The sequence below is a fragment of the Narcine bancroftii genome, chromosome 1 (assembly GCF_036971445.1).
Source record: "Narcine bancroftii isolate sNarBan1 chromosome 1, sNarBan1.hap1, whole genome shotgun sequence".
Lineage (NCBI taxonomy): Eukaryota > Metazoa > Chordata > Chondrichthyes > Torpediniformes > Narcinidae > Narcine > Narcine bancroftii.
Genome location: NC_091469.1, coordinates 326,227,983 through 326,300,071, shown reverse-complemented (window position 1 = coordinate 326,300,071; position 72,089 = coordinate 326,227,983). Strand labels below are relative to the sequence as shown.

General features: G+C 43.4%; 3 long non-coding RNA genes across 5 annotated transcripts; 2 read left to right on the top strand and 1 right to left on the bottom strand.

Moving 5' to 3' along the window:
* Positions 1–10,473: 10,473 nt before the first annotated feature.
* On the top strand, positions 10,474–25,205 carry LOC138748082 (uncharacterized). The gene is made up of 3 exons (XR_011347778.1): positions 10,474–10,546; positions 23,994–24,118; positions 24,937–25,205. It is a non-coding gene; the product is annotated as an uncharacterized lncRNA (long non-coding RNA).
* A 3,825-nt stretch (positions 25,206–29,030) lies between these two features.
* On the bottom strand, positions 29,031–41,150 carry LOC138748075 (uncharacterized). Its single transcript, XR_011347777.1, has 4 exons — positions 41,007–41,150; positions 38,000–38,082; positions 36,050–36,227; positions 29,031–29,677 (listed from the first exon to the last, which is right to left on the bottom strand). It is a non-coding gene; the product is annotated as an uncharacterized lncRNA (long non-coding RNA).
* A 708-nt stretch (positions 41,151–41,858) lies between these two features.
* Positions 41,859–46,061, top strand: LOC138752011 (uncharacterized). Of its 3 annotated transcripts, XR_011350310.1 has the most exons (4): positions 41,859–42,014; positions 42,438–42,486; positions 42,747–42,972; positions 44,828–46,061. It is a non-coding gene; the product is annotated as an uncharacterized lncRNA (long non-coding RNA). The 3 variants fall into 3 exon arrangements; XR_011350311.1 differs by lacking the exon at positions 42,438–42,486; XR_011350309.1 differs by lacking the exon at positions 41,859–42,014 and having other exon boundaries at positions 42,035–42,486.
* Positions 46,062–72,089: the final 26,028 nt, after the last annotated feature.

The following is a 72,089-nucleotide window of genomic DNA, read 5'->3' as shown; positions in this document are numbered from 1 at the left end:
ACATTAATTTTTATTTACACCATTACCACCATGGTGGCATCTTGTCCATTGCTCTGGAATGATACCTTACCAAAAGGAGACTGCTTAGTTGGAAATAACAGTTTCTATAGTGACCAACTCAATCACAAGATTATTTTATCATTGAGCCTACATGTTGCAGTTCTTATAGCAAAGAATCTGAGCGCATGAAAATGTTCACAAACTTTAACCTCATCTCTGGCGTGTAATGATCAAGTGCCATTCAGCTTCACCTGTTCTTGGACAAAGTGAAGGGAGGAAAGTTTAGTGAGATATCGGGGTAAGTTTTTTACACAGAGAGTTGTGGGTACCTGGAATGCATTGTCAGGGGTGGTGGTAGAGGTTGGAACAATAGAGGCATTTAAGAGACTCTGAGACATCCACATGGGTGAAAAAAAAATTGAGTTATGAGGTATGGAGGGTTCAGTATTTTGTTTTGGTGGGTGCAGTGTATAGAGGTCAATTGTGGAACATTGTGGGCCCATGGGCCTGTTCTGTGTGGTCATGTTCTATGCTCTACATTTGTATTATTTTGATGCACCAGCATATTTATTTTACTTTTATCTGCTGGGCCAAATACCTGTATGAGGGCAGCAATAAATGCTCCACTGACATGTGGAATTTATTAAAGCTGATCTTACAGAGTCTGTACCCAAACAAGGAAGTCATTTTAAATAGGAAGCATAATTGCTAAATCAAAACAGACAATATTCTCTTCTCTGCTAATTGCCAGTCTTCTGGATAGCCTTGGGTGACTTGTAGAATGTAGCAGACTTTGGTTAATGAGGCTTGTGTGACGTGTATGTTAAGAATGGTTTCTGCTCGTAAGGACCTAACAACGAGGTTCAATGTTGGTGTGGGTCACATGGACATGGGAGCCAGGGATGAAACACTTATGTTTTCTCTGCCACAGACTTTCCTTCCATCAATCGTGTGGTGAGCACATATCTTGTGTTAGCACTGGAGACATTTATTTCCCTTGTTTATCATTGGTAGTGCAAAAAGTTAATGTTGGTGATTGAGCTGACCAGGACTGTATGGTCCATTGTCACATGAAAACTATGGACATGGTAGCATGAGTTGGATTATATTATCTTTTGAATTAGTATGGACTAGTTTTCTGGTAGTGTGACACCAGAACATATGTTTCCTGAACAACAGCTCTGCATATCCGCGATGGCGCTGTTAGTGTAGTGGTTAGCGCAACTCTATTAATGCACCACCAGTGACCTGGGTTTGAATCCAGCGCAACCTCTAAGGTGTTTGTATGTTCTCCCCAGGTCTTCATGGGTTTTCTCGATTCAGTTCAGTTTCCTCCCACCCTCCAAAGCATACAGGGTTGTAAGAACAGCGTGACTGAGAGTACTCAAGACCAGAGAGAGTACAACACACTTTTATTCAGTAAGAATAATACACAATAGTCTGTGGACTGAACTGGGGTTTTGGCAGGGATCCAGGGTTTATTTCGGGATATGTGGGGAGTCGGGGAGGAACCAGTCCTTAGAACATCACATCAATTGTGAATTCCCAGTTCACTATATTCACCGCTTCCTTTAGAATGAAGCCTGTGGGCGAAAACAGAGAACATAGAATAGTTAAGAAATATGTATATTTACAATATTTACAAATTCAACCTGTCAGGATAGAGTAGTACGGGTAGAGTGCCGTAGTGCGGGCAGGCTCTGGACTTTCTGAACCGCTTGTGGTACCGGGACCTCAGGTGTGGGTGATCCATTTCTGGTTGAGGGGTGGCTGGAGCCACTTCCTGAAGTATCTCACCTGAGCCCCTTGGTGTTCCCCAGGGAATCCTAGGTAGGTCCTGGCTCCCTTGAGGTAATGGACCCTCAGTTCTGGTGGGTGCCAGAACCATGATCGAGACTGAGTCCTCCCTGCCATCTGGGTATGCCACGTAGGCATAAGTGGGATTGGCATGGAGTAGGTGCCCTTTATTGACCAGGGGGTTGGTTTGGCTACTCCTCACGTGCTTTTGAAGCAGCACTGGTCCTGGTGATGTAAGCTAAGCTGGGAGGGTGGTCTCTGATGTTGACTTTCTCTCAAAAAAAAATCAGCTCATGAGGAGTTGCATTGGTCACAGTGCAGAGTAGCGACTAATGGAGTGGAGCACCATTGGGTAGGGCATCCTGCCAACGTGAATCTGGAAGTCCTTTGGACTGGAGAGCCAATTTTATGGCCTTCCAAACCGTAGCGTTCTCTTTCTCACCCTGTCCATTCCCCTGGGTGTTGTAGCTAGTCATCCAGCAGGACTGACGTAGCTTCTTGCTCCTAAATGATGAGCCCTCATTGCTATGCATATAGCCGAGTTACCCGAATAGGGTGAAAATGGAGTTTAGGGCACTAGTGACGGACGGCATGGACGTCTCCAGGCAGGGAATGGCAAACAGGAAACGAGCGTACTCAATGATGACTGTGAGGAAGAACACATTCCCGTTCGTGGAGGGGAGGGGTCCCTTGAAATCAACACAAAGTCATTCAAAGGGCTAGGATGTCTTTATCAGGTGCTCTTTGCTGGGGCGGTAGAAGTGCGGCTTGCACTCCGCACAGACCTGGCAGGACCTGGTAATTTCCATGACATCCTCAACTGAGTAGGGTAAATTGCGTGCCTTGACAAAATGAACCATTCGAGTGATGCCTGGGTGGCAGAGCTCATTGTGCAGTAACCACAACTGGCCAGTGTGTGCAGAGGCACAGCTTCCTCTGGACAGGACATCTGGAGGTTCATTGAGGGAACCAGGTCGGTAGAGTGTGCTGCAGTTGTAGGTGGAGATTTTGATCCTCCACCTAGAAATTTTTACCATGTTTTGTGTTGTTGAACATAAATGCCACCAATCGCCGGTCTGTGAGGTGTGTGAACTTACTGCCCACCGGGTAGTGCCTCCAGTGTCTGATGGCCTCTACAATGGCTTATGCCTCTTTCTCCACTGATGGATTCTGAAGTTCATAACCTTGTAGAGTCCTGGAAAAAAATGCAATCGGCCTACCCGCATGATTAAGGGTCGTAGCCAGGGCTGTGTCTGAAGCATCATTTTCCACTTGGAAAGGTACCTTCTCGTCCACGTGCATGGTGGCCTTTACAATGTGGCTCCTGACGTAGCTGAAGGCATTTTGAGCTTCAGCTGTCAGTGGGAAGGAAGTGGTTTTAAGAGGGGATGAACCTTGTTGGCATATTGAGGGACCCATTGGGTGTTATGAGAAGAAGCCCAGGCATCTCCCCAAAGCTTTCATGGTCCTCAGGATTGGGACGCATCCTGTCGGGGTTGGGCCAATGATGCCATTCTCCACCACGTAGCCCAAGATGGCTAGGTATCTAGCCCTGAACATGCATTTACTGGTCTTGTAAGTGAGATTCCGGGCCACAACTGCAAGGAGGAAATTCTGGAGGTTGGTGTCATGGTTCTCCAGAGTGTGACCACAAATGGTAATGTTGTCGAGGTATGGGAAGGTGGCCTTCAACTTAAATTCATCCACTATTCGGTCCATCTATCTTTAGAAGATTGAGTCCCCAGTTTTGATACCAAATGGAATCCTCCGGAACTGATAAGAGTCTCCCGTTAGCCTCAAAAGCAGTGTAGGTAAGGTCAATGGAACAGACTGACAACTGGTGGTAAGCAGCTTTAATGTCGATGGTCGAATAAACCTTATACTGTGCAATTTTGTTCTCCATGTCCGAAAAACGCAGGAGGGGGTATGCATCCAGGAGTGTAAAACGGTTAATAGTTTGGCTATAGTCAATTACTAGCCTAAACTTTTCTTTCCACTTTACGACAACCACCTTGCGCTCTGCATGGGTTGGTACTGTGCTCGATAATGTTCTCATCAAGCAGTCACTGCGTCTCAGCCTTGATGTATGCCCGGTCCTCTGTGCTATAACGCCTGCTTTTGGTAGAAATTGGTCTGCAATCGGTGCTCTGATTGGGGAACAGAGGAGATGGATCTATATTCAGTGTGGAGGGACAGCAAATGGCATCAGAATTTTGGGACCTTCTGTTCCAAATTGTAATGGGAAGGAGACGACCAGAATACTCCAGGGTCACATTTTTAAAGTGACACAAGAAGTCAATACCCAATAAAACCAGGGCTCATTAATTCTCAAGTACATACATTCTGAACTTACAGAACTCCCCCTCCAGCAAATATAAATGAACCATACAATGTTCTTGAATATTTGCAGATGGCATATGGGATGCTAAAAAAATACGATAATTAGAGGGATACACTTTAAGATTAAGTGTTTGGACTGTCTTTGTGTCTATGAAGCTCTCAGTTTGGCCAGAGTCAATTAAACTCTTCAGTTTATGTCTGTTAACCTATACCTTCATCATGGAATTGTTCAGTTGGTGTGGTATCTCCAGGTCCATCACATTTGCTGCCAGGACTCTGGATATGCAGTCATTCCCCTCACTGGAGTCGCTCTCCCCTTTCAGATACTCAGGCAGGCAAGAAGGCGGGGACCATGAGGTGCGGCAAGATGGCCGCCCCATCTGATGAAGATGATGCCAGTTTTAAAACGTGGCAAGATAGCTGGGGTTTCCTGCGCCGCTTCTCTCACCATGCGGTCCCACAGGAAGGCCATGGCATACAACACTGGCACTGGGAGGTTGTGGGTTTGGGTCTTGGACTCACCTCAGTCGGCCCGTCGGGGATCGTACTCTTGTTGGACCTCTCTGTGCTCCCCTCACCCTGAAGACCTTCTCCCAATGCCCCCTCCTACCACAACCAGAGCAGATCGAGTCTTTTGCAGGACATTAAGTTCTTAGGTGCTGCTGTTGACCACAGAAGAAGCATCCCTTAGTGCTGGAGCCCACGGCTGTCAGGGCTGATGCAGCGTGTGGAGCCAGTCCAGGAACCAGATCATCATGGAGGGTGTTGTTGCTGCCACCTTCCCAGTTATCAGCTCCCATTTGGGCCATCTCCAGCCACTTGGCCAGCTGTAAGTTGTCAGGCAGCACCTTGCTGCCTTGCTCCAGCAACCGCTGCCCCACGCCACTGACAAGAGTGTCTCTGATCTGCTCTTCTTCCCCTTTTCAGGCTTTGCCATCCTCCTACCTGCATTTCCTCGTAGGATGAAGACAAAATCTTTGATGGACTCACCAGGTTGCTGCTTCCGTTGCAAGGGCTGATGCCTCGCTAGGACGACATTCTGGGGCCTCATGTAGTGGGCCTTCAGCCTTTTGACTCGTAAGTTGTACTGTCCACGATAATCGGGAATCCTTTAGGTCCGACGTGAGAGAGGAGCCGACATCTTGAGCTCATCCATGGAGTAGATCATTTGTGTGGAAGTCAGGTGCATTTGGAGGCACTCCAGCCAGTGTGCAAACTCTTCGAGGACATCTGGCGACAGAGGGTCGGTGAGGAGCATCGCGGGCTTCAACAGAGCTTCCATCCTAATCTTTTTTTATTATTTTGTTTATAATTTTTGAATCAATTAACATCAATTATAATATATTTGTACAAAAGTATCCTATTCTTACTGAATACCATGACTGAGAGCACTCAAGACCAGAGAGAGTAGAACACACTTTTACTGAGTAAGAATAATGCACAATAGTCTTTGGACTGAACTGAGGTTTTGGCGGGGGTCCAGGGTTTATATCAGGATACGTGGGGGCAGAGTCAGGGGAGGAGCCAGACCTTAGAATATTGCACCAGTACTGAATTCCCAGTTCACCACAGTAGGTTAATTTTGAAACAAAAAGCAAACTACGACAAGTCAGCAAGAGGCTTAGAGCCACTGGCACTACATGACACAGTGAGACTCAGAGATTTCAACACTTGGGATAAAAGGACGACTGTTCTGGAAGAAGTAAATCCAAGATCCTACGCTGTCAGAAAAGAGGATGGTCAAATACTGAGGAGGAATTGAGAGAGCCTGCTGAAAATGCAAGAGACACTACAGGAACAGACAAATACAGAAGAGCCAGCCTACATAGCAATAGAAGAAACACCACCAGTTTTAGACAGTAGTGGACCAGCAGAGCCGACACAAACACCAGCGTTAAGAAGATCCACACATGTTATCAAAGCCCTCAACAGGCTGAATCTATAAAAGAAAAAAAAAACTGCACATTTGAAAAGTTTGTGCTGTTGATGCTGTATTTACATGTGTTTTGAACTTTAAATTGAAATGAATACTGTATTAGTGTGTCATGTTGCTAGATTAAACATCGCAAGGAAAAGGGATGTAATGATAGAGTGCTAGTGATCCTCCTGACCACTAGAGGGACTAATTTGTGGCAGCTTCGGTTGGATTCAAGATGGATGTCTCCACATGGTCTTCTGTACTTTAGCTAATAAAGTATAGTTGTTTTAAAATAAACCAAGTGTCTTTATTACAATAAAAGAAACATCACAAACTTGACTTGGGGATATGTTCAAAACTGCATCTCTGCTGGCAATTCAAGAAGTTAGAAAGGATGCTCTTCAGTAATGCAACTGTAAAAGAAGGTAAATTGCATTCAAGGACTTTGTCAATCCAAGAAAGAGCATATAATAAATATTTGGAGTACAGATAATAACCATTTTCGAGCTGCTGATAAAGTATGCGTGGGTATCATTATACACATACAGTATGTACAATGAGCAGATGCTGCAAAATTCTTTCTTGCTGCATTCACAAAGGTACATAAAATATTCCTCTTCTCTTCTTTGGCTTGGCTTCGCAGACGAAGATTTATGGAGGGGTATGTCCACGTCTGCTGCAGGCTTGTTGGTGACTGACAAGTCCGATGCGGGACAGGCAGGCACGGTTGCAGCGGTTGCAAGGGAAAATTAGTTGGTTGGGGTTGGGTGTTGGGTTTTTCCTCCTTGTCTTTTGTCAGTGAGTATAATTACTACAATATGCCATGAGACTCAAAGAGAGATTAAAAGGATAGATAGGTAAATAAATATTTACAATTGCAGTTAGACTAACAATAGTGATGCTTCCAATTTTCAGACAGATAATTTGATGGTCCTGAGTGGTTTGTTGGTAGGGTTAGGGTAGTACAGGGAGGTCCAACAGCCAAGATCTGTTAGAAAAATACTGTTCTTTAATCCAGAGGTGTTAGTACTCAGCCCGAAAGTAGGAGTGAGAAGAGGTTGAGACCAGCGTGAATGCAGTGCCTCACATAAATGTCTTCAACAGATGGGAGGTCAGTGCCCGTGATGGAATTGGCAAAACAAATCTTGCTTTACCAATTCCAAAACTGCGGTTGGTGCAAAGCCTTTATAGCGCCAGCAGTCAAGATCGGGGTGCAAATCCTTCGCTATCGGTAAGGTGTCCGTGTGGATTTCCCCCAAGGGCTCCGGTTTCTGGGTGTAATTTGGGCAGTACGAGCTCACGGGCTGAAATGGCCTGTTATCGAGCTGTATGTCTAAAGAAAAAATGGTGGCCCTGCCAGAGCTGCTGCTGTAATTTGGGCTGGGAATGAACTTAATAGGAGTTAGATGGTGATTTTCCCATTCAGCCAAGAAGGTTTGAAAGACATTTATTTTCTTTCATGGTTCTCTTTACATTGATATATTCCCAGAACATGTGTGGGAATATATTGGCACTGAGGGAAATGAACCCATTAGAAAGCGAGTCTAGTTTTATACTCTGCAGATTTTGGTACATATCCAAATCTAGGAAGGCACCTTTCCTGAGACCAAATGAGTGAGCAATTTGGGAAAAGGTGAAAAATCATCAATGATTCTGTGCATTTATCCCATTTCTTTTCTGAGTCTGGCTGTTTATGAAAGTATTGATGCATTGCCATCTCTGGTAGTAAAACACACACATAAATGCTGGAGGAACTCAGCCAGTCTCGCAGTATCCATCGGAGATGAAGATATATCACTGACATTTTGGGCCTGAACTATTCTTCAATGTACAGTAAAACCCCTGGTATCCGGAATCCGGCAGCCTGCAAAATAAAAATTGAAGGAAAATAAATTAAAAAGGTAAAATAAATAAGAATAAAATAATAGATAGAAAAAAAAACATAAGTTTAAATTATAAATGTTCTCTGAAGTAATGCATACACCTTTCATGAAGGTGAGAGCAAATATTCAGCCAGTGGAGAGCCTTGGCCATGCTTTGCTTGATGCAGCTGTTTGAATAAAAGTGCATTGCCCAGGATGAAGAGGTGGTTGATGCCGCTTGCCGTTGGGATGTCTCTCTTAAACTGTCTCCTTATCTCCCATGCGATAAAGTTATTGTTCGTCTTTTGAGCACCCCAGAAGAGGTGGGGGGGGGGGGGGTGGGTGGCAGTTGAGGGAAACCTGTAGATGCAGTGGCAGTTAAATGTTTTCAAAGAATGTGACTGAAAATAAAATATAATGCTCATGCAAGTGAAGTTTGTTTAGTGTAAGTACAGAAAAATATTTGTGTCTTTTAAAATGTTAACACTTTAATGCAGATGTATTAGTCAAGGATTGTCAGAGATGTCTCAAGCAACCCATATTTACCTCGAATCTCTCGATTCCCATTGGTGCTGGAGACCTGGGGTTTTGCTGCATAAGATAAAAGCAGGCAGGCATCTTCATTAAACACAAGAGAGAAAGGGGGAAGGATGGGAGGGGAAAGAGTCCAGACCAACAGCCAAAAGGCGTTAATTGGATATAATAAGAGGAAAGGTGAGAACTGATTTTGGTAGGACCACTTCCTGGTAAGTCATGGCTTCACCTCTACTCTCCATCACAAATGTCTACGTAATTGGTACACTGATATGTCCACCTTGGCAATGACCTGCCTCCCTCCATAACTCAGAACCAGACTGCCCTGACCTTTTAGTCACCGACTTCTTATTAGTTCATTGTTTCTTCCATTGCAATATGATTGGAAATAGTATGCAAGAAAATAAGTAGCATCTTTCATTGTTGTGATTTAAAAAAAAATCTCACTTTAATTGTTTGTAGCAGAAAATATCTACTTTTTGCAGAGTTGATGTTCCTAGATCAGGTGTGTGTGTGTGTGTGTGTGTGTGTGTGTGTGTGTGTGTGTGTGTGTGTGTGTGTGTGTGTGTGTGTGTGTGTGTGTGTGTGTGTGTGTGTGTGTGTGTGTGCATGCGCGAGCTTGTGTGTGCATGCGTGCACATGTGTACACCTTTGTGTGCATGTGCATGTCTGTTTGTGTGCATTCTGCTGTGTGTCTGTTTTTTTGGGGCCCCCGCTTGTTTGCATGTGCCTGTTTGCTTAATCTTGTGCATCTGTGTATGTCTTTCGTGCGTGCACGTGTGCATGTTTGTGCGAATGCATGCGTGTTTTTGCGAGCCTGTCTGCCTATCCTTCTTCGATGGGTAAATCCAAATGGGAAATGTGGCAGCTGGAATAAATTCTAATGATTTCCTTCAAATGCAAGTGTGGCTGTCTGCGTGTAAAAACTAGGCAAACTGAGACAGGGATACAAATAATCCATCAGTGTTTAATTAGCATCAAATCCACCAACTGAGGTGCAAGTCATGAATCACCCACATGTGTGGTGGATGTACCGGATTGGCTAAAAATGACATCATTGAAATAACAAAATCCCAAGGCATTATTGATTTAAAATTAAAAATAGGATTCGAGGTTCTACCCCCTTCCCCATTTAAATCTGCTGTTCCTTTCTTCCCAATACCATCGGATGATAAATAAACTTGCACTTTATTCCAGTGCCTGTCCTTCCTGCATTGATTCTCACCACACTACCACTGGCTATGGCATCCTCTTGCTACATCCTTGGTAGCCAATCAGATCAGATCTCAAGTGGGAATGGTTTCCTGCTAAATATGTGCAAACTGTATCTCAATCATAGAGTCACATAGTTCTGAGTTAATTCCCCATTTCAGAGGCTTGAGTAACAAAATTTTGGATGGCACTCAAGCCCAGGGCACTGAGGATTGCCCGGCTTCTGTAAAAAAAATAGGATACGAGAGTTTACTAACAATGTGCAGATGCATCAAATTTTTTACTTGCTGCAGTCACACAGGTACATTAGATACACCAGTTACAGTAAAACCTATATTATCTGAAATTCAAGCCACCAGCAAAAAAAAAGTCAAGGAAAATAAATAGGTAAAACAACATGGAAGTTTAAAATTCACCGCCTCGCCATGATTTTACTAATCCAAGTAACACGCAATCTCAGGGAAAGGGAAGATTCACTTATCCGGCATCTACCAGTCCCCAAAGGTGCCAGATATCAGAGGTTTTACCATATCATACTATAAATTAAATTACCACAATATGCAGGATGTTAAAAGAAATAATAACCATGAAAAGATAAAGAAATATTTGTAGTCTTTTCCGAATCCAAGTCCCCACATGCTTTCTCTCATGTAATCCCATGCCATTATTTAGAAGAGAAAAACTCTTCCAGTTTCTCAAGTCACCTATTATCATATCATTATCATATCACCTATTATCATATCATTGTTTGTGGGAACTTCCTGTGGTTAAACTGGCTACAGAAATTCTCATATCATGCAAGAGCCTGCACTTTCTGAGCACCTTATTGCCTGTAAAGACCGTTGGTACGATCAGAAAGTGAAGTGAAAGATGCCAAAATAAGGTACGTCTTTGTCTTTTCTTTTTGCATCTTTTTAGGGCCTTTCACACTTGCCAGTGATCCCAGGAATCGAATGCCAATTGGCCTTTAATGTGTCTAGTGTGAAAGTAAAATCTGCTCAATGCCGGCGTCAGATGATGTCATCTAACGCCGGGGATTGCCAGACTCGACCCCTAGTACAAACCCCAGCGTTGAGATCAGACAAGTGTGAAATGGGCAATTGCATTGCAGGCACTTCCGATTAAAGGTAGAATGGACCAAACGCCAGGGATAAACCCTTACAAATCTGAAAGCGTTCAGTGTCCCATTCTAGTGTGAAAGGCCAAACCCCTGTTCCTATCCAGGGGCACTGAATGGCTGATTTACTGGGATGCAAGTGTGAAAGGGGCTATAAACTCACATTGATAGGGTCATAGAGTTGTACAGTAGAGCAATAAGCCATTCTTTCCATCACATTGATACAAAGTTTCTCAATTCCACATTAACTCCATTTGCTCGGATTAGCTATATACTTCTATATCTTCCCTATTTAAATATATGTCTCTTAAACATAGTGATTGTATCTGATTCCATCACCTTCTCCAGTTCACAACCACTTTCCTCTCAGAACCCTTTAGCTCGCTTTCCTCTCATCTTAATCCTATGCTCTCTGATTTTTGATATCCCCCCACGAGAAAGACATTTTGACTATTCACTCTACGTATTCATCTTATCATCTCATCTTTGTTTGTCAATTTATTACTTCACACCAGAGAGAGCAAGCCCATTTAACCCAGTCCCCTTCTATAACTGGTCCAAAAATCCAGACAATATCCGAAATCTACGCTGCACCCTCTTTCCTGCACATAAACTAGTGGACAGGGTTAAGGGTGTACAGTTGTGAGGTCTGCACACAGCATTCCCGACATCAAGGAGATTGGATGCCGATGTTTATTTGAGCATATCTGCTCAACCTCCCCATGACCAACCATTTTAATTCCACACTCCATTCCCTCACCAACATGTCTGTTCATGGCCTCATGCACTGCTAAATTGTGATGACCTGTAAATTGGAGGAACTACACTTAATATTTGGTCTAAGCCCTCTCTAACCAGATGGCATTAACATCAACTTCTCCAGTTTCTCTTAGGCCCCTCCTCTGTCTCTGTCTCTCTCTCTCTTTTCCCTGTGTTCCTGATTCCCTTCCACCAGCACCTCACATCTTCCCTCTCCTTTTAGTCACCCCCCTTCTCCTATCATTTTCCAGTTTTTTTTTTCATTCTTCCCTGCCTTCTATATTCATCTATAACCCCTTGCCCGTTGCCCTTCCCCTTCTTCCCTCCTCCCCTCTTCTCTCCCACCTTATTTTCCCAGGTGTCTTTGCTTCCCGTAAATGCTGCGTGATCTGCTGAGTTTTCTCCAGCACTTTTGCGAGTGCTTATATAATGCTGGGTACATTTTGGCAGTCTGTCTATGTTGGGAACAAAATTTTGATGTGGTGCTTCATTCATGTAAGTATTAGGGATCCAGTGAGATTGATTCAACTCTATTAGGGATCAGTGGATCCTGTTGCCAGGACTGAGGGTGGCCACATAATCATCACGCCCAAACTATCCCCAGTGGGCAAGTGCAGAGAAGAAGGGTTCAGAATGTTGCTTGGCGAATGACATTTGACCATTGTTCTTCATTTGGGATCTTTAACCCTCATATCCGAGAGAGCAGAGGTGAAGCTAAGGGTCTCATCGTGTGACTCAGCTCTCGTATGGCACAAAACTGCAGTCTCCGTTGTGCTTTGCACTCATATATTTGGAATTGGACTTGATGCCACAGGCAGATGATTAGGAGACAAGATTGCTACAAGCAAATCTAGACTGACATCTTTAATTGAAAGTATAATTGCAACGCCAACCTGACGCAGCCCTCTGTTTTCTGAACAGCAGCACAGGCTACTTCAGGCAGCAAAGCACGAGCTGTGGCTTAAGATTCAGGTTTCAGATTTATTGTCAGAGTACATACATGATATCACATACAATCCTGAGATTCTTTTTACTTCGGGGCAGGGCAGAATTACCACTAATTGGAAGTGCAAAAAATGTACTTATAATAAACAAATGTAGACAACTGACTGTGCAATACAGAGAGGAGAAAATAAGCAAACAATAAAGTGCAGAAGTAAGGGTCCTTGCATGTGTCTCTGATTGAGTTTGTCATTGAGGAGTCTAATGGTGGAGGAGTTCCTGAACCTGGTGGGGCGAGTCTTGTCACACCTGTACCCCTTTGAAGCTGGAGTGCTTGATAAAGTAACCATCTTTCGGGATTCCCTTCATTTCTCGAAAATTTCTACAGGTGTACCCTGGACAATATTCTGGTTGGTTGCATCACTGGTACGGAGGTGCCAATTCTCAGGATAATTCAAAAGATCTCCAGAGGGTTGTTAACTCGGCCTGCGACATCACGAGCACCAGACTTCACTCCATCGAAGACATCTGCAAGAAAGCAGCCTCAATCCTCAATGACCCCCGCCACCCAGGCCACGCCCTCTTCACTCTGCTACCATTGGGAAAAAAGGTGCAGAAGCCTAAAGACGAGCACTCAGCAGCCCAAGGGCAGCTTTTTCCCACCGCCATCAGATTCCTGAATGACCAATGAGCCAAAGACACTGCCTCACTTTGACTTTTCATGCACTATATTTATTTATTGTTATAAGGTGGTTTATATGAATGTTTGCAATGTAACGCTGCCACAAAACAACAAACTTTGTGACTTGTTCATAGCAATAAATTCTGATTCTGAGATTCTAACTGAGCCTTTGCAAGACTTTAATCCTGCCAGCACTGTGTGTACCCTTAATGTCACATCGTGAATGTGTTCAGCCTTGTGCAAAACATTCCATTGTACATGGTCGATATGTCAATTATGAAGGAACCCTGCTTGGCCTAAACTTATGCTTTTGGGTGCTAGCTCAACTGTGCTTAACGAGAACCATCTTGAGCCAAGCTGGCTCTGGAAATGTCAAGCCAACTTCAGCCGAATATATTCCTGGAACTTCCCTCCCGGGTCCTCCTGACCCTGAGCACCCCATACTGTCACATTTTTAAAAATTGTTCCAGTATTATTATAGCTAATAAATAAAAAAGAAACACAATCATTTCTTGCACACAGCATGATTTTTCTCTTAATTTGCTTGTAATCGCACCCAGGATATTAACTTTAGATGCAATGTACAGCAGTGCTGGAGAAACTCAGCAGGTCATGCATCATCCACAGGAAGTACAAGGCACCCAACGTTCCAGGCTGGAGGGCTTCATTGGGAATGTGGAACAGCTGAATAAAAGGGAGCGGGGAGTGGGGGGTTGGGGGGGGGGGGATGGACAACCAAACATTGATCTGCCTTTTTCTTCCTCTCGGTGTTGCTTGACCTGCTGAGTTTCTCCAGCATTTTTGTGTACTGCACAAGATGCCAGCATCTTCAGAATTTCTTACTTGTCTCTATTAACCTCACATCCCTGGAACCTCAGGGCTTTCCTGGTTCCACCTGTGAGTTAATTAATTCATGTTTAGATGAAGAAAGTAAATTTGTTGATGAAATCTCTTGCCTTATGCACAATATTGGTCTTAACATATATGTGTAATTGACAGCAAGTGAACATTTTGCAGTTGAGGAATGCACACAAAACTATTCTCTATATGAAATATCCGTCATAATCTCCAACAACAAACAGCCTCGCTTACTACTGTAACCCTTGTCTCCATTTTTGCCTTCTTCCTTCAAAGGAAGTAGTTATTTGAATCTCTCCTGAGTTCTTATGACAGTCGACCCATTTAAACAATTAAGATAAATTCCGGCCTAATGTTAAATTCTGTTATATTGGCTCCAGGATGAAATCATGAGGGATGGGATCAAAGTTGCCAATCCTCCTGCAGCCTCAGCTTGTGGGAGAGGGAGTCACTGTCTGAGGTACTTAGTCATTATTTAAATTGCTGATATCATTTGAGTTACTGAGGCATCAAAGAAAAGAAATTCTGGCAGAAACGCTGATACAAATACAAAAGGCCCTGCCTCCTGAAAAAGAATCTGAAGTAAATCAGGTCAAGGCAAGTTAATTGACATTTTGATTAAACAAGTACAACCCGACGAAACAGCTTTTTCTGGTCCTCGGTGCAAAACACAGGTGGACAACCAGAAATAGTGCCCATACAGACAAATAATACATATTCAGGTCAAGAATTCATATATACAATTCATATATAGTCTCGGATAGTTTGTGCGAGCAGTTCCTTTGGTCGTTCAGCATTCTCACTGCCTGTAGGAAGCTGTTCCTCAGCCTGGTGGTGCTGGCACTGATACTCCTGCATCTCTTCCCCAACGGGAGCAGCTGAAAGATGCTGTGTGCGGTGTTGAAGGGGACCTCAATAATTTTGTGCACCCTCTTCAGACAACGAACCCGGTAGATCACGTCGATGGGGGAGATGGAGGCTCCATCTCTGCCACTCTTATGGTCCTGTGGATTGACCTCCGATCCATTTCTCTGCAGCAACCGTACCCCATTGTGCTGCAGCCGGCCATTGTCATCTGTGGTAAAATTTCCATTGTTAGCTATTTGCCCTTTCTTCTTGCATATATTAGAGTGAGTTTTCTGAATATAAAACAACAGTAAAATTAGGAATATATCACTTATGCAGTACAGTAATTAACTATGTATTTGGTGTCTTTTTAGATCGGCAGCTTTATTACCTGAGCTCTGTAAATAAAGTCAACGACGTTCTCCTCGTGCATTCCCTCTGTGCTGTTGCTGTTCAGCAAATCAAAGTCTCCATATGACAGCATGGGTAGATGTCTCATGCCAGCGGTGATGGCCTTCTTTTGCCCTTTCTATCAGGCTGCACTCAGTCAATGGGCTGGATGTGGGTCACATGACTGGGTTTCACCGAATGGAACCAAAGCACAGTTAGCATATTGAGACAGCGCAAGGTTTTCGAGAAGGCTAAAAGAAACAGAATGTGAGAGTTGGTGTACCTGAGAGGTCAGAAGGGAAGCCAAGGAGTTATTAACGGCGGTGGAGATTCTGCAATTTAAGCATCTTGCTAATTTACAAGATTCCCCTGAAAAGTCAATGCTAAAGTGGCACGACAAAAAAAAAAATCAGTTTTTAGCCCTTTGTCCTTTCTCTCGCCTTCCATTAGGGTGAGCTTTCTAAATATAGAACAATGGGTAAAATTAAAAAAAATGATCTTCCCTCTCTCCCAATACAAATTCTGCCAATTAAACTTACAGAGATATTTTTAAATTGCCGCTCATTCCAACTGTTACATGTAATTTTAGTCCTTGTTCACTAATGATAAAGTTTCATAAGGATTAATTGAACCAGGAAGAGATCTACCATGATGTAGTGTTGTGAGAGGATCTTTATGGAGCGCATCAACTGTTAACTGAGGCAGAACCTGGTGCAAATCATCACAGTGGGTCAACGGTTGACACCATCTCCCTGGCCACACAAACATCTATTAATTGACTATAGCTTGGCTATAGTATGACACCATCATGCCATCAAAGCTCATGTCTAAGCTAAAGACTTTGACTATTCCTTTGAAACTAGATTCTCAACTCTCTTATCAGCAGAATCAGAATTTATTGTCACGAGCAAGTCATGAAATTCCGTGTTTTGCGGCAGTGTCACAGGGCAAACATTCATTCTATAACCATCTTACAACATTACTATAAAAAATAAATATAATGGTGCACGAAAAGTGTCTTTGGGGTTCATTGATCATTCAGGAACCTGATGGCAGCGGGGAAGAAGCTGTCCTTGTGCCACTGAGTGCTCATCTTTAGGCTCCTGTACGGTTTCCCGATGGTAGCAGAGTGAGGAGGGCATGGTCTGGGCAGTGGGGGTCTTTGAGGATAGAGGCTGCTTCTTTAAGACACTGCCTCATGCAGATGTCCTCAACATTCCTCGGCATTATGGGCAGACTCCAATAAGTGCAACCAACAGCATCACCTCCACCACGCTGACACCTCAAGGCTGTGTGACTGCATGCTTATTCTCCAACCCTACTCCCTGTGCACCCATGACCAGGGTCATCTCCAGCTCAATCTAAAAATCTCCAATGACACCACCGTTGTTGGACAAATAACTGGAAATGATGAGTCAGAATAGGGGATGGAGACCAAGAACCTAGTTGGGTGGTGCCAGAACAACAATCTTACTCTCAGCATCACCAAGTCCAAGGAGCTGATTGTTGACTTTAGGAAGGAGAGGCAAAGCACCACACATCTGTCTGCATTGATGGGGCAGAGGAGGAGAGAGTTAGAATCTTAAAGTTTATGAGAAAGCAAATTTCAGAGACCTCTCCTGGAGCCAACACATCAAGGCAACCATGAAGCAGTCTGAGGATATTTGGGATGCCATTGAATACTCCATACAACTCCTGCAGATGCACCGCGGAAAGTACAGTGACTGGTTGTATCACAGCTTGGTTTGGAGATTTAACTGCCCAGAAATGCAGAAAGCTTCATAAAGTGGCAAACAAAACCAAGACCATCACTGGCTCTGACCTCCCATCTAATTGCTAATACTCACATGAGGTGCTGGGTCAAGAAGGCAGCCAATATCATGAAAACCCCATGGCCCTGGTCACAACCTCTCCTCATTGCTCCCTTCAGGCAGAAGGTACAGAAGCCTGAAGACCAGCCCCTCTAGGTTCAAGAACAGTTTCTTTCCATTACCTATCAGGCTCTTGAACCTCCCCTTGTTATATTAATCAGGGACTGCTCCCTCACCACAAAGAACAGTCTGCAGTGTCGCACAGACACACTTTTGTACATGGATATCGATGAATACTTATTCTCTATATATTGCTTTGTATTTATTGTCTCTTTGTAATACAAGTCTGTACTATAATAATTGCACTTTAGTTGTAGTTTTTTTGGACAAAGTACCTGTTCGGCTGCATCAAGTAAGAATTTCAATTAAAATGTACTTTTTACAGTAAAACCCATTTTATCTGGGATTCAAGCATCCAGCAGCCTCAAGGAACCAGCAAAAAAATATGGGAAATAAATGACTAAAAACTTGCAGAAGTTTAAACTTGGCATGCCTCTCTATTAGTTCGCCAATTTCAAGCAATATGGGATCTCAAGCAATCAGAAAATCCAATTATCCGGCATCTATCAATCCCAATAGGTGTCGGATACTAGGGGCTCTACTGCACTATGTATGACAATACACTCAATATTATAATTGATTATTGAGAGTAAGTGTGGACGCTGTATAAACATGTCACAGGAGGGAATTTAATTTTGCTGAAAAATCAGTAAAGGTTGACTTGTAGGACCTGTAGAAAGGGTTCAGAGGCAATACAATTACTTCCTCTAAAATTTGTCTGTGTTAACAGCAGCAACAAAGGGAGCACATTGATACTAATTGGCAAACGAATCAGAGAAGAGACACGTGGAATTTATTGTCTATGTTATGATCGGGAATGCTCTCCGCATAGGGCTGGTGAAAACAAATTTAGGAGAAACTTGTATATATCTAAAAAAAATCTGCAGTGGTCTAGAGAAAGAGTGGGGGAGTAGAATGCATTTGTTCTTGGACACAATAGGTCAGAAGGTCTTGATACTCCATGGTCAGATTCCACTTGAAGCAGGGTAGTGCTCCAGGTACAACTCTTAATTATTTATCGGCAGAAATCAGATCAGAAGAGATCAATATTATAGATTTTAAAAGATTTGGAGCCCATATTTGGATTATTTTAATTTGAAATTTGAAACTGGTCGTGTGCGGCTGGTTTTCCACATTGAATGCTAAATAAATGATTGAAGTTGCTCTCCTTATCTTTTCTTTTTTTTTCTTTTTTTTTATGGGGAATAGGAGGGTAGATTTCGGTTAACGGGAGGGGTGGGGGGTTAGGTTGTAGTTTTTTTGTAGTTTAGATTTTATAGTTTTTTTTCTGTGTAACCACGTAAATTGCTTTTTGATAATTTGGTAACTTTAATTCTGTAATTATGGTTATTACTTTGTTTTTTTAATAAATAAAACATATTTAGAAAAAGGTTGCAACCGAAGATACTTTTAATTAATTCACTACAAAACAAAAGCAGTACACCCTGCTGGTAAAAGAGATTTATGTTAGATTTTAAGCTTTCAGCTCCATCCTGGCATGAAGTTGTGTTGGTGTTGACTGATGGAATTTTTAATTCTAGAGCAATAGGAGATAAGGTGGAACCATCTCCCTCTTCAATAGTCCCATGACATGTTTTGCATGGACCTATGAGGGTAGATGCTTCAATGTTTAATGTAGAGTCATACAGCACAGAAACAAGCCCTATGATCCTCTCCATCCATTCCACCCACCTGCTATCTATATGTGTTACGAGCCCAGAGGACCCCAAAACTAGCAACAATAGACAAATGGTTACTTAAAGAAAAGTTGCTTTTAATTATCTTTAAACATGAAAATGGAATCAAACTTTAACTTATTACTATTCACTTACTTAACCTAACTTTACCCCCTTCTAATGCACATGTATGTAACGTGTGTGTAAGTTCAGAAAAGTTAGTTGGTTCACAGTTCACTTCTCACTCCTCCAAGTTCACTGCTTACAGGCAATTCTTATACTGTGCACAGAATTTAATATTTATGAAGTTCACCAGGCTTTGGTGCTTGAAAGGTAAATGGTTACTGCTCAGGAAGGTGCTTGCTGGTTAAGAGAGAGATTCGTCGTTCCAGGACATCTACAACTGATTCCTTTTTAATCAGCCACTCCAGTGTCTTGCTGATGAAACTTGCCCCCTTCAGGGTTCTCCACATGATAACCTCTTTCTTTCTGGTCACCACAGAGTTCCTTTTGTTTCTCTTATTCCAAGTGAAACGTTAGACAACCAGTCCTTTCCTCTTGCATGAACCACAAGAGCTTTGACCGGCCGTCTTCCAAATGGGTCTTTCCATAAGCTTTCAGGCTTGTCCTGTTCCAGTCCCAGCTTCTGTTGCCAGCAGTAACACTGTAAAACTGATCTCTCTCTCTCTCTCTGAGAGAAAGCCTGATTTTCTCTCTATGCTTGCAAAACCACATGACCTTCTTAGAACAGCAAGTACCCTTCCAGACTGAATGCTGCTTCGATGAGCTCTTTCATCTGTTGCCTTTTTGTAAACAACAATCCATTAGTGAAATTTCTTGGGCACTCTCCAAAGCCCTTGTAAAGGCTGTGATGCCCCAACATGTCCAGCATTATTAAAGCTCCAGTATTTCAAATAAAATCTGTTTTACAGTATTTGTATGTGACCTACTCTAACAAACCTTTCCCAGTTTATCTCCACAAAACATATCTATATACTCTGTCGCATATTGATCTCATTGTTCTTGATTCATAGGGTTCTGGGTGACTGTTACTTTATGGAAAATAAACCAATGTATCCAGCATCTCTTCATAACTAAAGCACTCCATCTCAGGCAATGCTCTTGTATATGTGAACCACAAGCACCGCAGATGCTGGAAATCTTGAGTTAAACAAAGAGAAAGTGGAGGGTCTCAGCAGATCAAGTTACATCCATGGTAGAAATGGTCAGCCCAGGTTGTGGGTCTGGCCTCTTTGTCAAAACCAAGGTTAAAAAATCAGCCATGATTTGAATAGTGGAGCAGACTGGATGGGCTGAAAATCCTAATTTTGCTCCAGTTCAAGTTCACGCTTATTATCATCTGATTGTACAAGTACAACCCGACGAAACAGCGTTCTCCGGTCCTCAGTGCAAAACATTCAAACACACATACAGACGAACGATACATATGCAGTATGTATCTACATCTATAAATATTGTTGAATAAATAGTAGAGTCTCGGAAAGTTTGAATGAGCAGTTCATTCAGTCATTCAGCAGTCTCCCAGCCTGTGGGAAGAAGCTGGTTCTCAGCCAAGTGTTGCTGGCCCTGACACTCCTATATCTCTTCCCCGAATGGAGTAGCTGGAAGATTTCACAGTCTTATGAAGGGAGAAAGGAGTTGGTGAGGGGCCAAAAGATGGTAGGGTATTGGAGAACTGGAGAGGGCATAGAGAGGGGTGATGAAATAAGAGAGAAAGATAAGGACAGCAGTCAGTTAAACAAAAGGTGGAAACAGTGGAACCAGTCAGAGAGCTCAGGTTGCTGGTAGTCTGAACCGGAGTGTTGTGCGACTGCAGAGGCTGCAGGAGTGCTTAAGGAGAATCCACAGACACTCACTGACTCTGAAGGGACTCTTTTGCTTCTCTTTCTCCTATGGTTACTTCTACAACTCTTTGTGAAATTGAGCCACACTCAACTCTTGTGGCTTTAGGGTAGCAGCTGTATTGGGTTTCGAGACAGGAATTTGCCTGTTACCTCACCTTTAGTTACTTGTTGATCCATTTCCAATGGCTGCTGGCTTGGAATGCACATCATCCAAAACGACAGAGTGGTGATGCAATATTTGAGGTTTGCGATAAGTGCAGATAAATCAAGCCACTGAATGAGCTCTTGCAGTATGGAATGCCGGGTTTCATTAGTCGGGGGATTGAGTTCAGGAGTCATGAGGTAATGCTAAAGTTCTGTAAATCTCTGGTGAGGCCACACTTTTGTTCAGTTCTGGTCACCTCATTACAGGAAGGATGTGGGAGCTATGGAGAGAGTGCAGAGGAGATTTACTGGGAGGCCCAGATTGGAAAATATGTCTTTTGAGGCCCAGTTAGCAGAGCTTGGACATTTTTTTTCTATGGACCTTAGAAGGATGAGAGGTGACTTAATAGAGGACTACGACATTGTGAGAGGCATGGATAAGGTGCCTTTTTCCCGGGGCAGGAATAGGAAACACCAGAGGACATCTCTACAAAGTGAAGGGAGGGAAGTTTAGAGGCAGGTTTTTTAAATGGCGGGTTGTGGATGCATTGCCAGGGATGCTGGTGAACGTTAGAACAATAAGGATATTTAAGGGATTCTTAGACAGTCATATGGGTGAAAGAAAAGTACAGGGTTATGAGGTAGGGAGGGTTTCATATTTTTTTGGGGGGGGAGGTGTTAGGGATATATAGGTTGGCACAACATCATGGGCCAAAGGGGCTGTATTGTTCTGTAATGTTCTATGTTCTTTGCTGTCAAAGGGCACAACCAGAATACATCACATTCTCTGCCTGTTTTGCTGATTGGGATTGCCAGATATAGAAGGGCAGTGGAAATGGACTTAGTGGGTTGATGAGAGGGAGGTCATGATTGGTGCTGGATGGGATAGAATACAGCATTTGTTCATGTCTGACCTTCTCAATGCAAATGATTTAGACTAGCCATTCTCAACCTTTCCACCCCACTCCCCCTAGGGACTCCACTCAAAGTTTATGGGCTCCCTTCTCTGTGAAGCATTCAGGTTTTGGTTATTTCTCTCCTACCAACTACATACAAAAATATTTTTAAAAGTTCTGTTATGTGAGCTGCGAGGAAAATGTTTTTTCTTACTTAAATGTTCTGTGGCCCCTGGGGAATGCATATGGCCCCCATTGAGAATGGCTGAATTAGAGAACAGTACGTCTGTGGGAGTTGTTAGTCTGAAGTGGAGCCTCGAAGTTATTTCTGAAGTGAAAGTGTTGCAATTAAGGCAAAAGGCTTAAATCTCTTGATCCATTTAATGTCACAATTATTGACTGAGGACTGACCCTCAGAGCAACATCTGAGGGTGAAGTAATCCATGAAAAATTAGAGATCAATTCCATCCCATGGTCTACTGTAATAACAATATGCATTTCCAATATATTGTTGCGGGGGAGGTCTGGGAAATGGGTGGGTGGGGGAGATGGCTCTTTGATTAGGTAGCTACTGTGAGAGTCTTTCCTTCTGGTGGGAGAGCCTGGAATAGGGCTCTACAAACTGCCCTAATGAGGAACTTAGTGTGTGAAAAATGGACATTTCTTTGCATCGAAACCCCAACTACACAACAATACTGTTTTGAAGATCCAAAAGATTTAGATACTTTTATGAAGTTAAGTCAAGCCAAGTAAAATTGATCACCCTCCAGACATAGGATCACAAGATGCAGGACCAGACTTAGGCCATTCAGTCCATTGAATCAATCCTGCCATTTGATCATAGCTGGCTTATTATCCATTTTATCCACATTCTCCTGCCTTCTCCCTGTCACCCTCAATTTCCTTCCTAATCAAAACATCTACTCCGACTTAAATATACCCAACGACTTGGCCCCTGCAGCTACCCATGGAAATGAATTTCTATAATAGAGTGGCACGGTTGTCATAGCGGTTAGCACAACACTGTTACAGTGTCAGCAATCAGGACCAGAGTTCGAATCCCACACCCTCTGTAAAGAGTTTGTACGTTCTCTCCATGTCAGGACCAGAGTTCAAATCGCACAACGTCTGTAAAGAGTTTGTACGTTCTCCCTGTGGCAGGACCAGTGTTCAAATCCTACAATGTCTGTAAAGAATTTGTACGTTCTCCCCGTGTCTCCATGGGTTTTCCTTGGGGGCTCCGGTTTCCTCCCACCATTTGAAACATAGTTTAATTGGGTGTAAATTGGGTAGCATAGACTCCTGAGGCGAAATGGCCTCTCATTGTGCTGTATGCCTCTTAAAAAAAAGTTAAGAAATGCAATTCTTTGCTTCCGCAGAGAATGCTGATTTTGAACCTTTGGACAATCAAGAGAGATTGGAGTTGGTGGGAAAACTGAGTTAATTTCAAAGGTCAGATCACCCATAATTTTACTGAATGGCAGGTCAGGTTCAAGGGATCAAGCGACCTCCACTTACTCCTATTTCTTGTGCTCTTATAATGGATAACGAAGCTTTGTTGCGGAGGGAGTGGAACAAAGATAGAGGGAGAGAAGGAAAGATTTAAAGAGGTAATTCCAAAGCTGAGGGTATAATGAATTGAAAGTACCAATGGCATCAGAAGGATGGTGCAAAGGAAATCAGGTTGGGGTGAGGGGCTAGAAAGAGAGGATCAAGGAGCTTTCGAAAAGCTGGAGAAGCCTACAGGCAGAAGGGGTGCTGATGAGGAGAAGCCATGAAGGAATTTGAGACCAAGGATGAGAATTTTAAATTTCAAGTATTGCTGCTCTGAGCCATTGAAAGCCAGCAAAAACCAACGTGTCAGTGAACAAGCCTCAATGCCAATTGACACCACAATAAACTTTATGCTAAGTTGCATTCAGGATTGTGGCAAAACTTTTCCGGCTGACCCGAATTGACAGGCATTCATTAGAAGTAGCTGTATTTTCTCAAAGGACATTGTTATTGAGACAGCTCTAGGACATGTGTATTCAATAGGCATGTGCAGTGTGGAGGACTCAATCACTGGTACAGGGTTCCACAGCCTGAAGGGTTTGGGTGCTTGACAGCAAAAGTAAATTACATTCATTGCAATAAAGCAATTATTTGGGATTGCACACAGAATTTTGCTGCTTTCTTCACTGCAAATATTAATTGCCAACTTTAATTTGATGTATTCCTGTAGGCTTCAATATATTACTGCTCACGAACCTTGTCAAGTGCACTGTAGCCATGGGTTGGTCAACCTTTCCATTCTTGCAGCGCTTCTGATACCAGCTGAAAGTGGAAATAACAGCAGCTCGCATTAAGGTAACATCTTACATGTGGGAAACGTTACTAAGGTGCTTGATACCGGGATCGTGGTTTGAAGAGGGCTCGCAAGATTAGTGAGGACTCCTATCCCATATATATATATATATATATATATATATGTGTATACCTGTTCTGCATGTGTATTGTTAGTCTGCATGTGTGCTATGTCCAGATGTGTGTTCAGATGTTTTTTCACTGAGGACCAGTGAACGCTGTGCATTTGAATGATGATGAACTTGAACTTGGCAAGTGAGGTCTCAAACATCATTTGGCAACGAGCCTCTGATGCTTAGTTGCTCCTGGCATGCTGTGATATCCCCGGAGAATATTTTCACCTCCTTCAGTTTGATTCTGTTGGGGATCCTCTAAACATTTAAGCCACTTGGGTTGTCCAAAGGAGGTTTAGCAGAAGAGGAGACCCATTGGAACATGAACAATAGTGACAAGGCCACCAACCATCTTGTGCACTCAGTTGAAGGATGCCAATGTTGGGACACGCACAATCTATTCTTCATCATATTTAAGAAATTTTGTAACTTTCCTAAGCGTCATCTTGGTGTCCAACTCTATGGAGTAAATGATTGCCCCCTCCCCCCCCTTTCCATTTCCACATTGTGCTTTCCAAGCATGCACTCATGTGTGTACTTTTCCGGCTTCTTGTGGAGGGAAGAATCTCCAAACAAAATGGTTATATTTTCTTCTGCCAATATTACTGGAAGCAAAGATAGGTTCAAAGGTTCAATGTTCCTTTTATTCTCACATAATAATACTTTACAAATGTAATGTACATTCTATGCTGTGACTTTTGCCTCCAGTTCAAACCATCGGCGACCTGAGCTCCAGATCCAAACCTCCGATATGATCAAGAAACCTTCAGCATCTGAGGCCTCTTCAGGAGCCCTTCTTGACCTGAGCATCCTCTCAAATCCTGGTTCTGCTGCCTGGTTCCCATGAAGCAGTCTCCATCAGCCCACAGCCTGTGTGAGACCTTTGACCGGAAGTCACCAACGGCCCACAGCCCATGTGGCCATGATCACTGTCCTGTAGAGTTGTCTCCCATGTTTCTCCTTCTCAGTGGGGTGGGGTAGGGGGTGTTGTCCCCATTTCTGGTGCCCTGTGGTTGAATGTTTTGGAGCAGAACAGCAGTGCACAGTGGTACTAACCATATTCTTGGTTGCAGAATGTTCACTTTCAAACAAATGCATGAACAGACACAAGCAAAAATTGGCTTAAAATCAGGTTTGAATTTTGATTTGTTAACATTGGTGCTCATGATGAACTCACAGTGGTATACACAACTGAGCCTTCACCTCATGAAATGAGTACTTAGATCCAGTGAAGTGCTGGTTTTAACAAGGAATCTGCATATTTTCTCATTCTGCATGTGAAAGGACTTGCATTCTTATACTAGTGTACCTGTCATAATTTCAAAATATCACACGGCACTTTAAGTCTATTTTGACAAGCTATTCATGTGAATAGACAGCAGATACTTCATCAAATTGTGCATAGTGAGATTCCACAATTTAAAGTCTCAAGGTGATACTAAAATGATAAGTAGTTCCCATTATAAATCCATTTGCCAAGCATTTCTAAGCTTTCCCAATTCTGACAACAGGATCCTTTCTCTGGAGGTGCTGTCAGGGTTAATCTTAATTCCAAGAGATTTTGAATCCCAATCGACATTTTCCTGAATCAATCTGAAGCAAGTAGCAGATCTCAGCCACCCCAGTTGGCTATGGTGTTCAATGGCCAACACTCCAGTGTGGGAGGTTGCTGTGTGATGTGGCCCTTTAGACTTTTCTGGAAGAAATCACCAGGGTTGGCAATCCAAACCAACTGTTTTTTTTCTCATAAAATTGACTAGGACAGGGGATCAGCTCCCACTGAAGATTCCGTTGCTTTTCTCGGTTTCACTGAAGCAATGGCAAAGCTATTGATGTGTTTTGTGTTCATGAATTTAATATGTGTGTGGGTGGGTGTGGTTTTGTGTGCATGTAAGAGAAAGGGAGAGAAAATGAAGAGAGGGAGAAAGAGGGAAGAGAGCAGGAGAGAGAGAGAGAGTGAGAGAGAGAGAGAGAGAGAGAGAGAGAGAGAGCATTTCTCTTTCACACCTGCTCTTGGGGCCTTTTTAACATGCCTGGCATGGAGGATGTGCCTCTTCCTCATGCTCTAGTCCATAGAGATATCCAAGCACTTGTCTGTGAGTGAAGGCTTGCTCCCTCCCCTTTATTGCTTCAGATGCAGCCATTTCATCAGAGCTGATATATACACTTCAAGCACTCCTCTCTCTAAGAGCTGGAGTTCATGATTAGTTTGTGAACAAGACCCTGGTGGGAGGAAGCTTTGCGTATGCAGAAAGCAAAGGCAATCAAATCCAGCACCTAATCTACACCACCACCAACTGGGGCTTGCCACACAACAGAGGTTTTGCAATCTGTTCAGAAGCCCATCTAATTTCTCAAGATGTTACAGAGGAATCCATCTAGTGGAATTGTAATTTACCAGCTTTGGGAAGCAGGGGGAGAAAATTATATGGGGGTGGAGATGGAAAAATTGCACTGAATGAGTCCCCGAGAGTCTGAGAACTGGGCTTCCCTTGACTCTATCAAAAATCAGCATTGGATGGACCTGAAAAAGGAAGGCAGCTCTCCCATTGTACTGATATCCGATATGTCTAAAAGGAGTCAGTTTCAAAATGGTCGCGGAGGAGTAAAGCTAATGTTTAGCAACAGAGATATCAAACAGACTGCCTGCTTGGGTGTGTATCAGTCAAAGACATCTTCACTTCAATTCAATTGCAGCATATATTCACCTCCGCATGCTTACCTCCTGGCTTCAGTAAGCAGCATTTTCTCAGCTTAACACTGAAGTGCGATAGAAACAAGTCGCTTGAACATCCAGCTAAGGAAGTGAAGAGCCCTTGGAAAGGCACATGAAGGCCAGTGTACTGTTGTGATCTATGGTACTGAGAACTGTTAATCCTTAGAGGGGAACAGCTGACTGGTACAGGGCACCAAAAACGAGGAGAACACCCGCTTCCTCACCCCAGTTCAGGAGAAGAAGCATGGGTGACAGCTCGGTGACCATGGCAGCAGGCTAGTGAGGGGCTCAGCGGCTGAGGGTTCCACACAATTCGATGAAGTGTGTCAAAATTACTTCTATAGACTTAAAATACCTTGCAATGTATGAGATTATGACAGGTGCACCAGTATATGAATGCAAGCCTTTCCACATGCAGATAAACTAATGGGAAAATGGACAGATTCCTTGCCATGCCCAGCACTTTGCTGGCTCTAAATACTCGTTTCATGATATGCATGCTCAATTGTGTGCACGACTGCCGGTGACTAGCGGCCAGGGCTGGTGGGGGGGGGGGGGCGGGGGGGGGGGGGGTGGGTGGTTTGGGATCCCTCTGTGTCAACTTTAGACCTGATAATGGGATGCATGCAAGACAAACAAATGCATGTCACTGGCCAGTTTTTGCTGGTGGCCTCTTCCCAGTGGTACTCATTTGATACAGGGCAACCTGCCAGTCTGAGGCCATGTCTTCTAGTTCTCTGGTGTGTTGTACCATTATTTTGTGCAATAAGTCACAGCTCAGCTTTTCTTTGCATAGTTTCATAGTACTTCAGCACTGTGCCCAACACAGGGCAGAAGATCAGCTGGTTGCAGTGTCAGCGGTGGACACAAGTGGTGGACACAAGCCAGGCTCAGAGCTCTAAAACTCTAGTTTTTGCTTTTGATCCATATGGTCCTATTTCCAGCCTACCTAGTTTATCTTATCACTTTAGCGTTCCCTCAGATATTTTTCTTAGCATCCAGAATGTGTTCCCGGGATTTAGAGTATTTGTGGAATTAGTTCTATAAGGGGTTACTTCCACATTTTTTAGTGTGTTCCAGCACAGCGAATCTCTGTTCTTCCCATTGCTTTGGGAAGCAGCCACACCCGCAGTAGAGAACAGCCCTGCGCCTTGGCAGGGAGAGGCTGCCTGTGAGGTAAGTGCCGGCCACACAGCACTGACACACAGGACCCCGGGATACACCATGGCTTGGCATTGCTTGGCACTGCCATCACCTGCTTCATATGTTGACAGACCAACTGGATGCGACTGGGCACCCTCCAACCGGATGGCATTAATATAGACTTCTCTGGCCTTAGTTAAACCCCACCTATGACCTTCCTTCACCATCATCGACATCATTCTGTCTCTCCCTTCCCATGAACATGATAAATTCTTTCCTCGTCCCTTCTCATATTCAATTATCGTTGGTCTGGATTCCCTTCCCACCCAGCTGGCATTGTCTGAATTCTGAGACTTTCTGAGATTTTCTGCTTCTGGCCCATTTTGCTTATTCCTTGAAGAAGGGCCCAGGCCCAAAACGTTGGCAATATATCTTGGTCTTTTATGGACGCTGAAAAGACCAGCTGAGTTCCTCCAGAATTAGTACAATCACAGTGTCTGCAGACTTTTGTGTTTCACCCACTTCTCCCAAGCCCAGACATCATTCTACAGAACCAAGCTCAAAGGTCAACAGCTAACAATGATCCCCACATTTCAATGCTAATCAATTACACTGCTCATCAAATGCCATGTCTCTCCGTGTCAAACTGTGTGCCGATTCATTGTTGGGGGAGTGCCAGATTTCTGGCACAAAAACTCACTGCCTGAATGCAGGGGGCAAGTGTGTTCGGACTTAATAATCAAGAAGACCTTAGGCAAATGCTCTGTGGATAACATTAAGTGCATTGTCAGCGTATTTCATTTTTATTGATGTATTTTTCTTGCTGCTTTCCAAAGTGTTGATGCTGTATATTTAATGATTCCATCTCACTGACCACTCGTTTGACCAGAAAATATATTAAAATATATTCTTTAGTCAGTTCAAGTTCAAAGATTTATTGTCAGATTACATAAATGATATCACAGATTCCTTTTCCTGGGGGCCAGGCAGAATTTCTACCTAGCAGCAGTTCAAAAAACAGTACTAAAAAAAAATGTATACAAAATAGAGAAAAAATATTTCGTAATAAATAATATGCAAAATAAAAGACCTTAAATGACTCCTGAGTGAGTTTGTCATAAGGAGTCTGATGGTGGAGGGGTAGCATCTATTCCTGAACCTGGTGGGTGTGAGTCTTGCAGCACCTACACCTCTTTCCTGATGGCAGAAGTGAAAACAGAGCATGTGCTGGGTGGTGTGGATCCTTGATGATGGCTATTGCTCTCTGATGGCAGGGTTCCATGTAGATTTTCTTGATAGTGGGGAGGGGTTTGCTTGTGATGTACAAGGCTGTGGCCACTACCTTTTGCAGGGCTCGGGGTATTGGTGCCCCCATACCAGACCGCGATGCAGCTGATCAGCGCACTGTCCACCACACATCTGTAGAAGTTTACCAAGGTTTCTGACATCATACCAAACCACCGCAAACTCCTGAGAAACTAGAGGCACTGACGAGCTTTCTTCATGATGATGTTTGGGTGTTGGGTCCAGGAAAGGTCCTCTGAGATAGTGACTCCCAGAAATTTAAAGTTGGAGGATATAACATGTACCCTTTGAGATAAGAAGAAAATTTATGACCTTAAATTATGAAGCGATGGTGCATTTCCTTTAAGTGAGGTCTCTAGACAACTTAAGCAAGCAACAATATAACCTCACAAGAGCCATTACTTCAAGACTCAAAATTGATCCAGAGCTAATACACATGGGAAACATTTTTGTTTCAGAGAGTCACTTTATAAAAAACAGTACTGCAGTCCATGTAAGGATGTGATGTGATAAATTTGGGCTCTTTTTTTCCAAATAAGGAGAATGCCAATGAAGGGAAACACAAGAAAATGCCGATGCTAGAATCTTGAGCAGCCAAAAAGAAGTTGGCAGGATCCAGTGGGTCAGGCAGCATCCTTGGAGAGGAATGGACTGTCATAGTTTTGAGGTCAGGACTCTTTAGCGAGACTTGTCAAGACCTTGTCAAAGAGCCCAACAGGTTTTAGCAGTTCAATCCTTATTATTATTATTATTATTATTATTATTACTGATACAAATTATGATAAGCTAAAGCAGCCCCCCCCCCGCCCCCAGGACTCTGCTTAAAGCTTATGGGGCCCCTTCCCTGCAATGCAGTCTAATTTTCTTCCATACTTCTCTCATACTGAAGACAGTAAAATCTCTGGTATCCAGAATTCAAGCAACCGGCAATCCAACCAACTGGCAAAATATTGAGGAAGTAAAGAGTTTTAAAAAAATTAAGTAAAAGTTTAAAATTGTAAAAGTAAATGTTCTCCGAAGTAACACACAACCTTTTGGTGAAGATGGGAGGAAATATTCAGACAGCGATGTGCCTTGGTCATGCTTGGCTCATAGCAGCGGTTTAAATAAAGTTGTGTTTGAGTAAGATGGCGGCACCCAGGACAAAGAACTGGCCGATGCTGCTTGCGACTAGGGTGACTCTCCCACAGTGTTTCCCCTTCCCTGTCCCTGCCTAGTAAGAGTTCTTATCTTTATTAGTATTAAATATATTAGTAAGGCTTTATCTCTAAACTTAGGGGGAAGAGGGGGTTAGTTATGATGATGGCATGGTTAGTGTAATGGCTGGTACAACGCTGTTGCAGCACCAGTGACCAGGGTTCAAATTTCAATTTTGTAAGTTACGGGAATTACTTTAGTAAAGTGAATTTTACACCATACCCCCCCACCACCCCCCAATGGGATGAGCCTCTGGCAGGGGGTATGGGAAGTGTATGGCCCTGTTGAGAATGGCTGAGCTGAAACACATGGTAAAGATGTATTTTCTTCTTCTGGATTCATCTCAGTGTTCTTTTAGCATTTGACATGGAAGTCTTACAGTTTTATCTCTCATTTGCTTTTTAATACTTGATGGGCTAAAAAAGAGGGAAAAAATTAAGAACTCTCTGAAAGAGAACAAAAACCTTGCAACCCATAAAACCAAAGTAGAAACAGGTCTTCCTCAGTCCTGAGGAACTGCCCAAAAAGAAGGAGCTTGCACTGCAATGTAGTGTCATCCAAAACCATCTGTTCTAGCCTCTGATGTAGGATTTGACTAGTTTTCTGACTGAAAGGCAGGAATCATACCAAGTGTTGTGGTAAACTGCATCTCCAACACAAAAGGAGAAAATTCGATAAAGCCTCAGCAAATCAGGCAGCATTTGTCAAAAGAGGTGCTTTCAAGGTCTTTGGTCTCTGTCAGGGGTGGCTATACTGCGGCACACAAGCTACACTTGGGTCTCTGACATTAAAATGTGCGGCCTGCAGAAATATGTTGGCTGAGACAGGGATTGTCCTCACAGCAGTGACTTTAGTAAGCTGGCTTGCGATTGAAAATATTTGGTATGTATACCATATATATGTGTGTAAAATTCGACCCACCCCCCCCCCCCCACCCACTATCGCTGGCCCCACCTTTCCACTCATCCAACGCCCTGATTGGGGATTCTCATCCAAGCCCAGACCGCCCATCCACTGGAGCTCCTGACACATTGACTGCGGACTCTCACATTAGGCCCTGGCTGCCTGCCAATCCAAGCTCCTGATGCCTCGGCCACGGACTCTCGACTTGGCCCTGGCCACCAGCCCATCTAAACCCACATCGCTCTGACTGAAGACTCTCGGCAAGCCTGCCAATCAGAGCTCCCGATCCCCTGAACGGGAATTTACCACTCAACCTGTCCGTCAATTTGAGCTCCTGAATCCCCTGAATGATGCAGGTACTTAACACGGTTAAAGGTTGTATGCGTTTAATAGTCAACCCCTTAAACTTTACCCTAAAAAATGGTCCACAAAATTCAACTATTACCCGAGTATACTTTTTGATTATTGAAACTAATAAAAATGAGCAATTTAAAAACTAAAAACATGAATAAATATTATTCATGCATATATATTTACATAAACCTTTTGTAACTAAATGTGCATGTAAGAGTAAAAATGTTTATGCAATATTTTTTCATGTCTTGTGGCTCTCAAACATCTGACGTTTATTGTGTGTGGCTTTTACGTTGAACAAGGTTGGTCATCCCTGATCTGTCAAAGGGTTGTATACTTGAAAAGTTGTCTATTACCCTTTATACAAATGCTACCCGACTCCAGAAGATTTTCCAACATTTTTCTGGTTTTCTCTCAAATTTCCATCATCGGCACTTTTGTTTTAATTTTCGACAGAATCATGGTTATGTGTTGCACGAGCCTTTTGATTTTACAGCCGCAAGTGCAGGGTTAAAGTAGTGCAAATTGTTTGACAAAGGATGATTGATTTACATCTAGACCTCAAAGTTAATTTGCATATTGAAGTTCCATCTACTCTGCCTTAAAATCTCAAACAGCAAGAGTTATAAATGTAGTAAACAGGAAAATATGCAGACACTGTCATGAAATACCCAGAAATGCTGGAGAAATTCAGTGTCTACGGGAGGCAAAGTGATATAACCAGTGTTTAGGGCCTGAGCCCTTTGTCAAATTGGTGATTGGAAGTAGTCACTATGTGCTGAAAGTGGAATGTCTCGGCTCTGAGTGTCTGGATTTCATCTGAAGTCCTGGAAACAGAGAGTAGTTGAAAGATCCGATGGGGGTGGGGGTCCTATGATTCCATGTGAACTTGTAGACATTTTGACCCCATTGTTTAAGTGAAGAGTAGTGGTAGTGGTAGGATGGTTGAGGAGAGGTGGGGGGAAAGGATTTTCAGATGGGAAACTTGGACTTTTTCTTTTCCTCCACCTCTTATAGAAATTGACCACAAAAACGATTTTTGGATATCAAATCCTTCCCCGCCCAGATGTACAGGAGTCAGATGTTTGTATGGTGAGTACAGGAGCGGGGACTTCGTGCTGCAACTGGTGAGACTGCACTTGGAATATTCTGGTTGTCCAGCTGAATAAAAGGTATTATTATGAAGGAAAGGGTGCAGTGAAGATTCACACAAATGTTTCCGGGACCAGAGGGCTTGAATTAAAAGGAGAGGCTGCATAGGCTAGGATTGCCCTCCCTGGAGTATAGGAGGTGAAGGAGATCATTGCGGAGGTTTGCAAAATCATGAGGGGCATAAATGAGATAACTAATCATCATTTTTTTTCTAAATCTAAAACTTTAGGATATCGATTTAAAAGGGACCTGAGGGATACATTCTTCATACTGAGGGAGGTGGGAATATGGAACAAGCTGCCTGAGGAAGTGGTAGAAGCTGGGACATTTAGACAGATACATGGATAGGAAAGGTTTGGGGTGATATGGGTCGAATGCAGGCAAATAGATCTAGCTTGGGCAAGTTGGGCTGAAGGGCCAGCTTCAGTTCTGTAGAACTCTGTCTCTATGTCCACAGATAACATATTGCTGGCCATAAGGAATGTAGTTGAGGAATTTCATGGAGGATGGAGGAGGGGGCTCGCATTTCATTGTGGCAGAAGTCCCCCAGTCACATGGATGGACTTCTTCTCCCTCACCACCTTGCAGGGCCACAATCCATTCTTCCAAGTGAAGCAACACTTGACTTGTGTATCTGCAGGGCTCGTCTACTGCATCTGGTGCTCCCACTGTGGCTTCCTCTACATTGGAGATACTGGATGCAGACTGGAATATCATTTTGTTGAGCACCTCAGCTCTGTCCACTGCAAATAGCATGGATCTCCTAGTGGCCAGCCCTTTCAATTCCCCATTCCATTCCCTTGCCAACTTGTCTGTCCATGGTCTCATGCACTGCCAGACTAAGACCTCCTGTAAATTGGAGGAACAATACCTCATATTCCATCTGGGCACCCTCCAACCCAATGGCATTAACATCGACTTCTCCATTTTTAATTATGCCTTTCCCCATCTATCGCTATATCTCCTTTCCTCTTTCTCTTCCCCCTCTCTTCCCTTTTCCCTTTGTCTTCTTTTCCCCAGCTCTGCATTCACAGAGCCAAAACCCACCTTCCCATATCAATTCTCACCTTTCCTCTCTCCTGCCCTCCTATCCATATACAATGAACACCTTTTGTCTGTCGGTCTGTACTCTTTTAATTAATTCAGACACCTGCCTGCTTTTTACTCACACATTGAAGAAAGGCTCAGGCTGGAAACATTGGTTATACCTTCTATGGGTACTACAAGATCTGTTGAGTTCCTCCAACATTTACTGTGTTTCAATTACAACCTCCAGTGCTGTCTCAGTGGAGTTTGCAAACTCTCCTGTGGCTTCTTCCTGCATCATACAGATTTGGTTGGTTAACTGTTCATTCACCATTACCTCTAGTGTTGTGGAGTCAGGAGAGAGCTGATACTAACTTGGAAAGAATAGGTTACAAGGAACATCGAGGGGCAGAGGAATGGGCAGGCTCTGTGAATCAGTAGACTCAAGGGGTCGAATGACTTTTTTCTACAGCAGTGGCTCTCAACCTTTTTTTTTTCCACTCACATCCCACTTTAAGCAATCCCTATGTCATCGGTGCTCTGTGATTAGTAAGGGATTGCTTAAGGTGGGATGTGGGTGGGAAGGGAAGGTTGAGAATCACTGCTCTAGACCCAATTTTTACTGAAATATTTTGTTTGAGAAAAATTGTCATTGGCCCATTTCCTTTGGATTTATGAAACCGTGCACATAACGAGTCAATGAGGTATGATTAAAGCAGTCATTTTTAAAGTTTTTCTTTCCACCCACATCCCACCCTAAGCAATCCCTTACTAATCACAGAGCATTGATGGCATAGGGATTAGAAGTGTGTGAGTGGAAAGAAAAAGGTTGAGAACCATTGCTCTATATCATATGGAATGTCAAAACCTATTGTTACTGCATGGTATCGCACGGATGGCAGTCTCTTCAATCTGAGGCCCCTGCAAGCTCACACCAAGACACAAGAGAAACTTGTCCGTGAACTACTCTTTGCAGACGATGCCGCTTTAGTTGCCCATTCAGAGCCAGCTCTTCAGCGCTTGACGTCCTGCTTTGCGGAAACTGCCAAAATGTTTGGCCTGGAAGTCAGCCTGAAGAAAACTGAGGTCCTCCATCAGCCAGCTCCCCACCATGACTACCAGCCCCCCCACATCTCCATCGGGCACACAAAACTCAAAACGGTCAAGCAGTTTACCTGTCTCGGCTGCACCATTTCATCAGATGCAAGGATCGACAATGAGATAGACAACAGACTCGCCAAGGCAAATAGCGCCTTTGGAAGACTACCCAAAAGAGTCTGGAAAAACAACCAACTGAAAAACCTCACAAAGATAAGCGTATACAGAGCCGTTGTCATACCCACACTCCTGTTCGGCTCCGAATCATGGGTCCTCTACCGGCACCACCTACGGCTCCTAGAACGCTTCCACCAGCGTTGTCTCCGCTCCATCCTCAACATCCATTGGAGCGCTTTCATCCCTAACGTCGAAGTACTCGAGATGGCAGAGGTCGACAGCATCGAGTCCACGCTGCTGAAGATCCAGCTGCGCTGGATGGGTCACGTCTCCAGAATGGAGGACCATCGCCTTCCCAAGATCGTGTTATATGGCGAGCTCTCCACTGGCCACCGTGACAGAGGTGCACCAAAGAAAAGGTACAAGGACTGCCTAAAAAAATCTCTTGGTGCCTGCCACATTGACCACCGCCAGTGGGCTGATAACGCCTCAAACCGTGCATCTTGGCACCTCACAGTTTGGCGGGCAGCAACCTCCTTTGAAGAAGACCGCAGTGCCCACCTCACTGACAAAAGGCAAAGGAGGAAAAACCCAACACCCAACCCCAACCAACCAATTTTCCCCTGCAGCCGCTGCAACCGTGTCTGCCTGTCCCGCATCGGACTTGTCAGCCACAAACGAGCCTGCAGCTGACGTGGACTTTTACCCCCTCCATAAATCTTCGTCCGCGAAGCCAAGCCAAAGAATCTGTTTGATTGCCTCATGATGTGATGGCAAACATTTCAGTCAGGGCTTATTATGAAAGCTTACCCATGTGTGTTATATGTGATTGTTGGACAGCACATTTAGCTCACTGCTATTACAGCCCCAGCAACTCGGGTTCGAATCCAGCATTGTCTGCAAGGAGTTTGTATGTTCTCTCTGCGTCCTGTAAGGGTTTTTCCAAGTTCAGTGAAGAATAATCAGACTGGGTCCTGGGATGGCTGTCCTGTCATATGAGGAGGGAATGAGTAGATTCAGCTTGAAGAATGAGGGATAACCTCATTATAATAAAATACATATGATAAATATCAATAACTAAATATAATTAATATAACAAAGCAAAGAGAGAATGAGGAAGGAGCAGAAGAGTGGATCACAGGGTCTTCCCTCCACTCCACCCCCCATCGTCGCGATCTACTAGGATCATTGTTTGAAGAGTGCTCGAAAAATAATTGAGGAACCCTATCACCTCTCTCACAGCATCTTTCAGCTTCTCCCATTGGGGAAGAGATATAGGAGTCTCAGAGCGAGCACCAACAGGCTGAGGAAGAGCTTCTTCCCACAGACGGTGAGAATGCTGACCCCTCCAAGACTCAACTATTTATTTCACAATATTTATTTATTTTTGTGTGTCTATAAAGTACGTACTGCATTTGCGGCTGTATGTGTGTTATGTCTGTATGTGCGTGTGTATGTTTTTGAACTGAGAACTGGAGAACTCTGTTTTGCAAAGTTGTACTTGTACAATTAAATGATAATAAATGTGAACTGATTGAAACATTTATCATTGTTACAAGACTGGACAGGGTAGATTGGGGACAATATTTCTCTGGCTAATGAATCAAGGTCCAAAGATTACAATCTCAAAATAAGAGGCAGACTATTTACGACTAAGGGGAGGAGAAATTTCATTGGTGAAAGTGTGCTGAATCCTTAGAATGATCTTCTCCAGAGAACAGTGGGGACACAGTCATTTAGTTCATTCAAAATTGATGGATTTCTGGATATTAAGAGAATCAAAGGGGGGAAGGGGGCGGTTGGAGAGAGGGCAAGTAATGGAGTTTGTTCTCAAAATTATCCTTGATGTCTGGTCGAAAATGCTTGAGGGACTGAATAACTTGTTTGTACTTCTAATTTTATCGCTTCGTGTTCCATCACATCTGAATTCTCTGCTACCTTTCACACAAGGCTTTTGAGAAAAATGTTGCATTGGAATCTTCAAGGGTGCTCCCAAACACACACAGACACACACACACACACACACACACACACACACACACACACACACACACACACACACACACACACACACACACACACACACGCACACACACACACACACACATATTTACAAGTAGAAACACAGAAATGCAGGAGGGATTCCAACAGGTCTTGCAGTGTCCATAAGAGGTAAAGATATATACCTAATGCTTTGGGGAAAAAAGAGATCAGTCCAGAAAGTTATTTAGCTTTACTTCAAATGGACACTGCAAGACCTGCGGAGTTTTTAGTGCAATCACAGCACCTTCAGACCTTTGTGTTTCACTCCTATTTACAAAGTCTCTCGAAGTTTTTTTTAGGAGAAGGGAGCAAAGCCTGAGAAAGAGGTTGCAGCACCTAAAGAGGAATGTAGAAATAAAGGGACTACAAAAAAGTTACTTCCTTTTTGAGTGACACAACAGCAACTTCCTCATAAAACTGAACCAAATCTCACTGGAAATCTTTTGCAGACCCACTGTTTTTATGCAGTGATACGAACAACTAGAGATTGGATCAGGAATGGACACAGATCAGATGAGCAATAACAACGGTATGTGTCAGTTCATCTTCTTGACACATTCAGCACGTGCCATCTAAATTTGTCTATTAACCTGGAGACAGAAGCAGGCCTCCCATTACACCTGCTGTTGATGCGCTTGAATGCAGCTTGCTAACATTAACAGAATTATTCAGACAAGTACGATTAATGGTAGGTGGAGTGTATCAGGGTTTACGTACCTTGAAATGATTGAGGGGCGAGGTCCAATGGTGTGGGAGATTCACCTTCCCTGCACTTGGGAGAAACTGCAATATGCACTGTTCTGTGGAAGAAGCAACAAGAGTTTCTTTTCCTCAGGATGTGGAGCTGAAACTGGTAAAGATTTGACTTACTTATCTTTTGACTGTAAAAAATCAAGAAACAGCATTATGATTTTGGAGAAAAATAAAGGCACCAGGATGGGATCATTTACAGCTATTGGCAAACGTGTGTTGACAAAGCTTTTAAATCTGACAAGATGGATCATCATTATGACCATCGATATGCACCCCAACCCACTGTTACTTAAACAAAAGTTGTTTTTAATTATATTTGAACAAGAAAACAGAATTAAACTTTAACTTATTACTTAACCTACCTAATCCCCTCTCTAATACTAAGCGCAGGTGTGTGTAATGTATATTTAAGATTAGAAAAGTTCTTTGGATCACAGTCCAATCTCACGGGTTGCAGGCAATTCTTGTACTGTGGACAGAAGTTAGCGTTAACAAAGTTCACCAGTCTTTAACAGGCAAATGATTGCCACTCAGGAGGGTTCTTGCTGGTTTTCAGAGAGAGATTCCTCTTCCAGGACATCCACAACTGAATCTTGTTTAATCAGTCTTGCTGACAAAACTTTCCCCCTTCAGGGTTCTCCAGATGATCCTCTTTCTTTCAGGTCACCTTTCAGACAGCCAGCCTTCTCCTTTGACCAGACAGTCTTCCAAAAGTTTGTCCTTCTGGAACTGATTTCTGTGTCTCTCCTCTTTGTTTCACTCCCTCCATCTCTGAGAGCAAAACTGTTTCCCCTCTGCCTACAAAAATCGCATGCCCTCCCAGGCAAGCTGTATGTTGATACTTTGTTGTTCTTTTGCTAAAAGCACTCTGCAAGAGTCCTGCAAATTCTGTTTTGAAATGTTTGTGTGCAACTTGCTCTAGCAATTCCTCCCAAACCACCTCTATATACTCTGTCACACCGTGACCTGGATGTGTTTGCCCTGGGTGCTCTAGTTTCCTTCCACCTTCCAAATCCTGCAGGGATGATTTAGGGGGGATTGTGTGGCACAGGTTGAACTGGACCAGAGTTGGCTTCTACCATAGTGTAAATTACAAATGAAGGTGAATGATCCCCATTCAGAATCAGAATCAGAATTTATTTTTGTGAACATATCACAAAATTTGTTGTTTTGCAGCAGTATTACAGGTGCAATTATTACTAAAAAATGACATTTAATATAAATAATTTTTTGTAAAAATAGGAGAAAGTGAGGTAGTGTCTATGATTCATTGTCCATTCAGAGGGGAAGAAGCTGTCCTTGCGTCAATGGGCTTTTTTCTTCAGGCTCCTGTACCTCCTTCCTGATGGTAGCAGTGAGAAGAGGGCATGGCCTGGGTGATGAGGGTCCTTGAGGATAGAGGCTGATTTCTTACGATACAACCTCTTCTGGTTGTCCTCAGTGGAGTAGAGACTGATGCCCTTGATGGCACTGGCCGAGTTCACCACATTTTGTAGTCTTTTCTTGTCCTGTGCATTGGCCCCTCCAGACCAGACAGTGAGGCAACGAGTCAGAGTCCTTTGTGTATTGGTTATGAAAGTTAGATACTTTCCTCTCAGTAAGATGTAATGGAGATACTTCATCTGGTTTATTACAGAAATTATATCAGCTCAACAACTAGGTATATAAGCTTGAACTCCACAACCTCTTGCTTCAAGAATAGTTTTTATCCAGTGGTTATCAGGATCTAGATCCTCCTCAAACTACCCTGACCATAAATTACTCCGAGACTGCAAAAATACCTCTCTGCACTATTGAGATGTCACCTTATTTTTCCCTTGTACTAACTGCAACTGTGAATATTTATTTATTGATTAACTTTTGCATAGTATTTGTTATTGAATATTTATTTTCTGTATTGCACAGTCTGTTTGTTTACATCTTTCTTTATTTACATTCCTCTCTTTTGCATACATATCTTCTTAGTCCCCGGCTCCACTCACTTTACACCTACGACTGTATAGCTCAGTGCCACAATAACGCTATCTACAAATTTGCCAATGAAACCTCAGTATAAAGAAAGGAGATGAGTCAGTGTACAGGATGGAGGTTGAAAACTTGGCTGAATGGTGCACCAATAACAGCCTTGCACTTCAGAAAGGCGAAAGCCAGAGGTACACAATCCAGTGATCATTGGGGTTCGGAGGTGGAGGGGGTGAGCAAATTTAAGTTCTTGGGAGTCACTTTCTCAAAGGATCTTTCCTGGACCCAACACACCAATGGCGTCATGAAGAAAGCACATCAGCAACTCTACTTCTTCAGGAGTTTGTAGAGGTTTGGTATGACACCAGAAACCCTGGCAAATTTCTACAGATGTGTGGTGAAAAGTGTGCATCACAGTCTGGAATGGGGACGCCAATACCCCTTAGTGTAAAGCAGTGGCTCTCAACCTTTTTTCTTTCCAACTTACATACCACTTTAAAATATTCCCTATGCCATCATTGCTCTGTGATTAGTAAAGGATTGCTTAAGGTAGGATGTAGCTGGAAAGAAAATGTTTTAAAAATATTGTTTTAATCATACCTAATTGACTCATTATGTGCACAGCTTCATAACTCCAAAGGAAATGGACCAATGACAATTTTTCTCAAGCAAAATATTTCAGTAACAATTGGGTCCAGAACAGTGATTCTCAACAATTCCCTTCCCACTCACATCCCACCTCAAGCAATCCCTTTGTAATCACAGAGCACCAATGCCATAGTGGTATGTGAATGGAAAGAAAAAGGTTGAGAATCACTGGTGAAAAGCCTTCCGAAGTTAGTGAACACAGCCCAGGACATCACAGGAAAAACCTTCCCCACTATCAAGAACATCTACAAGGAACGCTGCCACCGGAGAACAGCATCCATTGTCAAGGATCCATACCACCTGGCACACTCCCTGTTCTCGATGCTGCCATCAGGAAAGAGCTGTTCTTAGATATACTTACACAAGACTCGCACCACCAGGTTCAGGAACAGCTGCTACCCCTCCACCATCAGATTCCACAGCAGCAAGCTCAATCAGAGACCCATTTTAGGACTCTTACTTGTGCATTTTATTGATTCTTTAAAATTTTCTCTGTGTTGCACAGTTTGTTTACATTCGTTATCGGTTTACAGTTCTTTATTTGTTTACATGCATAGGCAGCGCACTTTTTTTGCACTACCAATAAGCGTAATTCTGCCGTGCCTGCAGGAAAAAGAATCTTAGGGTTGTGTGTGATGTCATGTATGTACTCTGACAATAAAACTGAACTCTGAACTTTGTAGATATTATCATTTTCCATACCAAGGTCATTTACTGTGTATGTACAACCGTAGTTGGAAGTTGGAAAGATGAGCAGGAATTTTGGTGCATACGTATGTTGTACTTAGATGTATGACAATAAACGAATTGGCAACAACAGAGACCTTTGGATCACCATGTATTGAGCATCAGATGTTGCCGATTCCTGCAACCTCCTCTCCTTGCCTTACCTTCCCATGCTTACTGGGAAACGAGAAGAATGGAGTAGAACATTAACCTCTCCTGTATGTATTAAAAGCCTGATGTACACAAACACCACTCTGGCTTGCACAATGAGCATGGCCTCTGAGACCCTCACTCATCTGGGTTTTATCTGTTTCTTTGCAGCATGTCATTGTTGCTATGAATAACCAGCCACACTGTGCTGTGTACTTGCCTGCCCACATCCTCCACTTAAGCCTGAGAACAGTTTCGATAACGTCAGTCCCAAAGCCACAATGCAAACACACGGTTGCACCAGGTGCAGCCTGATTGTGCTCTGCTGCTGCAGGGCTATAGGTGCTGCTTAGAGAGCAAGATCCTGGCAGGGCAGGTTGTCACAGAGATTTACAGCATGGCCGCAGGCCCTTGAGCCCAACGCAGCCAGCCCGTATCCCTCCAAACCTGACCTGAAGTCGCATTTATCATTTGGAGCTGTAATAGCATTGCGGTAATTTATCATGATGGTTCGATTTCAACTCTGTCTGTAAGGAGTTTGTACACTTTCCCCATGTCTCCGTGGGTTTTCTTTGGGTGCTCCTGTTTCCTCCCACCCTTCTAAAACCTGCAGGTTAATTTGGATGTAATTGGGAGGAATAGTTTTAAATGGCCAGAATCGGCTTCAGCCGTGTTGTAAATAAAATTTTAAAATGTAACATTTAAGAGTGTGCATGTGGATGGAGGTTACACATTTAAAATAGAATATTTTAATGATATTTTTGCCAGGAGGCAGATTATAGATAACCTCTCGTCCACAAGTGATAATGTGATTGAGTAGCTATGGGACAAAGGGCAATAGGTTGAATCATTATTTACCTAAATGACCTCTTTTCTCCTTACCCCTTTTCAAACTGATTGATTTTTTTTACCCCAGGGAAATTACTGTATTAAAAGTCTTTAATATGGCAAGTGGGGAACTCAAGGTAAGTTGAAAGAAACTTGTAAACAAATTAGTTAATATAATTTAAAAAATCATACGTGAAGTTCAATATGGCTCTTTTTGGATCATCTGACATTTTAATCTGAAGGCATTGAGATCTACTTTAATACAGATATTATAATGAAATAGAATAATATCAAATTAAAGGGAAGCATTAAATGCATTGTTTTTCATGTTCATCTGAGAGAACCTGTTTAATATCTAACTATGCAACATTTCCTCTGTATGACGTTAAAATACCAGGCCACATTTCTATGCTAGTATCCCCGGATTGGGATTTAAACCAACAATCCTATAACACCGCAGAAGGGTGTCACCAAGTGAGCCAGAGTTGGCGCACAATGGGGAAAGAGGAAGGGCCAGTGGTCACCAAGGATGTGCCGTTAATCACGAGGAAGTTGATGAAGATGCCTCACTCAGAAACCCGTGGTGGCTGTCGGTTCTGCTGATTGAAGATTTCAATGGAATGGTAAGAGAGGTGGAACAAGGTAAAGGAGAGTGTGGACAATGTCGTGAATTGACAATGAGGTAAAAAAATATGTGGAGGTGAGCTGGCTTCATAGAGTCATTGAGGCATTGAGTTATACAGCACAGAGACAGGTCCTCTGGGATGATACAGATTCCACCACCTCGTCTGGCAGTGCATTCCAGATGGCAACTACTCTTTGTGTGAAAAAGACTCTCATTAAAATTCCTTGCTCTTACTTCAAGTATAAGCCCTTGTGTTTGACTGTGCCTACCATGGGACCACAACTCCATAAAGATGAAGGTTGTCAAGGAATAAAGAACATTGATCCACAATAAGGGACTTCAACAAAGTGGACAGCCCGCATTTTTTCTCCTGGGACAACAATAGCAAATACCAAAGGATATCTATTTAGGAGTGAGTGGAGGAAAGTTCAGGGGATATGTCAGAGGGAGGCTTATAATGCAGAGTGGTGAGTGCCTGCAATGTATTGCCGGGGATGGTGGTGGAGGCTGGAACAATAGGAACATTCAAAAGACTCTTAGATAGGTATGTGGATGTAAGAAAAATAGAGGGTTATGGGTGTGAAGTAAGGAAAATTTAGACCAGTGGTTCTCCACTTTAAGTAATCCATATGCCATTAGTGCTCTGTGATTAATAAGGGATTGCTTAAGGTGGTATATGGGTGGAAAGAAAAAGTTTGAAAACCACTGTTTTAATCATACCTCATTGACTCGTTATGTGCACAGTTTCATAACTCCAAAGGAAATGGCCAATGACAATTTTTCTCAAGCAAAATAATTCAGTAGCATACTCACATCCCACCTTAAGCAATGCATCACTAATCACAGAGCACTGATGGCATAGGGATTACTTAAAGTGGTATGTGAGTGGAAAGAAAAAAATTGAGAATCACAGTTCTATGTTCTAAGTTGATGGATTATAATGGATATGTTTAGAAATTGATGGATATCTTGCAGGGAGACTTGGAGAGGTTGTTCCACCTCTGTTCCCATTCCACTGGCACTGTGCATGGAATCAGCATAAGGTGGAATGAACTGAGCAGTAATTACATTGCCTCCAACATAGACAACAGACAGAAAATAGATGAGATAATTGGGTGGGGAATGTAGAATTACTGTCAGCCATGGGAGGGGAGTGGGAAGCTGTAAACTTATCGAGGAGGAAGCAATATTCAGTTGTAGAGTGGTGGGGAAGACAGTAGGGTAGGAAGGACAAGAAAAGTAAAGCATTGGAGTTGGGGGGGGGGGGGGGTAGGGGTGGTCAGAGAAGTCCAGGTACCTGGCCAGTCCATGTAATGAGGTGAGAAACACAAGGTAGTGGTGACCACCAGGAAGCAGGCCAGAATGCAGAGGATTGGACCGAGCATTGGTGGGAGGTTCAGGGCAATCAATGGGTTCTGGAGAGAAGGACAGTGCTCTCAGATGGTAAGGAAGTTGGAAAGATGAGCAGAAGTTGAGCTGGGGTATGAACAGTGGAAGGGGTGGTTGAGTTGGACCTTCAAGAGGTATGGATGGTAATGGGTGTGTTGAAGGTTAGTGGATTGCTGTCATTGTTTGAGAGTGGATCAACAGAGGGTGGTTGGGAGTAGTTCCAAAGAGGGAGCATATTCAGTGGGGGAAGTATGAGGTAGAGTTCACGAGCAGAAGCGATGGGGCCTCCATTGTGTGGTTGGGTGGAGGGAGTGTGAAAGAGATTGGACTGGACTGCTTATTAGGTCATGAAACACAATTCATGTCTCAGATTGGAAACCTTTTGTTGGAGTTGAGTAAAGGAGAAAACAATGTTTCTGACATTTGTGTTTTTAATTTCAGTATCTTTTCATTTCCATGTACAGGTTGAACTTATTTAATTTGGGAACCTTGGGATTTGACCATTGCTGGACCACAGAAAATGCCGGAAAACAGATATTGACCCCGAAGGGAACCCCCTATGCAAATATATCAAAAGAAGAACAAAGCTTAAAACAGAAAATAATACTGTGGGGTGGCACGGTTGGCGTTGCAGTTAGTGCAATGTCTTTACAGCACCAGCGATTGGAACATTAGTAAGAACACCTTACAGACAGTGCAGGACTCCATCACAGCAGATTAATCCTTTATGTGCCTGTCTAAGAGTATGTTGAGTGTTCCTATTGTACCAACCTCCACCACCACCTTTAGCAATGTATAATGTATTCTAGATACCACCTCTCTCTATGTAACTTCCCTCCACTCATCTTAAACAGATATCCTCTGTATTTCCCCTGTCACCCTGAGAAAAAGGTTCTGGTTGCCCTCCTGAGCTGTGTCTTTCATAATCTGATATACCTCTATTAAATCACCTCTCATTTTAAAAACAAAATTAGACATAGAGGACCCTAACAGGCTATTTCGGCCCATGAGTCCATGCCGCCCAATTTACATCCATTTGACCTACATCCTCTGTACGTTTTGAATGGTGGGAAGAAACCAGAGCCCCAGGGAAAACCCCCACACAGACAACGTACAAACTCCTTACAGACTGCATGGGATTCGAACTCTGGTCCCATTTGCTGGTGCTGTAACAGCATTGTGCTAAGCGCTACACCAACCATGCTGCCCTATTATAAAATTCATGGCCATGGATGGTTGTGGAGGCCAAGTCATTGGGTATATTTAAGACAGAGGTGGATACATTTTTGAATAGGAAGGGAATTGAGGGTGACAGAGAGAAGGCAGAGGAATGTGATTGAAAGGGATAATTAATCAGCTATGTTAAATCCTGCCATTTCTAGCAGGATTGATTCAATAGACCGAAAGGCATAATTCTGCTTGTGCATCTTGAGATCCTACGTCTGGAGGCTGGGTACAAGATTGACCCATCTGGAAGGGCAGGCTTTCAGGTGATTGTGATAGTACAGATCTATCACCAATGTACATAGTTACTGTATCGAGACTGTGCTTACAGCGATTGGCTGAGAGCTAAGCCATGCCTATTGTCTGGGCCTTAAAGGGTTGTGTCCCTAGCCAGGTCGGATCATTCTGGACTGGTCGGCCACCTGTGAAGAGCTCCTGTCTTTTGCAAATAAAAGCCTTGGTTTGGATCAACAAGTCTTTGATTCTTTCGACGAGCTCTACAATGATGCACTGCTGAAGGTTGTTCGGTGCATAGCCCTTTCTGCTCTAAAACATGCCTTGCTGATGTTTACTCAGCTCTTTCTTGAACTACATTTTTATTCGATAGTAAGGACTGAGCAATAATTTGGCTTCACAGTGGGGTCTTCTTTCCTTGGAGGCAAAACAACATTTAATAAGATTCCCATCTTTTTTGCAAGAAGTCCTGGAGAATATCATAAAAAAAATATGACTGGTGGAAGGGTGTTAGCTGGAAGCATAGACACTTTGTGAAAACATTTCCAATATTGTCCACGTCCACAGGAATTTCCTTTGTTAAATAGAGGTGAGAATATGAAAAATTGGATTGCAGAACAGCTCTTTAATCTTCCTTCTTCCATCCCCCACCTCTGGATACCTGGTTAGTTGCAGTGACCATACTGCAGACCAACATCACAGAAACATGGCAGTCAATGCCACTTCCTTGTAGATTTTGAGGCACAGGTTAGATCCTGACCTCTGGTGCAGTCTGTGTCAAGTTTGGACATTCTCCCTGTGGCTTCAGTTTCCACCCATTTCCCAAAGACATGCTGGTTGATAGATAAATTGCCAGATGAAAAATACCCCTTGGGTTGTCAAGTGGCAGGAGAACAGAGGGATGGGGATATTTGATGGGGGCTTGGGAGGGAAAAATTGAATTATAGGTATATGCTGCTTACCGTCCACAATACATTCTGTGAAACTGGGTCTTATGCAGTGGATGTTGTGCAAACACCATAGTACAATGTATACTTAGCAAAACTATATGGGATACTGAACTTACAATAAATTAAACTGTTTAATTTTATTCACTTTTTAAACTTTTACGTCAACACTTTCACAGACAATTTAACAAAGGTGACCAGGTTCATCCACATCACTGCTCTCAACTTCCTCATAGTATTCAGGTTGAATGACCTCCATTGATGAGCTGTCACTCTGTAATGCCTGAAGGACTTGGCTCAGGCTTTTCTTGGGGAGCCGTTGGCTTCTTCAGAAATATGTCCACCGTTGTTTGCCTTGTTTGCTCTTTCTTTACTTCATAAATTTCTTTAAATGCAGCAAACACTTCATGAGCACTCCTCTCTGTCAGTGAAGAGCGTTCAGTGTTTGGGTCCATCTCTTCACCAAGATGTTGAAGTCTGCAGAGAATGTGGCCAACTCCTTAACAGTGAACAGTGAACCTCTTCTGCACCTGTTCTTCTCCTTCTGCAGCTTCCTTTTCCCTTGTGTCTTCTTCAGTTCCAGTTAACGTCCGCTACATCCCATTCTTGCGTTCTCCGATCGGGATTTCTGACTGAACTCCATTATAATCCTGTCGCACCAAGGACGATGGCCATATAGGTGGTCGGCCTGATTGGATGCTAAGTGGCACACACCTGCATTTGGAAGGGTGTTTGGTGGTCAGTGGGGACACATAGATCAAATTGACCCATCTTTGTGCTGTACAACTGTAAATCACCAAAAGAAATACTGCACAGGAGTCAGCCATTGGTCCGTTGAGTGAGCGCCAAAGGCGATTAACACAACGCTATCACAGCACCAGCAACCTGGGTTCAAATCATGCACTGCCTGTGGGGATCTTGCACATTTTCCCTGTCTGAGTGGGTTTCCTTCAGGAGCTCTGGCTTCCTCCCACCTTCCTAAAAGTATGGGGTGGTAGGTAAAGGTGAATGTAACTGGGCGGCATGGGTTTAGATGCGAGAGGGTGCCGAGGGTGCTGAAAGCTTCTTCATCTTGTCAGAGGTTTGGAACTGGAGCTTGGTTTCCCATGATTTGGACTGGACTCTGTGTGGCTGCGGAAGCACTAGAGGCAAATCCACAGACATTCGGCGACTATGGGCGAACCCTCTTTTGCTTCTCTTTCTCTGACTGTAAGGGCACCAGGCAATTTCTGCTGATGTAGACGGTAGACTAAAGGGAGTTTTGTGTGAAATGGCTGGAATTGGCTTCTACTTTGTTGTAAATAAAATTTTAAAACTTTAAAGTTAAAATATCAGCTCTCATTGTCTGAAGCTACCCTTCCACCCGACTGTCACACCACGTGCCATTTTCCACTATAATAAACTGCTGTCTCTCCGTGCTGACAGTTGTTGCCACAGAAGGTCATTGTTTTAAGTTCAACTTCAGACTTGGACTTGGCATGCTTGGAAATAATACAGGAAACGTTTGCCTGAGTTGAATTCTTTGTGCTGATTTCAGAGTCAGGAAATTGTGCTGGACACTTGCTGACATGATTCACCCAAAGCAGATTTAATTTCCCACATATCGTGATGTCATTTCTTGTGCTGTGGGACTTAGTCACCTTACAACAGAAGCTGGACCAAAAGATAGCAACCAATGACGTTTGCTAGTAAAAGCTGAGTTCATCACATGGAAAGAAGGGCAGTCCATGTGAATTAAAAGGTTTTATGTTTTAGAACTCATTCACTGTTTTGAATATTATATTAAGAACGTTTGATTCACAAGCACAATCTTATCATCGTCCATCGGTTGTCCCTCATCTGATCACACCTTGCCGCTTATAGAACATAGCACAGTACAGTCCCTTCAGCAAACAATGTTGTGCTGACCTTTGTAAACCTACTCCACCACAATCTAACCCTTTCCAACCCTTACACCCATAACCCTCTATTTTGTTTGTATCCATGTGCCTGTCCAAGAATCTTTTGAAAGTCCCTATTATACCAGCCTCCACCATCAGCCCTGGAAATGCATTTCAGGCCCCGACAACTCTCCGTGTTAAAAAAAACTTACCTCTGACGTCTCCCCTAAACTTTTCTCCAGTCATCTTAAACAAATGGCCTCTGGTCCTGTTTTTGTCACCTTGTGAAAAAGGTTGCTGGCTGTCCACCCTTTGTGTGTCTCTCAAAATCTTATGTAACTCAATTTGGTCACCTCTTACCTCACACCTTTTCTCAAGTCCAAGTGTGTCTCAGCTTGATCATGCTCCCAGCTCATCCTTTCCTGTTCATGGCACTCCCCAGTACATCCTTAGCCCAGGGGCCCAGGACTCACTAAAGCCTCCAATTCATTTCTTCCTGATTTCCTATCTTTCAATTCCATTTGTTACCCCCCTTTCCTCTTGCCCATGAGCCCCTTCTCCATGTCAACCTCAGGCTCCCCATGATGACCCTAGTTAGCGATGCTTGGAGCTGACAGATTTCCCAAGGGTCAGTTCTGGGCAGCAAGCCAGGGACAACGAGGGTGCAGCGCACGGATCAGGTTTTAACATTTCATGGCAACAATGTTTTAAAGCAGAACATAATGACAGTTTCTCTCATGTTTTCCTGTTTGGGATCAGCACCAAGTGCATTTTGTCCAGAAGAAAATAGTCTGATTTCCAAGCAACAATCAGTATTGTAATACTGATAAAGTAAACCACAAAATGCTGTAGACACCGTGGTTGAAGAAAAAAATAAAATGCCGGAGAAGCTCAGCAGATCAAACAGGCAAAGATACATCACCGACATTTCAGGTTTGATGAAGGGCTCAAGTCTTTGCCTTTGCCACATAAAGTAATACCAATAATACACTGCACTGTTGAAAGGGGGAGATAGCTTTTGGGTGTCCATTAAGCAGAATTATTTTTAAAAAAAGGGCATAGTTTTCCTCATGATACTTCTGTATTTATATTTCAATCATTAAAGTTAAAATGTATTATCCATCCACATTGTCCTTTTTTTTCAGTACTGCAGTCGCACATTGAAATGTGCTTTGGGTTGTCTTGAGATTGTGGAACGTGCTGTGCAAGTCCTTAGTCTTCCTTTCTAGTCAGCCATGGCCTGCATTGTTTCTTTAATTTTAATTTAATTTTTAATTTTAGGACTACAGCACGGTAACAGGCCATTTCAACCTATGAGGTCCATGCCGCCCAATTTACACCCCATTAACCTACAAGCCCTGGTACGTCTTTTTGAAGGGTGGGAGGAAACCGGAACTACTGGAGAGAATCCACACAGACACGAGGAGAATGTACAAACTCCTTACAGACAGAGCAGGAGTCAAACCGGTCCGGTCCCAATCGCTGGCAGTGTAAAGGCGTGGCGCTAACCGCTACATCAACCATGCCACCCATCTCTTTTTAAAAAAGCAGTTCTGCTTCTATCATACGGCCTGAGCACTTCATACCGCAATGATTGGAAATTTGCGGTGACAAAAGATTTCTTCTCAATAGACCATTACCCGGCAGGGTGAAGTTGTTTGTACAGACTGGAGATTCAATTAAAAAAAACTATTGCTGGATAATGTCCAGGATAGTACCAGCAGCAGGTTTTCTGACTGAAGTGGTGCCAATATATTGTAATGTAAATCAGGATTAATGGACTTTCCTTGGCTTCTTGCCATAGTTTAATATAGTGGGAGTAGAATTTCCACTTTTTTCCCTGTGATGCCATTATTGTTTTTCATCTGTCACTTTTCCTCTGCCGTTATTATGTTTATTTTGTGTTGGTGTATACATATATATTCAGTTGGTTGTTTTTCCAGACTCTTTTGTGTAGTCTTCCAAAGGCGCTATTTGCCTTGGCGAGTCTGTTGTCTATCTCATTGTCGATCCTTGCATCTGATGAAATGGTGCAGCCGAGATAGGTAAACTGGTTGACCGTTTTGAGTTTTGTGTGCCCGATGGAGATGTGGGGGGGCTGGTAGTCATGGTGGGGAGCTGGCTGATGGAGGACCTCAGTTTTCTTCAGGCTGACTTCCAGGCCAAACATTTTGGCAGTTTCCGCAAAGCAGGACGTCAAGCGCTGAAGAGCTGGCTCTGAATGGGCAACTAAAGCGGCATCATCTGCAAAGAGTAGTTCACGGACAAGTTTCTCTTGTGTCTTGGTGTGAGCTTGCAGGCGCCTCAGATTGAAGAGACTGCCATCCGTGCGGTACCGGATGTAAACAGCGTCTTCATTGTTGGGGTCTTTCATGGCTTGGTTCAGCATCATGCTGAAGAAGATAAGCGTATACAGAGCCGTTGTCATACCCACACTCCTGTTCGGCTCCGAATCATGGGTCCTCTACCGGCACCACCTACGGCTCCTAGAACGCTTCCACCAGCGTTGTCTCCGCTCCATCCTCAACATCCATTGGAGCGCTCACACCCCTAACGTCGAGGTACTCGAGATGGCAGAGGTCGACAGCATCGAGTCCACGCTGCTGAAGATCCAGCTGCGCTGGATGGGTCACGTCTCCAGAATGGAGGACCATCGCCTTCCCAAGATCGTATTATATGGCGAGCTCTCCACTGGCCACCGTGACAGAGGTGCACCAAAGAAAAGGTACAAGGACTGCCTAAAGAAATCTCTTGGTGCCTGCCACATTGACCACCGCCAGTGGGCTGATATCGCCTCAAACCGTGCATCTTGGCGCCTCACAGTTTGGCGGGCAGCAGCCTCCTTTGAAGAAGACCGCAGAGCCCACCTCACTGACAAAAGGCAAAGGAGGAAAAACCCAACACCCAACCCCAACCAACCAATTTTCCCTTGCAACCGCTGCAATCGTGTCTGCCTGTCCCGCATCGGACTGGTCAGCCACAAACGAGCCTGCAGCTGACGTGGACTTTTTACCCCCTCCATAAATCTTCGTCCGCGAAGCCAAGCCAAAGAAATACATATATATATATATATATATATATGTATATATTTCTTCTTTTCTTTGGCTTGGCTTCGCGGACGAAGATTTATGGAGGGGGTAAAAAGTCCACGTCAGCTGCAGGCTCGTTTGTGGCTGACCAGTCTGATGCGGGACAGGCAGGCACGGTTGCAGCGGTTGCAGGGGAAAATTGGTTGGTTGGGGTTGGGTGTTGGGGTTTCCTCCTTTGTCTTTTGTCAGTGAGGTGGGCTCTGCGGTCTTCTTCAAAGGAGGTTGCTGCCCGCCAAACTGTGAGGCACCAAGATGTATATATATATATATATATATATATAGATATATGTGTGTACTGTAAAACCTCTGGTATCTGGCACCTATGGGGATTGTTAGATGCCAGATAAGTGAATTTTCTGGATTCTTGAGACTGCATGTTGCATGATTGTCACACCCACAGTGAGACTGGCCAGTTTTAAACTTCCATATTTTTTTTACCAATTTACTTTCCACGATTTTTTTTGCTGGTTGCTTGAGAATGCCGGTGGCTTGAATTCCGGTCAACAAGGGTTTTACTCTATATGTAGTTAGATATTTACATCAATGTAGAGTTGTAAATACAACCAATTATACATTTCTTAGCCCTGTTGAGGTGGCCGTTGTGTGGGAGGGAATTGGTGGGATCTCCTCATTCAATGTGGGGTACACATGACAGCTCTATCTTATTCACTCCAGGTTTCACATGTCCAGGTAGGCCTCAGATACCTTGCATCTCACTGTCTCAACGTGATTATCTCCAGAACTGAACATTCAGTGCACTGTGCATGGGAAAGAAAAGATTCAAGGGAAGGATGCACTGTCCATGGACAATTAAGGAAGATCAGCATGGCATCAAAATGAATAAGAAGTCATGCAATGTTGTGTTGATCATCCAGATGACTGGGAAATATTTAGAAACCAGCAAAAAAGAGAAGAAAGAACTAAACTGGCAAATTCTGGCAGAGAGCAAATGTTTCTTCATATTCGATGGCCCTAAGTTCTGGCATTCCCATCGGATGTTGCAAAAATTGTATTGAAAAAAGGCAGTGTTGGGACTGACACAGGGCTGTGGGGAGGGAGCAGGACAGTGGGATCAGTGTGGGGACCGACATGGGGCTGTGGGATTAGTGTGGGGATTGACACTGTCAGGAGACAATTAAAATTCAAATTACAGAACAGACTCAAACCATCGTGACTTTGAAAAATCATGTCAGACCATCATAAGTCGGGGACTATCTGTATATAAAAGGAAATAAGTGGCTAAAATAAACATTGGTCCCTGAGGTGATGATAAAAAGACATGTACAATAGGAAATAGTGAAATGGCAGTGAGAATAAATAATTATTTTGAATCAGCCTTCCTGGGAGAAAGCAGTCAAGTATCTTGATAATAATAGACAATCAACGGGCTGCAGGGAGGGAAGAACGTGAAACAAACATGATGAGAGGTCGAGGCAGATTATTAGGGTCAAAGGTTGACACATCCCTGGGCTCGATTGCCTGCATCCTACATCGTGGAGTAATGTGTTCAGAACCAAATCCCTTTGAGAGGGTGCAGATTTGGTGCCACTGTTCATAAAAGGAGAAGGGGCAGAAGGGGTGGGGGGGGGGGGGAAAGGGAGACTATAGGATAATTTACCAAACATCTATCATTGGGAATATTGGAATCCAATTTTTAAATCCATTTTTTAATGTTACAATTAGTGCAAAAAAAAAACGGTGTTTCAATCGTTCAGACAGGTCTTTTTGTGATCCTGCTCTACGTTATCATCAGGATAATTCAAGAGCCTGATAACCATTTGATAAAAGATGTTCTTGAACCTCTAGGTGCTGGACTTAAGGCTTCTGTACCTTCTTCCTGAAGCCAGCAGTGAGAAGGTTGTGATCAGGGTGATGAGGGACTTTTATGATGTTGGCTGCCCACAAGCCCATGCCATTCAATTACATCCTATTAACCTGCAATCCTGCAAGTTTTGGAAGGTGTCAGGAAACTGGAGCACCAGGAAAAAACCATATAGGTCACGGGGAGAACATGTAAACTCCTTATGGACAGCGCCAGATTCGAGCCCAGGTTGCTTGCACTGCAGTAGCATCGTGCTAACTGTGCCCTCCAAAAGGGCATTAGCAGGACATTGAGAAAATCAGAAGACAGTCAAGCAGATTCATTGTGGTTTATGAAAGGATATTTGACAAATTTGCTGGATTTCTTTGTGAAGGTAATAAACACGATGGATGAAATCTGGTTCAATGGGCCATTGTCATATTGGCAATGAGAAAGTGGAGGGGTGCCACAGGGGAGAGTGCAGGGGTCTTAACTATCTATAATGCATATTGATTATCTGAATGAATGGACTCAGAATACTGCAGACAACTGTACTAATAATACTGCAGCAGGCAGGCTAGTAAATATTGGGAAGGACTCAGAGGCTGGAAATGGATCTCAATAGCTTAGCAGTTGGTAGAGAATCAGAATCAGAATATGTGTCACGAAATTCGTTGTTTTGCAGAACATTTAAAAAACAAATGAATTAGTGTAAAAGAAGAGAAAACAGTGAGATAGAGGTTTATTGTTCATTTAGAAGTCTGATGGTGAAGGAGAAGAAACTGTTTTTGTAACGTTGGGTGTTCGTCTTCAGGCTCCTGCTCCACTTTCCTGATGGTAGCAGTGTGAAGAGGGCATGGCCTGGGTGGTGAGTGTCCATGATGATCAAGGCTGCTTTATTGAGGCTCTGCTTCTTGTAGATGCCCTTAATGGAGTGAAAATTCATGGCCATGATGGTGCTGGCCGAGAAGGAGTATGATGTGGGAAAATGTGGGGTTATCCACTTTTTACAGTTACAATTAGTGCAAGGGAAAAAAATGGTGCTTCAAGCATGCAGACAGTTCTTTTTGTGGTCCTAATTGTCATAAAAGTGGTAAGGAGAAGGTTGAGAGCCTGACAGCCATTGGATAAAAGGTGTTCATGAACCTAGAGGTGCTGGACAAGGTTTCCGTATTTTCTTCCGAAAGGTAGCAGTGAGAAAGTTGTGATCAAGTGACGAGGGTCCATTATGATGTTAGCTGCCCTCTTGAGGCAGTGCCTCACATAGATGCCTTCAGTAGATGGGAGGTCAGAGCCTGTAACTGTTGACTAGCCTGAAAAATAACTGTTTTAAGAAACTGAAACCTGCAGGCAAGACATCATTAAGATTTCTGGATCACTGCCCATGGACTCATAAAAATTGCAGAAATGTTTGTAATGGACTTAAATTTGCAGGTTTCGACAGTATTAAGCTACATGCAGGAGATCACATTGATTAGATGATATAACCATAAGACCTCAAGAAATTGGAGCAGAAATAGGCCATTCAGTCCACTAAGTCTGCCCCGCCATTCAATCATGAGCTGATCCATTTACACACTCAGTCCCACTGTCCGTCCTTCTCCCCATAAACTTTGAAGCCCTGGTTAATTCAGAGCCTATCAATCTCTGTCTTAAATACACCCCATGACCTGGCCTTCACAGGTGTTTGTGGCAATAAATTCCACAGATACTCTGGCTGAAGAAATTCCTGCGCATTTCTGAAGTTGTGCTCTTTTATTCAAGACTCTCCTACTATGGTAAACAACCCGTCTACATCAACTCTGTCAATGCCTTTCAACATTTAAAATGTTTCAATGAGATTCCTCATTCATTCTCCTAAATTCCAATGAGTACAGGCCAAGAGTTGTCAAACGCTCCTCATACGACAACCGTTTCAGTCCCAGAATTATCCTTGTGAATCTCCTGAAAGCTCTCCAATGTCAGGACATTGAGGAGCCCAAAATTGCTCACAATCCTACAAGAGAAGTTTCACCAGTACCTGATTGTGAACCTAAAACACATATCAGACACTATCATACTTGATGTGTTTTAGCTAAAGAGAGAATATTCCTTATTGCTTAATGCTGATCTAGTCACCTCATCCAATAACCATTTTACAACCCTAATAATTTTGCAGTTTATACACGATGAGATCCAAAAAGAAGGAATGCAACATTTAATTTACTTTAATATTTTGATGGATTTTTCTCCTGGTTTTCTTCACTGTATTCTAAATTTTATGGTTGGTGCAGCAGTTAGCGCAAAGCTTTTATAGTGACCGTGATTGGGACCAAACCCCACGCTGTCTGAAAGGAGTTTGTACATTCTCTCCGTGTCTGTGTGGGTTTTCTCTGAGGGCTCCGGTTTCCTCCAACTCTTCAAAATGTCCTGAGGGTGTAGGTTAATGGGGTATAAATTGGGCGGAATGGACTTATAGAGCCAAATTGGCTTGATACAGTGCTGTATATCTAATTTTTTAAAATTAAAAACTCATGTCTGAAGATTCCACGTCAGTTCAGAGTAGGCGATTTTGTACATCAACAATTATGATAGTTGTCATGGATTGAAAATCGGCTACCTAATATGCTTGGGTGATCTCAGACCAAAGCCAACCATAAGTCTGCCTTTATAATGACATCAAGGTCATGTCCAAATGAGCAAGATGTTTCTGAGTAAATCAGAAATCCCCATTCTTTTATTCTACCATTGACTACAATAAAAAGCCTGCAAGAGGGGAAGAAAATCATGAACGGGCTGTTGAAGCTAAACGCAAGCCTTTTCCATTGATTAGTTGAGTACTAAACATGACATCTACTTTAGAAGTAAGCATTGTAAAGGGTGACAGTTCCAGATTTCTGTAGCAACACTGATCGCCAGTTGCCAAGATCTTTAATTCAGTAGATTATGTGAAACTTTCCACAACCTAGTCCAAAATATAGTCTAATCTATATATTATTATGCTGGACATTTTTCTATTCTTGAAGCTTTTCATTAAATTTTTGTCATCAAAATATAAAATTTTACATTTTACGTCATGCTTGGTTTGTTTTCCTGAGTTTCACTTGTTATGTTTCCACCCGATGTGTGTGAACTAGGCAGATAAATAGAAAAGTGACAATGGTAAATTCATTTAGCGTACATGGAGGACAAACAGGCAATGGAAAACAACTTCAATAAGCCATTGTAATTGGCATCTTATTGTTGAGAGATCCTAATAGTTTGGATCTGGGTTACTGTTTACTCCAGAATGTGAGAGGAGAAGATCTGGGGCCCAGTCTGTGAGCTGGGTGTGCAAGTGGACCTGAGATTAAGGCCTGGAACATGAATCAATTCCAAAGTAATTGCTTTGAAAACTGGAACATATGAAAGGTGAAACTCATCAACAGGGTGGCATGGTTAGCATAACGATTACTGCAACACTGTTACAGCGATTAGGACTAGGACTCGAATCCCGCGCTGTCTGTAAGAAGTTTGTACATTCTCCCCGTGTCTGTGTGGGTTTTCCCCAAAGGCTCTGGTTTGCTCCCACCATTCGAAACATACTGGGGGTTATAGGTTAATTGGGTGTAAATTGGCTGGCATGGGCTCATGGGCTGAAATGGCCTGTTACTGTGCTATATGTCTAAATTTACAAAAAAATGTAAAGGTTCTACTTTGAGTTTCCTTTAGATTCATTGACTTCCCTGGAAAATTTCTGACATTACTGAGTAACATCCATAAAAGAGTGGTGAAATTAGTATTTTGTTTGGTATTAATAGGAGTAACATTCAAGTGTCTGATGAAATATCTCCTCCAGTGTCCTAAGGATGCCAGATCATTGAAGTTTCTCTGAATGTTGTAGGTCACTGAAAGTGCTAAGGGAAGCTTATGTGTTCTGTTACGAGCCAAAAGGACCCCAAAACCCAGCAGCATTAGACATTCACCAAGACAACAAAAGTTATTTTTAATCAACTTTAAACATGAAAATAGAATCAAACTTTAACTTATTTCTATACTTAACAAACCCAAATTAACCCCCTTCTAATTCTAAGCACACGTGTATGCAATGTGTGTGTAAATTTAAGAAAAGCTCTTTGGTTCACACTTCAATCTCACTTCTCCTTCTTCCAAGTTCTCTGGATGCAGGCAATTCTTATACTGTGCAGAGAATTGAACATGTATAAAGTTCACCAGGCTTTGGTGCTCAAAAGGTCAAGTTTACTGCTCAGGAAGGTTCTTGTAGGGTTTGCAGAGAGATTTGTTGTTCCAGGATTTCCACAACTGAGGTACCACCATTAGTCACCTCAAGGTCTCGCTGATGAAACTTGCCCCATCAGGGTTTTCCAGATGGTAACCTTATTCTTTCAGGCTATCACCACAGAGTTCCATTCGGTTCCTCTTATTCCAAGAGAAACATCAGACAGATAGTACTTCCAGCCATCCGCCACTCTGGAGCTTTGTTCCCAACCAGCTCTTCCTGGCTTGCACTGCTCAGATCTAGCTGGAAGAACTTGTTAACTTGTCTCTCTCTCTCTCTCTCTCTCTCTCTCTCTCTCTCTCTCTCTCTCTCTCTCTCTCTCTAGCTGAAACTTCCAGAAAGCCCATGTGAATCTTTCACTTGCAAAACCCCCACCTTCTTCAGCAAACCGCAGGAATCATCCTTCTGCTCAAGTTGTTGTTAGATAAACAAAACCCAGGACCTTCTCTGAGCACTTTTCAGAAAGGTACCAACAAGACAACGGTCATTTCAATTGGCACCTACTTGTGAAATGTGCATAACATTCTCCAGAGATCCTGCAATATGAATACTTCAGTCTTTCAAATTAGATCTGTTTTAAAATGTATGTATGTAACCTACTCTAAATTTTACCAAATTCCTCCCAATATTTATGCTATTACAGTTCAGAGAGTCACTCATTTGGTGGCTAAATTGGTCAAAAGCTATGTGAGTATAAAATATAAAAGCAAGAAGTACCCTTCTAGAACCAGAAGTAAATAGTTCAGCCATGTGCAGTGGTCACAACTCTTCAAAAGATTGCGATGATGTAAAAGAGAATGCAAGTAGAAATTTACAAGAATATTGTCAGAGATGGAAAATTTTAGTTTTGATGAAAGATTGGTATGGCTGGGTTATTTCCTTTGGAACAATGAGGCTGTGGAGAGGCTTTATTGAAGTGCATAAACTTGTGAGGGTAAATTAGTGTTTTCCTTATCAGAGAAGTCTATTGTCAGGGAAACGATGGAAGGATTAGAGGTGAATTGATTATTTATTTTAGATCGCTATGTATATATGTCATTTGTGTGCAGGGTATATTGTGTATGTGCCCTATGGTCCGAAGATACACTGTTCCTTCAAGTGTATTGGCATCTGATTGTACATTTACATATACACTGTATATGTATGATCAGATGACAATAAACTTGAAAAATTTTTGCCAGTAAACAGCAGGGTGTTTTAATGGGTAGAGTGAAAGTGGGTAGAAAGAGTCATCTATGTCACTTCCTTGAATTTGGTCTCTTCTAACTGATCTTTCTCCATAACTCTGCACACAGCACTATGTTTTTAGTGTTGGTGGATGAGCTGGACAGCTCGGAGAACTATCCAATTAGTACCACTGTACATGTGAGAGTAAACTTGAACCTGAATCTAAAGAATAAATGGATGAACAATCAACGTGGTGTAATTTAAAGGCTATGTACCTAGAGTGGTGAGGTGGGATTAGCTTCATTGGCTCTGATTCTGCTAGCATGGACACTCTCTATAAGTCTCTGAAACAGTTGCTTTGTGTGCCATGATTTAAGAGTTTAACCTTTGACAATGACGATCACCCAGTTTAGGGAATCATCATCATTTCCCAGGACATTTGACTTGTATGGAAGCTCCAATACCCCTGAGCATAAAGGCATCCAAAAGATAATGGATACAGCCAGGACATTACAGGTAAAACCCTCTCCACTATTGACCACATCTCCAAGGATCACTGCAGTCGGAGAGCAGCAGCAATCATAAAAAACCCACATCACCTGGCACAAGCTCTGTTCTCACTGCTGCCATCAGGAAAGAGGTGTAGTTGCCACAAGACTCACACCACCAGGTTCAGGAACAGCTGCTCCCCCTCCACCAGCAGACTCCTCAACAACAAACTCAATCAGGGACTCTTGCGCTTTATTGATTTTCCTTTTGTTCTCTCTGTATTGCACAGTCAGGTTGTTTACAGTTCTTGTTTGTTTACATATTTACGCTGAGTACAGTTTATTTTTTGCACTACCAATTAGTGGTAATTCTGCCGTGCCCGCAGGAAAAAAAAAGGAATATTGGGGTTGTATGTGATGTTATGTATATACTCTGACAATAAATCTGAAATCTGACAATTCAACATCTGTACACTTCCCATCCCACTATTCTCTGATGAGTCCCCCTTAGTTTTCCCCACACTAAGAGGTTGTCTGGTCAATGTGTGTGCACCATGGTCTAGAGCAGGGGTGGCTAAACGTTTACATTCCATGTGTAAAAATAAACGATGACAAGGAGGTCTCACGAGAGCTGGCCTTGGTTTCCGCCATGTTGCATTTGGCTTCTTTTTAATAAGTTGAGAGTGAGTGGGAAGAGGAGGAAGGGTGGACAGAGCGGAAAAGAAAAAGGTGTGTGTTTGTTGTATGTGGGAGGGGGAGGTGTGGGACTGGAGGGGGGTGGTGCTGGCCAGGGAGGATGGTGCTGGTGGTGGTGGGGGTGGGGGGAATGAATCAGGCTCCATTTAGGCGAATTGGGCTCCTCTCTACGCTAGTCCTGCCTCCTTCTACACTTATCGTGCCACTCTTGACACTAACCGTGTCTCCTTCTAAGCACCAGTTCTAATCATCCAATGTGTCACTTTTGGTGCCTGCACCTTAGGTTGACCATCCCTGGTCGAGAGAAACACTGTTTTATCAGGGTGCATATGTACAGTCAGATGGTAATAAACTTGAACTTGTCTGTGACAGGTCTATTGCAGTTAAAGAAGAGGATGTACTTAAGTAGAATCATCCTTAATTTGAAAAACCGAAGAACAATACATGCTTGTTAATCTCGACCAAGAATTGTCCAGCATTGACACCATTTTAAGATTCTCACCTCAGTTTACAAATCAACCTTCGCTCTGTGACTTCTCAGATGGTGCTTCGATTTTGGTCTTTTTAAATTCACCCTCCACCTTAACTTCATTCCCTACCACTACAATGACCTTAGTCCACAGCTCAGTATCCTCCTCACAAACCTCTCTCTTTCTCTCCTCTGTCAAAATCTAATGTGGCACAGTGTCAATTTGTGAAGCATCTTTCATGAAGCATGCGAATCGTTCGCACTAGTTTGAGGAAATTTTGGCATATCACCAAAGACTACTGAAAATTTCTAAAGGTCTACTCAGGAGAGCATTCTGACTAGTTACATCATTGAACATAAGAAATAGGAGCAGGAGTCGGCCACCCGGCCCGTTGAGCCTGCTCCACCATTCAATGAGATCATTGCTGATCTGATCATTGACTGTCTGCTTTAGAGGGCTCAGTGCATAGGACAGGATAAAAGCTACAGAGGGTTGTAAATTCGGCCAGTAACTTCATGGTCATTAAGGACATCAACAAGAGGTGGCTTCTCAAGAAAGCAGCCTCTAACATCAAAGACCCTCACCACTCAGGCCCTGTTCTAACTGCTACCATCAGAAAAGAGGTGCAGGAGCCCAATGACAAACACTCAACGGTACAAAAACTGCTTCTTCACTTCCGCCATCAGATTTCTGAATAGACAATGAACCATAAAGATGACCTCACGTTCTCCTCTTTTGCACTAATTTATTTATTTTTTTAAAAATGTATTTTATCGCAATGTTGGCACTTGTAATGTTGCCACAAAACAACACATTTTGTGACATGTTCATGACAATAAATCCTGATTTGATTCAATTTGTGAGGCATCTTGCCTTGTTTGACTCCTTTACATAAATGTTACAATAGGAAATCTTGTGAGAATATCCAGGGAGAAATTCACCAGTGCCCTCGTTCCAGCAGGATTGGAATGTTGGCAATGATTCTGCAACCCGTGCTCCAGATTCACACTTCAGATTTCAGATTTCAGAGGTCAGATATCACATCACTGAGGTTCTCTTCTCTGCAGGTCAGAATTTCCACTTACTGGTAGTGCAGAGAAACTGTATACAGCATATACCTGTAAAGAAATAAAGAACCGAAAACAGATAATGAATGTAAACAAATTGACTGTGCAATACAGAGAGAATAAAAATATCAATAAAGTGCACAAATAAAAGTCCTTAAATGAGTCCATGATTGAATTTATTTTTCTTTATTGTGCATTTGGTATGGATATCAGTCTGTGTGCACAAAACGTTTCATGAATATTTTAAGAGTACTGACTTCTCAATGAGAACAGATTTGCAGTTATAACAATAAAGTATAAAGATTATATGAATGATTTATGTTCTACGTATTCTCATATATATTCAAGAGGAAAGATTCAAGATTCCTTTATTATCAGGTAATAGTACAGAAGGTGCATGATCACGTGAAATTGCCTTCTGCCTGCCATAAAGACAAAGAATTGACCATCAGCTTTACCCAGTACCCTTGCAATATGAGAGAAAGAGAAGCAAAAGGGAGTCCTTTCAGTGCCCGTGGATTCGCCTCCAGCTCTCCCCCAGCCTTTGCAGTTCACAGACTCCTGTTCGATTCATCGGTAACCCAAGCTCCAGATCCAAACTTCTGACATGATCAAGAAGCCTTCAGCACCCAAGCCCCTTCAGGGCCCTGCTTGCCCTCAGCACCCTCTCAAATCCAGGTTCTGATACCTGGTTCCCATGAGTCAGTCTCCAGAAGCTCGCAGCCCTTGTGGGGCCCCCCCGAGCGGAATTCACCCACAGCCAGTGTGGGTCCCTGAGCCACACAAGTTGGCCATAGGGTCGTCTCATCTGGTTCTCCTTCTCAATGAGGCGAAGGGCTTGGGTGAGGTGTCCTCCCCTGTACTGGTTTGCAAACCCTCACGGCCGCTGCCGAACTCAGGTGCCACAATCTTTGGAACAGATTGCAGGATTTTAAAGGTCTTTTAACAGGCTGTTTAATGTCTGTACGGAGTTTCTGGCATTAGGACTGAATGGTTGAACTATTTGGAGCAGCGCTGTGTCTCCATTCCCTGCTGTCCCGGGCCTGCATTAGTGGCAGTTCTGCCATTACAGGAGCTCCCAAGGTGCCGACTCTCTATGTAGATGGCTCTCTGTAATTTGAGCTAATCTATAGCATTGGTATAGGAAAATATTCCATTTTATTGTTCTTCTTAAAGATTATCCTTGATATTTTACCCTATTTAAAGGTAAATCTTAGCTCCAAAGGATTTTATGAATATGTCCCCTGGCCTGGAGTTTCTTATTTGGATCCAGCGAAATGAGCAGAAAGAATTTTGAAAACTGTCTGAGCACTGGATTGAGTTACAGGTGTGTAATCTTGCCTATTGAACTGTTGACCTGGCATTGGCATGTGAATGCATTTACTGTTTAAGTCACCATTAAGGCAAATATACTTTGTTCAGTACATCATATCAATCAGTACAAATTGTTGAAGTCTTTTCAACAAAATTTGATATTCTGGATTGATTTTATCAGATACACCTCACTTCAAAGTAAACTTAAGACTTTGTCTGGCGACTGTGAAATAGAAAGTTTGCTGAGAAGACCAGTGAGAGTCACCAACCCTCTCTCTTCAGACTCGCCCTTTTCCCACCCAGATCCACCTGTCCCTGTCATGTTGGGAAGAGTATCAGATTTGGTGGGTTTACAGAGAGATGAGTCTGGACACGTTTTACAATCACACTTAACTTTAATTAAAATACAGTAGGCAAACAGGGGAGAACATCAAATGGTACTCCATTACTATATTACTTAAACAACAATATTGACATTCACATCAGACCCATTGACCCCCCCTATATTCTACATGCTCACAAACTTGAGTGCAGACTCTACAGACAGGGACTTTCTCACTCACACCCTGTACCAACAGGGGTGCAGCTCTCTGCAAGTACTGATTTATCACAGTACTATGGCTCAGCTTAAATGTAGTGCACACCTTACCTGTGACACTTGCAGAGATGTCCACAATGATGATCTGCCATAGAGCGATGTCCAGGGCTTTGACCACGAGGCAGAGAGGAAGAATGTACTATGCATCAATGTTTTACACAGTTCTGATCTGGGCATCTAGCCAATAATGAGCCTAGGTGAGTTAAATTAGCCAATGGCAAGGTGTGCACTAATGGGTGGCCGGAATCCAAACTTGGTTGACAGGTGATGTGACTTCTAAATAAGTTTCAGACAGTGAGGACACATGACAACCTGCAACCTACAATATTCCAGACAGGCAGGGAGATCACATTTTCCTCCACAATCCACCTGTAACATTCTACTCCTTGGAATTCACATTGCTCTACAATCACTACAAACATAATCAATAAGTAGTTCATAAACAGTCAGCTTGATGTACATGTTATAACTATACATATAAGGTAATTAAAAAGACAACATAAAGATGTTTTTTTTTAAATGATATAAATCAAACAGACCTCAGTCCAACACAATCTTCATCCTGGCCTTCCACTCTTCATTTAGAACCCACCCTGGTCCCCAGCCAAATCCTGATTCTCTTTCAAGAGTGAATTTTGCTCTTCAGGACCATCCAGGTTCTCAATCCCTGTGTGGTTAGCATCTGATCAATTGAATTTGAACAAACATCCAGCACAGACCCCCTAGTGTGAATGGCTTCCTGCTATATTGCTGTTGCTCTGTGCCCATGCAGTGGACATGACAACTGGTCCTATTAAAACACAATACTGGACAAACTCAGCAGGTCAAACAGTGTCCTTTAAATATCAAAGATAAAAATGCATAACTGACATTTAAGGCTTGAGCCCCTTATCAAGATATGGAAAAATTTTGGCAGGAATCTGAATAAAGAAGTAAGGGGTGGGGAGGTGTGGATGCAAAGGCAGGGGGTAGTAGGTGGAGAATGGAGTCTGCATGAGTATTGGTCCTATTGCCTATATAGCTCATTGATGAGGGAGGGGTCTTTTTTGGGGGTCGATATCTGCTTGCAGTTTTGCTATGAGCAGCCTATTAATTCTAGAGGGAGCATGCTGGAATCATTGAAGCCATTGATACTGATTATTTTGCCATGGCAGGCAAATTGTATCAGTCTCTTCAGATCCTTATAGAGATTCCTTTCCCAGGTCAGAGACGTATCATTTTCAGAGAAATCGCGTGTCCTTTTGTTCAATAAACAACACACCATCCTATTTACAACACAAAGTCTCTATAACCATGTGGTAGGACAACAATGCCAGACAACAAGCAGCGCCCTGTATGGAATCAACATTGACTTGTTCCTTTCCAGTTGGACTGCTTGGCTGGTGGTCACAAGGTGTGGATACATGTTTGGTGATTAGCTGGCAGTCAGCATTCAGCGAAGGGATGGGCATGCATTCGGGAGGGGAAGGGATGGAGGGTTGTGACTAGGAGCCTACAGTTGTCTGGGGGGTGAGAGGGAATAGGTGCAAAGATCTGCTGAGAGACAGGATGGAGTGCTCCTGTCAGTCAAATCTTTGTGTCAATTTGCTTCACTCCAACCCAGCACTGGAGCATGAAACATGAAACAAGAAAGTCTGCTGACACTGTGATTGTAGTCAATGCATAAAAGTACTGGAAAACCTCAGCTGGTCTTGCAGCATCCAGAGGAAGCAAAGATACACCCTTGATGAAGGGTTCAGACCCAAAATATTAGTTATATATGTTTTCCTCCTCTGGATGCAGTTGGGCTCGCTAAGCTTCCTGATGCATGCATGTTGATATCCACAATCCATATCTGGATATTCCCTGCAGTAAGGCAGGGCTGTGGAAGAGTGTATGGAAAGTTGGGAGCACATTCTCCCCTATTTAACTCTGTATCCACAACCTTGCATCAAAAATGAGATTGTTAATACTGAGGACAACACTCCAGTAATGTGCATCTGGCCCTCCTTCTTTATCTCTTGTTCTTCAGAATGCAATGCATGCCTCCCCACCTCCCCCCCCCCCCCCCCCACCCCCCACCTCCTGACCACAAGCATAGGTGTGGAAGATTGGGATTTGTGAAGGAAATGCAACATTGCCCCTAAAGGGGACTGAAATGTCGGGGTTGCCATGCAGTGGAAAAGAAGCAACATCTGCCTATTCAATTGGATATGAAGGAATTCCTTGGCATGACTTCCAAGGAAAGAGAAAAATCTGCCAGAGGAGAACTGGGCCATGTTTGTAATGATAATCAGTTTATTGTCATGTACATCACACAATGTACATATGCACCAAAATTCGTTCTTGCATTTGAACAGGCATGGTTAGTAGGAATTTCAGTGCATATGTACATTGTATAATGTATATGACAATACATTCATCATTATTATCAAACATGGTCCAGATCTCCTCTGACAGAATCTTCTTTCACCAATGTTTATAAAAACAGTACCCATCCATTTCTTATTGCTGGTTGTGGGACTTGGTGGTGTCCAGATTAGTTGTCTTTCCTATGTTGACAAAAGGTTCAAAAGGTTGCTTTTATTGTTACATAATCACACATAAAAATTAAATTTAAACGATACGCTTCAACTTTTGTCTGCCATAATGTAAACCAAGAGTTGCCATGGACATTGCCTGGCACCCCTAACAATAGGAGAAAGAGAGCAAAAGAGGGTCCCTTCAGGGACCCTGAAAGTCGATGGACTCACCTCCTCAGCCTCTGCAGCCATAACAACTCCAGTTCAAACCATTGGCAATCCGAGCTCCAGATCCAAACCTCCAATACAATCAGGACATTTGCAGCTCCCAAAGCCCTTCAGCAGTTCTTCTTGCATTCAGCACCTTTGACTTGTTTGGCATGTCATGAGGATGTGAGGGTATTTCTCTTAATAAAGAAGCATTGTTTTTACAGCCAGTTACATGTTTGGCTTTTGTGTGACCTCCATGCCCTATCTAAGATGAAAACGTACATTTCAGTGTTTGATCAGACTGCAGTGTACCCTTCAACCAGATGAGAATACAATTTATCCTTACCTCTACAATTGTGAACATCTGATGTACAACTGGATCCATTCTAAAGGGTTAAAGGGTAGCTGGGATGATTAATATTCATTGGAAATTATTTTCAGTGCACTGTTTCCTGAGCTTTTTCTTGGGTTCGTTGCTCAATATGTTGCAAAATCTTAAACAGTGTCTGAGGAGATTTACATGACAGTGTTCTGGACAGCAATGAGGACATTTGCCAGAAGCAAGAAATTTAACGTAAATTGATAGAAAAGAGCCGTTCTATTGAAACTGCAGCTGAACTGATTAAAATGGACTTTAGATCTCTGAGGACAACTATCTCCCCATGCACAGAATCTTCCAGCTGCTCCCATCGGGAAAGAGATACAGAAGTATTAGAGACAGATGCACCAAGCTGAGGAACAGCTTCTTTCCACAAGCAGTGAGAATGCTGAATGACTGATAAACTGCTAAAACAACTCCCTGTAACTATTATTTATTATTAATATTTATTTTTAATATAAGACATGTATGTAAGTTCTGTGTATGTGTATTATTTACCCGTCTGTGTGTTTGCACTGTTTTTGCATCAAGGAGAGGAGAATGCTGTTTTTGCACTGAGGACAGGGGAATGCTACTTTGTCAGGTCATATTTGTACAATGGGATGATAAATAAACTTAAACTTGAAATCAGGCCCAAAACATCAGTTTTATATCTTTACCTCCCAACGATCCTGTGAGACTTGCTGTGTTTTCATGTAAATCTGATAAGGTTGAGATCTGAATAAAAATTTTATTTAAGTTTTTTTGGAATACTTCAATCAACCATATAACCAGTTTACACATTGCATGTGTGGATGTCACTCATCATTTTGATCACCAGTTTCTCAAAAAAACACCTAATATATTCCATTAATATATTGGAGAGTTGCTATCTCAGCAAGCTGTACACAGTTTTAGAAAATGCTGGCCAGTTACTTGCTTTGAAAAGCATACAAAAAAGAGCTTGAAACCTGTCCTTGCCAGTTAGATACCCTTGTAATGGTTAAAACCTTGTGTTTTTGATTCTCAGTTAATTTGTGCCTGTCTCTTTAAGAGAACAATATTTATAGTGTTACCATAGTGACTATGATGTAATATGCCATAATATCCACCCAGGCTAACCACTTGCTCTTTTTCTACAAGATGTGAAGGAAGCAAGAGCATGAGAATTTTTTCTTCAAATTTTTGTGTTTCTTTAAGTTTTAATATCGCTATATATCTTTGTATTTTTTCAGCAATTTTTAGCTTACATTTTTGTTATGACAACTTTTAAGTAATTAGAGTATAAAGTCCAGGCACAGGGTGAGCTGCGGCGGCCTCGGCCCTGGTCCGGGCAGTATGGACCGACCTAGGAGGGGAGGCAGGCCCCTCCAGCCCGGGTAAGAAACCTGCATAGGAGAAGGCCACTCCGATATAAAACCTACGACCCAAGGACCTCGCTGCCACGTCCCAGCTTGCTTGGCCATGGCACACGAACCATGGGTGTAAAGGGTGGGGCCAGTACTGCGCACACTGCACTCCACCTAAAAGCTCCTTTGCGCAGGCCCGAGGACAGGTCCACGTCCTCCCCCTCCACGTCCTCCCCCTCCACGTCCTCCCCCTCCACGTCCTCCCCCTCCACGTCCTCCCCCTCAAAAGATGCTCACAAACTCAAGCTAGCATGCTGGAACATCAGAACCATGCTAGACAAGGCTGACAGCCACCGACCTGAACGTCGGTCTGCCCTCATCGCACATGAACTCCTCAGACTTGACATCGACATAGCCGCTCTCAGTGAAGTCCGCCTGGCAGATGTAGGCAGCCTCCAAGAACGCGGCGCGGGCTACACACTCTACTGGTCTGGCAAGCCTTCGGATGAACGACGCCTATCTGGTGTAGGCTTCATGGTCAAGAGCTTCATTGCCTCCAAACTCGAAAACCTTCCGACAGGCCTCTCGGACCGAATCATGTCCATGCGACTCCCCCTTCAAAACAAGCGTCACATCACCCTCATCAGTGTCTATGCTCCAACCCTCCAGGCGGAACCAGCAGAAAAGGACAAGTTCTACACTGACCTGCGCAACCTCATCCAACGCACCCCTACAGCTGACAAGGTTGTCATCCTGGGCGACTTCAACGCTCGTGTCGGCAAAGACACAGAAACCTGGCCAGGAATCCTGGGCAAGCATGGCGTCGGCAAGTGCAACGACAATGGGCGCCTCCTGTTGGAGCTCTGCGCAGAACAGCGGCTTGTCATTACAAACACCCTTTTTCAGCAGAGGGACAGCCTTAAGACCACCTGGATGCATCCCCGATCCAAACACTGGCACCTCCTGGACTACATCCTGGTGCGAGAAAGTGACAAACGAGATGTGCTCCACACCAGGGTCATGCCTAGCGCGGAATGCCACACTGACCACCGGCTGGTTCACTGCAAGCTCAACCTTCACTTCAAGCCAAAGCCCAGGAACAATAAAGCCCCCAGAAAGAGGTTCAATGTTGGAAAACTGCAGTCAGACGAAGCGAGAGGAAACTTCCAGGCAAACCTCAAAGCAAAGCTCGACGATGCAACCCGCCTCACGGACGCGTCCCCTGAAACCCTCTGGGATCCGTTGAAGACTACCATACTGCAATCCACTGAAGAGGTACTGGGCTTCTCCTCCAGGAAAAACAAGGACTGGTTTGACGAAAACAGCCCGGAAATCCAGGAGCTGCTGGCAAAGAAGCGAGCTGCCCTCCAGGCTCAGCTTACAAAGCCGTCCGTCCAGAGAAGAAACAAGCATGCAGCCATCTTCAGCGCAAACTCCGGGAGATCCAAAATGAGTGGTGGACTAGCCTCGCCAAACGAACCCAGCTCAGCGCGGACATTGGCGACTTCAGGGGTTTCTACGAGGCTCTAAAGGCTGTGTACGGCCCCTCACCCCAAGTCCAAAGCCCGCTGCGCAGCTCAGACGGCAAGTCCTCCTCAGCGACAAGATCTCCATCCTCAACCGTTGGTCAGAACACTTCCAATCTCTTTTCAGTGCCAACCGCTCAGTCCAAGATTCCGCCCTGCTCCAGCTCCCTCAACAGCCCCTAAGGCTAGAGCTGGATGAGGTTCTCACCCTGGATGAGACATATAAGGCAATCGAACAACTGAAAAGTGGGAAAGCAGCAGGTATGGATGGAATCCCCCCAGAGGTCTGGAAGGCTGGCGGCAAAACTCTGCATGCCAAACTGCATGAGTTTTTCAAGCTTTGTTGGGACCAAGGAAAACTGCCTCAGGATCTTCGTGATGCCACCATCATCACCCTGTACAAAAACAAAGGCGAGAAATTAGTCTGCTCAAACTACAGGGGAATCACGTTGCTCTCCATTGCAGGCAAAATCTTCGCTAGGTTTCTACTAAATAGAATAATACCTAGTGTCGCCGAGAATATTCTCCCAGAATCACAGTGCGGCTTTCGCGCAAACAGAGGAACTACTGACATGGTCTTTGCCCTCAGACAGCTCCAAGAAAAGTGCAGAGAACAAAACAAAGGACTCTACATCACCTTTGTTGACCTCACCAAAGCCTTCGACACCGTGAGCAGGAAAGGGCTTTGGCAAATACTAGAGCGCATCGGATGTCCCCCAAAGTTCCTCAACATGATTATCCAACTGCACAAAAACCAACAAGGTCGGGTCAGATACAGCAATGAGCTCTCTGAACCCTTCTCCATTAACAATGGTGTGAAGCAAGGCTGTGTTCTTGCACCAACCCTCTTTTCAATCTTCTTCAGCATGATGCTGAACCAAGCCATGAAAGACCCCAACAATGAAGACGCTGTTTACATCCGGTACCGCACGGATGGCAGTCTCTTCAATCTGAGGCGCCTGCAAGCTCACACCAAGACACAAGAGAAACTTGTCCGTGAACTACTCTTTGCAGATGATGCCGCTTTAGTTGCCCATTCAGAGCCAGCTCTTCAGCGCTTGACGTCCTGCTTTGCGGAAACTGCCAAAATGTTTGGCCTGGAAGTCAGCCTGAAGAAAACTGAGGTCCTCCATCAGCCAGCTCTCCACCATGACTACCAGCCCCCCCACATCTCCATCGGGCACACAAAACTCAAAACGGTCAACCAGTTTACCTATCTCGGCTGCACCATTTCATCAGATGCAAGGATCGACAATGAGATAGACAACAGACTCGCCAAGGCAAATAGCGCCTTTGGAAGACTACACAAAAGAGTCTGGAAAAACAACCAACTGAAAAACCTCACAAAGATAAGTGTATACAGAGCCGTTGTCATACCCACACTCCTGTTCGGCTCCGAATCATGGGTCCTCTACTGGCACCACCTACGGTTCCTAGAACGCTTCCACCAGCGTTGTCTCCGCTCCATCCTCAACATCCATTGGAGCGCTTTCATCCCTAACGTCGAAGTACTCGAGATGGCAGAGGTCGACAGCATCGAGTCCACGCTGCTGAAGATCCAGCTGCGCTGAATGGGTCACGTCTCCAGAATGGAGGACCATCGCCTTCCCAAGATCGTGTTATATGGCGAGCTCTCCACTGGCCACCGTGACAGAGGTGCACCAAAGAAAAGGTACAAGGACTGCCTAAAGAAATCTCTTGGTGCCTGCCACATTGACCACCGCCAGTGGGCTGATAACGCCTCAAACCGTGCATCTTGGCGCCTCACAGTTTGGCGGGCAGCAACCTCCTTTGAAGAAGACCGCAGAGCCCACCTCACTGACAAAAGGCAAAGGAGGAAAAACCCAACACCCAACCCCAACCAACCAATTTTCCCCTGCAGCCGCTGCAACCATGTCTGCCTGTCCCGCATCGGACTTGTCAGCCACAAACGAGCCTGCAGCTGACGTGGACTTTTACCCACTCCATAAATCTTTGTCCGCAAAGCCAAGCCAAAGAAAGAATGCTTTGTTATTCACCGTTATGAAAGTCTTGTGGCCAAGTTATTCAAAATGTTCATCTGTTTTATCGACGAATTAAACCTACATAAAGTATCAGCCACAGAGTTTGATTTATTGGATTAAAGAGATCTAAATTTTGGGTATTGCAGCTCACGCTTTGAAAGATGATGCTTTGAAATTAGGATATTAGATTAAGGAAAATGCCATCTACAACACTTGACTGATACTTTTGAGGCAGAGGGAATGAAGATGTGATCTGTTGGTGAGACAGGTCTGTCTGGAAGGGGAGATGCTAGACTGGCAGTTGGAAAGAGGCCAATACTTCAGAGACCATTCCAGAAACAGAAGCTGACAGTCCGACATGGGAGAGGTCAGTCCGACAGGCACAATTTTAAGGAGTTGTCTTAGCCAAGATTAGGAAAATAATCAAATTGGTAAGAAGGCACCAATGGTAACAACTTGTCATCTTATTAAATTTTAATTTAAAAAAATATTTAGACATACATCACGTTTAACAGGCCCTTCTTGCCCACAAGCCCAATTACACCC